Genomic DNA, 72089 nt, shown 5'->3' with positions numbered 1-72089 from the left:
TGCAGCCTGAGCTGCACTGTACTTGAATTAATAGGAGTCTGTATAAAGACTCCTATTCATTCACAAAACTGAAGCATAGTAAACACTGTTTACTATTCTCCAGTAAACAATGGACACAAGAGCGAAAAGTAGTGATGGCTTACTGTGCCCATTCAAGGAAAGATAGGGGAATGGTAAACATATCTTTACCACCCCCTTCTCCCCCACCACTCTTCATCGTGACAGCTTGTGTCCCCAAACAGCAGCTGCAGTCGGTGGTTGAGGGAGAATGCCGACTAACAAAGCAGTGGGGACAATTGCCAGAGCAAAAGTAAGAGGGGGCCATTGCAGGGGGATTGGATCGACAGGGTTGTATGTAAAGTATTTTGAAAGCCCATGTGGCTGCACTGAAGCAGGTGAGAGAAGCGGGAAGCCGATGGATGCAGGGTAGCAGGGTTGAGGTGGAAGTTAAGCAGTGTGGGGAGGGGGGATAGGTGCATATAATAGAACAGATGCAAAGGGGGAAAATGAGTGAGGAGGGGGGCATAGAGCAGCAGGGAGGTGGTGAGGCTGCAGATGTAGGGAAGCAGGCAGGAGGGTTATTTTTTAGGTGAATGACTCTGATCAGATGATTGTCATCTGCTAATCAGAGCTATTAGTTTGTTCAGCAGCATCTGCTACAAGTTTATGGTCACTGAAGTACATATGGACCTGGCCAGCTGGAAGCAGTGTAGTAGGTCCATATAGCAAAAGGTTAAAGGCAAATCCCTTTGAGCCACTAGACATTTATAAACAGTTTCTCAGCAATATGCCCACCTTGGGTTTTCCCTGACCTATCTCAGTATACTCTGCTGTAGAGGAAAAATCTTTGCACAGTCACAGAATAACCTATAAATGGGGTTATCCAGTTAAAAGTGGTTATCACTAAACATGGAAAAAAATTTTACAGTGAAATCCCATAAGAGGGCCTAGCTCTGTTGAGGAAGTTGAAACTTATAGAACCTTTGGGCCAAGCTTATGACCAGACCATGTCTGCACCAGCACCTGAGATTTGAGTGGTGGGTCTTAGGGGGCACTGATGAAATGATAACCCGATATTTCTATACCCAGGGCTCTCTTACCATGCATTAACATATGGCCCCGGAATTATCTCCCTAGTGCAGATACATGGCTGTTACCCCCAGTTGATAGAGAGTCAGTAGCATAACCACCTATTTCTTTCTCTTTTTACCAGATCCTTCTTGTCTTCTGCAATGACTTTGCATTATTGTCTTTGTTCACTGTTTTTGGTTGCCTGTTTGGCCTTTATATCTGTTCAGGGAACCAAATATACACTTGAGCGCCCGGACGTACTGTACCTAACTTGATCCCAGAGAGGACCTCTACAGTCCACTTCAGCACTGACAACCTCACATTGTCTAATCTTCAGTCCCACGGACGGCAGATAAATTGGAGAATATCTATCCACAGGATACGAATATTGTTTGAGTTGTATGCAATGCTTTCTTGGAGCATAACGTAGGCTCTGCAATCTCAATGTTAACTCACACCTACAGCATGCCTTTTAATGTTACTTCTTTAAATGTTAAAGGGCTTAACAGCTCTCAAAAAAGATACTCTTTATGGAAAGTAACTGTTCAATGCGACATTTTATGTTTCCAAGAGACTAATTTTAGATAGCTGAAAATTCTATCTTTCTCCCACAAAAGGTTCCCATCGATCTATTGCTCGCAAAGATATGTTGTACCAAACGGTATGAAAATCTCAAGAGCTTTCTTAGCAATAACAGGGTACGTTACCATTTGTTGACACCAAAACGTTGAGAGCGTTGTTGTTCTGAAAAGTTGCTGTTGAACCTGGCTCTGCTGAATTTCAATGATTTCATCCAGGTATTCATCATTGACATCTGTTGTCTCAACACTAAACTTGAACGGCTGTCTCACCCATGCTGGATATGACTCTCTTGTAGGGAAGTATCCATCGAGAGACTTTGCAAGCGAATCTAAGTGCATGGCAATTGCTTGCTTCAGTTCCACGGGTACAGAAATGTCTCTGATGCCAGATAGATCTTCGATCTTACTTACACAGTCGTCTAGCAGGGGAAAGTTTGCAAATTTATCGTACTCTATTCGTCATTTCCATAACGGTAGCTTTTTTTGAAAAGCCTTCAGGTTTTCTTCCGCTTCGATGATGTTGACTCCACTGCCCTGCATCTGTTGATTGAGATGATTGAGAGCTGCGAAGATATCAGCCATGTACGCTAAAATGAGAATGAACTCAGAATTTTTGAAGCAATCTGCATGACAATGTTGGTGCTCTTGCAAAAACAGGGCTAATTCCACACGCATGGCAAAAACACGATTCAGCACCTGTCCCCGGGATAACCACCAAACGTTAGAATGGTACAGAAGTACCTCAAATTCAGATCCCATTTCTTTACACAGCTCCCTGAAGATGCTGTGCCTCAGAGCACTATTTCGCACATAGTTCACGCATTCCACTACAATTTTTAATATCACGTCGTCTTTCACATAGCACATGAATACTGCAAGCTGGCTTAGATTGGAAACGTCTGTGGTCTCGTCGAGTTGCAGGTTGAATTTTGCCGGGCTTGAAATCAGATCTGCAACTACTTTAGCCAAGATATCTTTGCTCATGTCCTCTATTCTGTCGCTGATGGTGTCATTTGAAAGAGGAAATTGGGATAACTTAACTTCAGCCGCTTTTCCCAGTATGATATTCGCCATCTTCAACACAGCTGGTTTTATGAGTGTTTCAGCAATGGTGTGTGGTTTGCCCTGCTTTGCGATCAGGTAAGCAACTTCGTACGATGCTGTGAGGATCGGTTTGTTGATGGGTGCAAAGCCGAGAACAGGCAAAGTAGCCTTTTCATCGAATCTAGCTCTCTTCACTTTGAATTCAGCGAGCGTTGTGTTCTCGTATTTTCCATGCAGTTTAAGGAAGTGTTCTCTTAGTTTTGCCGGTGCTAGACTAGAATTGCTCACCTTGGCATTGCAAATCATGCAGTTAGGACGCTGACTCCCATTACGTTCCGTTATACATGTGAATCCATATTGTACATATTCGTCCGACCACTTTCTTTTTTTGCTCGACATAGTTAGTATGAAGGGATTAAAATATTAAGAAAGAAATCACACGACGTACCATCACGACAGTTGCAATTCGACTACTGGGCGCACCAAATTCCCTGCAGCACAGATAGGCCAAGCGATGTGGCGTTATCACCTGCAGCCAATGATGGACAAGGGGGGCGTGTTATCACGAATCATATGAGTCGGGTGTGTGTCTTGACCTCCGCCGAACCCGCGAGACTGACTCACCGAACCCCTGGTGTTCGATCGAACCCAGTTTAAGAACCACTGATCTAACACTATGTTGGGAAGCCATCAAGAAAGAGCAGAAGGATTTACCCCGGTCTTGATAATGTTCCCATTCACTCCAAAGGGATGTTAACGAGTGCATACACCAGTCTTTAAGCTGAGTCAGCATAGTGCCAGTTTGATAATCTCGAAGGTCAGTACTCTTGAAGGTGCCCACCGGCACTTCTAAATTTAGTTATTCTGCTAAATGAGCATCTGCCTTTCTTGCCTTTCCACAGGAATTTGTTTAACCCCTTTCTGCCCGCGCTATAGCCGTAAGACGGCTACAGTGCGGGCCTAAAATCCTGAGAGGGCATCCATGTACATCCTCCCATGCGGGGAGCGTGCTGCATGCTCTGTGATCAGCGAGTCAAGGAGACTTACTATGTGATCAGCTGTCAGCCAAAGACAGCTGATCACATGATGTAAACAGAGCCGGTAATCGACAGCGTGAGGAGGAGAAAAGCCCTATCACCGGCTACTGTAAGAGGTACATCATTGGCCACTGCCTCATCTGTACCCACCAGTGCCACCTTCCAGTGCTCACCAGTGCCACCTACCAGTGCACAACTGTGCTGCCAATCAGTGCCCACCAGTGCCACCTACCAGTGCCCACCAGTGTCACCTATCAATGCCCACCAGTGCCACCTATCAACGCCCACCAGTGCCAACTATTGGTGCCTATCAGTGCTGCCAATCAGGGCCTCATCATTAGTGCTGCCTATCAGTGTTACCTACCAATGCCTATCAGTGCCCATCAGTGCCACATATCAGTGCTACCTATCAGTGCCCTTCAGTGCCGCCCATCAGTGCCACCTATCAATGCCACCTATCAGTGCCCACCAGTGCCATCTCATCAGTGCCCATCAGTGCCACCTTATCAGTGTCTATCAGTGCAGCCTATCAGTGCCCATCAGTGCAGCCTATCAGTGCCCATCAGTGCAGCCTCATCAGCGCACATCAATGAAGGAGAAAAATAACCTGTTTGCTAAATTTTATAACAAACTATGAAAACTGTTTTTTTTTCAAAAGTTTTTTCTTGTTTGTTTATTTACCAAGTGATTAAATAGTGATTAAATACCACCAAAAGAAAGCTCTATTTGTGTTAAAAAAAATTATAAAAATGTCATATGGATACAGTTTTGCATGACCGCACAATTGTCATTTAAAGTGCGGCAGTGCTGAAAGCTGAAAATTGGCCTGGGCAGGAAGGGGGTTTAAGTGCCCAGTAGGCAAGTGGTTAAAGTGGAGTTCCACCCAGAAATGGAACTTCTGCTGATCCGGTTCCCCCCCCCTCTGGTGTCACATTTGGCACCTTTCAGGGGGGAGCAGATACCTGTTTAATATGGCTTAGACTTAGCACTAGGGTGTCCCGCGGACCACAACAAAATGGCCATGGACACCGTATATTGACTGACAGTTTTACCATCCAATCACATTGCCCCCAAGGAAGATATGGAAATCCCTAGTATCGACACATGTTGGGGAAGGGGACAGGATGGAACGTTGAGCAGATCAGCTGTTATCAACATATCATCCCGTTACCAGCCAGTTTTGCATACTCATTTTATGCTTGATGTAGAATGGCGCACTGAAGTGCCTGGCTATTGTGAGTACCCTGTGTGGGATTTTTTTTGGTTTCAATTAAATTGTATAAACATACTATACCATGAAATCCTCTTTTGTCCATTGATTCACTGAGGCATATTGGAGACTGATCCAGGAATCCGGATACATTGCTGAACCCTGTAGTGGTTCTAAAAGTGTGTATCGACCAAGCTTAACCGCAAGGTCACACACCTTAAGGTGAGCCTTCAATACATGGGGGGGAGCACTTGAGTGAGAGACACAGCATCTGGTTATTGGATCATTTTCACAGCATACTGAATCGCATGAAGTGTGGAGCACCTGTGGATTGAATTAATTTGAACTCTCACAATGCACAGCAGCACCTTTTTAATTCTAGAATTTGGGATTTATTGCTATTTTTGTTTCCCACGGACTTAATTTAAACTTTTCACTACTATATGAATGCACATTGTCACTTTATATTTATGGTTATTAATCACTTTACTTTATATGTATATCTTTTTTTTATCACTAAGTATGGGTTATTTTACCATTTCACAGAAATCTTACGATTAGCATTTATGCTTATACCTTTGATAGCACAGCGATTGTAATTTGATTCTAGGATTGGACATTGGTTAGCATTAACATTATCCACAAACAGACTTATGGTATGCTCTCTAGCCCCAATGCAAAAAGCAATAATCTTAGGGTGCACTCTAATATAAGCTATCAAGGGCTCCATTACTATTTTAAAAATCAGGGAAGATAACAGGCAGCCCTGGCCCGTGCCGTTCAATATTTGAAAGGATCAGGATAATATACCAGACAAGTACACATGGGCAGATGGTGATGAATAAAGCACCATTATGGCTGAAAAGAAAAGCCCAGGGATCCAAAATTTAGTGAGGACCTTTGCCAGGTATTTCCTGTGGACTCTGTGAAACGCCTTCTCTGCATCCAAGCCTAGGAGCAGAGAAGGCATTTTAGAAAGGACCGCAAGATGAGTGATATTGATAAGTTGCCTGGTGACTTTGGAGATTTGTCTCCCTCTGGTAAAGTCAGATTGGTCAGGCTGTATCAGATCTGGTAAGATATTGACCAATCTGGAAACTAAAAGCTTAGTGTAAAGTTTCACATCATTGTTGAGAAGAGATATAGGACAAATGTTTTGTGGTTTGTCAGGCTCTCTCCCTGGTTTTGGTAACGTGATTATTAAGGCTTACAATATTTCTGAAGATAAGGAGGAGGAGGCAGCAGCAGCGACATACACCTTCCGGAGATGGGATACAAGTACATGGTTAAGTTGCTTAAAATATTCTCCAGTGAGGCCATCTGGGTCGGGAGATTTGTTATTTGACAGGGAATTAACAGTTTTATGTATTTCTTCCAAAGAGAATGGGGCACTTAGAGCCTGGTATTGGGATGCAGACAATTTTGGAAGATCTAGTAATTATAAGAAACTATCTATTGTATATCAGTTTCAGATGGGTGGAGGATTGTACCGTCCTCCTTCAAAATATATAAGGAGCCGTAATACAGACTGAGAGCATCCGCTATGTTAGTCTGATTGAATGGGTGGTGAATGTAGAATAAGAAGAATAAGATACCGGCCTGCTGGGTCTGAGATTTGCTCATGTAAAGTAAAGGAGACCGAGACTTTTATAGCGGTCAGAACACCTCTTTTCTTCGCCATCGTGTTGGCAGTGAAAAAATGTGGAAACGCTTTATGAGAGCATCTGGGAGGGGATGCCTGATGGAAGAGGGTTTCTTAGACTATAACATGTCGCAAATGTAAATTTGAGCCTCTCTCCAAAAGGATTCCCTTTTAGCAAGAAGATTGAACTCTTTGGCATTTATGGATAGGAAATTGATACTCATGAGGCAGGGTCAAAATGACAGCTGATGTGTGGTCATAGTAGTTAATTCCTGAATGGAAGTTGAAAAAAACATAATAGTGGGCCAACAGGACAACAAACATGTAAAAGAGTGGATCATTATGACTCACGTGAAGCACTGGCATTGGTGTGGCCAGGGGAATGATGTGGAAACTGATGGTAAGTTACAGAAGTGGCATCATGGTCTGGGAGCAGATTTATGGGATATTTGGTGCCATCCAGGATTCAGTTTATATGGGTGTTCCAATCTTTCAACAGATGGAATCCTTTGGACAAAAAAATCAATTACATGAGTGGTATCATCTTTATATATGAGAATTTTAGCACGGTATCCCCACTTGATACCGTGGTTCCATAGCGCCTTGGTGATGGTTTGCACACTGTATTGTAACTGAAGGTCTGTGTAAGGTACCGGTAATATCGATGGCCCCCGGGTTTTGAGCAGAAGCTGTTTCTTTATGTGTTGGAAATAAATATGTAGGATAACATCCTTAGGAACATGTTCTGGTAAGTGAGATGGTTTCGGTAGATGGTGGATTCTGTCTATTATGAATTCAGCTGGAGCTACTTCAGGTAGTAAGGCAGTTAGCAACTCAGTAACATGTCTACGTAAACCATATTGCTGCACTGTTTCAGATATTCTCCTGATTATAATGTCACTGCGCCTGGATCTGTCCTCAAGATCAGCCAGTTTTGCTTACATCCACTCCTGTTCATTCTCACGCTCATCTTTAGCATCAATCAAATCCTTAATGGTTGATCTAAATACATGCATATATGTCATCATGTCTGTGTATAAGGAGCTCCTGAAGGAAACCAGCACGTGCTTTCACGTTGTGTCTAGGACTGGTTGGTTCATGGTGCGGAAAGAATTAATGGAGTCTGGCTAATCCCTGATATCTTTGTAAGAGCCATGCATGGAGATTGCCTCATATGGTGAGCTGTTCTGATCATCCAACATGAAATGTTCCTTCTTTGTGCTCCCCGAGTAAAGAGTATGAGGACCTTGGGAGGAGGAGTGTGAAGCAGCATTATGCTGCGATTGTCCCTGTGCCTGAGTCATAGAGGAGGACATGCGGGAGCCGAGAGGGGAGAGTGTGGTGCCTGTGCTATCTTGTCTGTGCTACTGTGACTGCAGTGTGGTGCAGTGCAGTGCAGTGCATGCTGACCCATATCCACAGCCAAAAGCACCTACAATGGACACGTAAACATCAGAACTGAAACACAGAGCAATGGAAGAAGGTGGCCTGGTCTGATGCACCACAATTTTTTTACATTTTGTGGATAGGTGGGTGTGTGTGCATTGGTTACCTGGGGAAGAGATGGTACCAGGATTCAGTATGGGAAAAGGCAAGCTGGTGGAGGCTTGTGATGCTATGGGCAATGTTCTTCTGGTGGATGTTACTTGGCACATATCACCTACCTAAACATTGTTGCTGACTAGGTAAATCCCTTCAGGTGAACGTTGTTCTCTGATGTCAGTGGCCTCTTTTAGCAGGATAATGCACCATGCCACACTGCAAGAATGGCTTGAGGAACACAACAATAAGTTTCATGTTTTGACTTGCCCCAAATTCGCCACATCTCAATCCAATTGAGCATCTGTGGGATGTGCTTAAAAAACAAGTCTGATCCATGGAGGCCCAAAATCCCAACTTACAGGACTTAAAAGATCTGCTATTTATGGTTAGGTTCAAGTTACCTCCACAGCATACCTTCAGAGATCTAGTGGGGTCCATGCCTTGGGTCAGGGCTGTTTTGGTGGCTATTGGCTAAAGGGTCTGTTTTGATGGAAAATGGGGGACCTACTCAATATTTGATAGGTAGCTATAACATTATGGTTGATTGGGGTATATAAAACACATCTGCTTATAAAACATAGAAACCTATAAATAAAATAAGATGAATCCAAAATTAATATACTTTCCTTTTAATTAAAATAAAACCTTATGGTCATGACTGTATTTAGTCAATTAGATCATCTAGAACCCCCGGCTGTCTAGACAAATGGCAACCTATAACTGATCCTTGCAGCAAGGTGCACATGGAAGGGCGACCCATGTAAAAAAAAAAATCCCAGCTCACTTACAAGCCAACTGCAACAAACCAAATTGTCCCTTTCTAACAGTTTGCGTTAAAAACAAGGGGTTTAGTTTGCACACAATTGCAAATATATGCGTAAGCTACAGAAGCCACATCATAGCACCCCAATGTACTGCAGTCTTAATTCTATATATTTTGAGAGTATCCAAAGCTAGAGCACATATGTAATAATGTATATATTAGGGCAGGTATGCCTGGAGGGAGCCCATGCCTCCTTAAAGGTATATGGACACACTGGACACCCAGCAATAGCACAGTGGCAGCGAAGGTATCCAATGCATCCCCTCACTAATTCACCAACAGTACAAACAGACAGCAACCACCCGATCAAAGCAAAGTCATAGACTGGAGCTCAAGGATGAAAAATGTGGGACTTTGAGGGGAAAAAAAAACAAAAGAAAATGATACTGTTGCTGTACATTTTAGGAACTGATTCATGCAGACTTGTAGGGATATGAGAGGTCAACTTTAAATATAATGTGCAAAAAATAACTTTTGATGTTGTCAGAAAAAATTAGAAGAGGGGAGAGATTCAGTATTTTGTAATATTATTAGAAGTAGCTAGTTACAGCTAGGCAGAGTTGACACCTTTCCTTGTTATTTCAGTTCAAAAACTCCTGTGTGTGTGTCAGCTCACAAGAGAAATGATAAACTGAGTGCATTTCTGACAGGATCAACCGGTATACTTCAGTACTTGCAGGGTATGTACTTCATATGTCTTAGTTATACACTTTAACCACAGTGGTAACATCTGCCCAGTCCAACAATAATTTACTAACAAATACAAACTCTACCAGAAATGTTGGAGATCTCTCCTTCTGAACATGGGACACACTCATAGCAGCATTTATGTGTTGAAGATCCAAACTTTTGTCTACTGCCGGGTAAACAGGGATTTGAGCATCGAGATACCGGAGGCTGAAATCACATATTATTATTATTATAAATATTATTATTACTATTATTATTATTCTTTTTCCATCATATCTCATGAGGATATACAAACTAGGCGCTACAAATACTAATGAGGTTCATGTTTACCTCTACCATGAGTTCACAGTGAGTTCTTCAGGTTTGAGATCCATTCAGGGGGAGGGCAGTATTTTGGGGTTTTCATTTATTTGGGGTGTTTATTGATTTCTATTGCATGTTGATAGGTCACTATTTCAGGCCAATTTTCAGCTTTCAGTGCTGTCACACTTTGAATGACAATTGTTCAGTGATGCAACACTCTACCCAAATTATTATTATTATTTTTTTTTCATACTAATAAAGATTTTTTTGGTGCTATTTATTCACCACTGGGTTTTTTTATCTTTTGCTGAGTAAAAGGAAAATAAACTAAAAAAAATAAAATAAAAAGCATTTATTTTAGACCAAATAAAACATTTGTGGGGCCTCTAATGCCTAGAAAATCCAAGGAAAGATGGAAACACAATCAGAACCAAAGATGATGTCTCTAAACATGTATTAGCCAAAAAAAAAAACAGCAGATTTAAAAAAAAATAAGAAAAGTCTGTTAATGTTAGAAATGGATTCATCTTTGTCTATCAACAAGACCCTCTGTTCCCTTGCAATGGGATTTTTCTCTTTTCTAGACACTTAATGTGAGAAAATATTTTTCCAGAATTTTAGCGATGATTAAATGGGAAGAGATGTGGGCAATGAATTTCCCCCATAGCAGTGGAAAGATGCATTATGTTTGTGTTTAATATTTTACTAGTTATGATTAGGGATGAGTGGAATGTACCCGGGTTCTGTTTGACTTACGTCCTGCGAATGTTGTCAAAGTTCAGATCCAGAATCTCAAACCCATTGAAACAAATTAAAGCCAAATTTTAAAAATAATAATGGCAATTGACTAAGTAATAAATGGGGATTGTAAAGCAAGGGACATATGAAGCGGGGCAGTGGTCTTAAAAGCAAGGCACCAACTCAAAAAAAAAAAAAAAATAGGATTGTTTAGCTAGAAGAGGTTTTTTTTTTTTAAGGTGGATTGAAGGGTGACATTGAAAATAGAAGTTAAAATATGTTCTTTTTTTATTTTTTTATTTTGATTTTCATCATTACAAAACAAAGCAAATATATTGTAATAATTATAGCTCTTAGATTTTACAGACATTAAAGCATCCAAATATACCTCTAAGATGAAGAAAGAAGCTGATTCGTACACAACATAACAACATTCATCCTCTCACACACACAAAACGAGGCCTTCTGCCTCGACAGCTAAGAAGAGGGTTAAAAGAGAACATATATTGGAGTATCCTCATATTATGTTCCAAATATCTAAAATCGAGTAGATTATCATGAACCCTTCTATATATATATATATATATATAGTGGCATGGGGGATTGTTCAGCTCAGTGGTAGATGCGTTTTCATGTAGTGAGTCCACATCAGACAGGCGTTTATAGTTAAGGGCCTCGTAGTCCATGTTTATTAAATGATAAAAACTAAACAAAAGTCCACTCAGGAATTCCATGCAGGGTTTTAGACACAACTGAAAATACAAGCCCACCTGGATACTCTTCAACAGCACTGCTGCTACAGGTACGTCTTCACACAGAGACACTCACTAGGAGCCACTGCTCCAACTCCACCTTCCTTCCACCTTCTGCTCTCAACAGCCCCTCGTTATATGGGCTGTGTGCAGCTGGGCACACACCCTGCTTGCTATCCTCAAGACCCGGACACAAGGTTGGAGATCCCGTTCCACCCATGACTCTCGGGGATCTTCAAACTGCAGAATCCCATCCGGAACTAGCAAAACCTGGAGAAAACTGACAGAGCAGTTTTCTCCATTTAAACTCTACACTCTGTAGTCTTGCAGTCCACAGATATGCAAACTCTGTGTCTCTTTTACCTCCAATTTCATAGGGACAGATCCTCGCTCTGCCACAATATATACCGTATATATATATATATATATATATATATATATATATATATATATATATTGTAAGATTGGGGTGATCAGATTTAAGCAGTAGGTAAGTTTTCAATGAGTGTGCCAGTCCTTAAGGGCATGGTAGACCACTTTTATTTAAAATAATGGAAGCGTTTACAAAATACATCAGTAGCCCACACAGGGAGTTCCACCATTCCTGTAACCTGCACAAGCAGAATACTTCAGCCTCCTGACTTACTTTCTTGCAACGTGGCTGCTTCAGGCCTCAAGCTGAGGCCTTAGGTCTGCTCCTCAGACCAAAAGACTTCCTTAGAGTCAAGCTCTCTCATAGCTTACTCATGATTAGCTCCTTGCTACTTTGTCACAGCGTAAATCTGCCTCCTGCAGACATGAAGCCTCTATAACTCCTGGAGCGTTTGGGAGTCCACCTGACTCCCATGCACAGACCTTTTGTCTGTTGAGTGGAGCCCTGTGTCATAGTCAGGTCACAACTAAAAGCCCAGCACAATCAGTGTGCCTACCTCTCCAAAAATATGGCATAAACCAGCAATCTTCTGAGTAGCACAGGGTCCCACAGCTACAATATATATATATATATATATATATATATATATATATATATATATATACACACAGTATCTCACAGAAGTGAGTACACCCCTCACATATTTGTAAATATTTTATTATATCTTTTCACGTGACGACACCGAAGAAATGACACTTTTCTACAATGTAAAGTAGTGGGTGTACAGCTTGTATAACAGTGTAAATTTGCTGTCCCCTCAAAATAACTCAACACACAGCCATTCATGTCTAAACCTCTGGCAACAAAAGTGAGTACACCCCTAAGTGAAAATGTCCAAATTGGGCCAAAAGTGTTAATATTTTGTGCGGCCACCATTATTTTCCAGCACTGCCTCAACCCTTTTGGGCTTGGAGTTGCCACTGTTGTTGCCACTGGAGTCCTCTTCCACTCCTCCATGATGACATCATAGCGCTGGTGAATGTTAGAGACCTTGCGCTCCTCCACCTTCCGTTTGAGATTGCCCTACAGATGCTCAATAGGGTTTAGGTCTGGAGACATGCTTGGCCAGTCCATCACCTTTACCCTTAGCTTCTTTAGCAAGGCAGTGGTTGTCTTGGAGGTGTGTTTGGGTCGCTATCATATTGGAATACTGCCCTGCGGCTTAGTCTCCGAAGGGAGGGTGGGAGCAGAGGACACCCTTGACATGAACCACGCTGCAGGGGAATTGCCGAGGGCTAAGTACACCTTGGCAAATGATAAGGAGTACATAGATTGAATAAAAAAATACAGTGTCCCCAAAATGAGGTAGAACCTGAAATAACCACTTCCACTGAATCCTATTAATGGCTCCCAACTTTGGAGAAAAATCCTCCATCTATAGTTCTCAAGTATAGTAATAATCTTCTTTGCATTAATCATTGACAATCTCCCAACCACAAAACCTGTCTATTCAGGACCTATCAATTTAGGAAGAAATGTTGACAGCTGGTCAGCTGTTATTTTAGATAAATATTTAACATCTTGGTTTTCTAAAGAGATTGGCTTGTATGAAGCAAAAAATAGGGGATCTGTAGCTTTCTTAAGACACAATTTTATAGTGGACTAATTTCCCAGCGGTGGATACCTACCCATTAAAAAAAAAGCAAAGGGTGCTTCACTTCTTGTAGTATACATTTAAAAAATCCATTAGTAAATCCATCAGGGGCTGGCAACTTTAAATATTATGATGTAGAAATGAACCATTTGAGTTCTAATGAAGAAATATCCACATTGAGCATACAAAAGAAGCGACAGCTACAGCACGTGATGTCTTTTTAGAATTTCCCTAATCATTGATCAAACACGTATTATGTTGAAGAGAAATTCACCTTTTAACAAGGATAGCTAAAAGCCTTCCAGCCTTATTGCAAAAAATGTTGCAAGAAGTTGTTTAAAGAATCTAATGAGCTTATTGGGTTCATCTAACCATGTTTCACTATCATAGTTATCCTTCAGCCATTTAGAATGATTATGGTCAGTCATAGGCTGCTTTAATTCAATATAAGCTTGTCTAGCCTTCTTACTAACTGCCAAATATGTATATTAATAAATGCAGAATTTATTCTACCTCTCGCTACATCTTTTTCTGCCTACCAATAGAGAATCAGATCGGTTCTGTGTTGGAATTTATGATGATCATATTCTAACCACCAGGACTGTAAATGTGTTTTATAACCATCATCGTCATATAGGCGGGAAATCTCCAGATTGGTTTACTCATTGCAACTAGTCGTATGATAATATATAGTAATACGTTTTCACCACTCAAAATCATATTAAGCAAGGACAATGATTTATGAACTTTGGAATGGTGGGTATAATACCTTTCCAATGGGTTCATATGTCTCTGAGTATTGATAAGTATTGCGGAGGACATAAAACACCAAAACTAATGGTGCCTAGGGGTACATTTCAAGAGAGCTACTGTGAGTAATTTACATTCCTCTGTGGGTTCACTCGCTGCATTGAAATATTCTCCTACCACAATTTTTGACTCTAGAGGATGAGAATACATTTTTATTTATTAAAGATCCAAAAAAATCACTATCACCCACTTTTGGGTCATACATACTATAAATAGTAATGGAGTAATGGAGAATAGTAGGTGTTTGGATAATAACATTTGCCCACCTCCGCTCCATAGAATCACATTTCTTCAAAACCACCTGGCAACCAATATGTTTATGAAGCTTTAGAATTGTATGGGCTTTACAACCCTTAGCAGGGACCTCCCCCCCCAGACGGGACCCATCAACTCCTCTGGCCATAGATGGATCTCTTGTAATAAAGCAATATCTGCAAGCAATTTCTTAAAATAGCGAAGAATCTTGGAATGTTTATTTGGTAAAGACAGGCCCTTAACACTTCAAGAAATAATATTCACGGAGGTATAAATAGGTTAAAAGTAAACAGCTCTCCCCCATTTCCCTAATTTCCACCTTTATGATCACTTAAGAATACAAGAGGCAGAATGTAGCGAATGAGAGACAATTTTAGCATGGCAAAAACTGAAAAACAAAGAACATATAATATAAACCAAATTCCATTTGCATACTTCTCTTTTCCCCAATATGAGTACTAGAGGGTACCAGCTGAGAAAGAACCCAACCAAACTTGGGTGGCTCTCATAACCTCAAATAAATAACATTTTAAATGAAACAACTTCTTAAATATAACTACACAATGCCTCAATAGAAGAATTTAAAATAAATAATACATTGAAGCCTAATAGCAGATAGAAAAATAAACTTAACCCCCCACCCTACCCCACTCACTTATATTATTTTACCCTAAGGTGCCAAAAAAATAGAGGTTTGAAAAAAGCAGAGAGTAGGGAAACAATCAGCTATCACTAAAGATTAGTTGCAAGCCATAACCAGATGAGACTTTTGTATAATCTGCTCAGGGGGCCAATCCTATGCGTTTATTCTACCCTAATCAGTCCTGGTATGCCTAGCACCTCTGGAATATCATAGGTACATAGATAATGAAGATTTTTGGGCCACAGCCTCTCTGGGATACCCACTAGGCATAGGTTTTTCCTACATGACCTGTTCTCAAGATGCTCAATTGTATCCATCATAATAGTTTGTCTCATGTAAATGGATTTAATCTGAGTTTAAATAGAGTCAGTAATGTGGCAGTAGTACCAACCCTTTGTTCCAAAGTATCCATTCTAGTTTCAAGAATGCTGATTTGCAGCCAGATTCCCAGCTGCCCTTTTTTCTCCCATGAGTCCCATAAGGCCATCTGTACTCTATAGCATTATGTAGAAGATAATGTCTCCATGTTACTGGACCATATAGTCAGACGTATTATCCGGCAATCATGGGGTGGGACCTTGTATATCCTTTAGGGCCTACTTGGTAGCCCATGAAGGATGTGGGACAGGGCATACCACTGGAGCTGATAGCGCTGCCATGCTTCCTGAAACTTGATGATGGTGACAGAGCAGACAACTTCACTCCCCAGTGGCCAATGGTAGTCGAACCTTTAAAGTCAGTTCTGGCTAATAGGCAAGGGATTGTCAAACACATTTATTGGAGGACAGGCACTGCTCTGGGGGATGTGTAATATTAAAATATTTTAAAATACCAGTGGTGGCTCTTTTATTAATTCTTAAAGCAAAACATTAACAAAGCACAATTTGTTTCAGGGATGCTCTAAACCTGTCTGTGATATTGCAGACTTGTACAATGTATTCCAGGAAAGTCACATCTACCCGTAAAAAATACCATTAAAATCAAATATAAATTGCATTTCTCTGACATCTTGTTTTTTTTTTTGTAAGAAAGAATCTCATGGGCACCCCCAAAATACACATCAAACCCTTACATGAGCACCCCCCCCAAACAAAAAAAAATCTATCAGACCCTTCAGGTACTGTGTCACCCATCCCATTTTTTTACAAAAAAAAAATCTGACAGTAAAATGTCATTTACTGGCAAAAGCTAGAAATATATTCTTTCCTTGTAAATGTCACTTTTGCTTTATCCTACATACAAAAAAACAAACAAATAACAAAATGGTGAGGGTTTCCCCAATATCCATACCATACCATACCCTTATCAGAGAATGCAGCTTGGTTGGCTAGAAAAAGAGAACAATGAGTGTGTGCCCCACCAGAACCCCCCCAGGCCACATACCCTCAACATGGTAAGAAAACCTTCCCAGGGGCCCCTCTCGTAAAGCACCTTGTTCCCATGTTGATGGGGACAAGGGTCTCTTCCCTACATCCCTAGATTATCAAAAAGGACTAAAAACTGTGCTATAAATTTGGACAATTTTTCTGCCTTCAGTCTCAAAAAAGATACTCAATTTTTATTTTCATGTGAAATCTGTTTGATCTCTGCCCCTGAAATTTCATGCTAGAAAAAAAAAAGAGTACATACTGTCCATCAAATCTTTACACTGTTTTGTGAACAGTGTCAGAAAAAAGACATAAATCTTTATTTCCAGAAAAAACTGCTCTCTTTCTCTGGAATTGCATCCTAGTAAAAGTAATTACATACTGTGCAGCAAATTTGCAAAACGTTTCTGTCTTTTTTAATTTCCTGATGAAAATCACCCATTATTCCTGGTCAGTTAGTTTGCATACACCAGCTGGCTGGAATCTGACATTTTGCCCCTGTACAAATCATTAGAAAGACCTAATCTGGTATACGCAGTTCAGTTTTGGGCACTGGTTCTCAAAAAGGATATTGGGGAAAGGGAGAAAATTGCAGAGAAGGGCAACCAAACTGATAAGAGGCATGGAGGAGCTCAGATATGAGGAAAGATTAGAGGAAATGAATTTATTCTCTCTTCTCCCTCTTTATTCTCTCTCTCTCTTCTATCCAAAAATAAATAGAGAGAACTATATGAGGCTTCTATGAGCCATACATCCTTCATAATCAGTGAGTAAATATGCCCTCTTCCCTTTACTATATCTGTTCAAACTATCCCTTCTCTTCTGTACCCCCCTTCCTCCCTAAGTGCTCTATCCCTTCCCATTTCCCCACCTCTTATCCCTTCCCCGTATTCAACCCCAGGTGAGAGATGAAAAAAACTAATAAGGGAGAAGAGGAGAAAAAAAAAATATCCCCCCGGGACACCCACGATCGAACCCAGAGACCACACTGCTCTTTACAGCGTTGTTCTATCTAATCTCTTTCAAGCAGTGCACCCATCCTGCCCATGTTTCAATGTTTTTATCTTTCTTGTCTTTTGCTGCATGCACCCTTCTTTCGGCCTCCATTATTAAGTTAACCTCTATCTTCCAGTCCGCCAAGGTAGAACTTCGAGTTTGCTTCCATAGCCTAGGTACTAATGATTTGGCAGCATTTAGTAACTGTGGAATAACACTATTCTTATAAGCTCTAATAGACATTGAAGTTCCATGAAACAAAAATTTGCAGGGCGTCACCTCTATTGGTCCGAGGGATCAACCCAAGAAGAGATTGCTTCCCAGAACACCTTAATCTTAGGGCAAGACCACCATAAGTGGAGAAAGGTGCCTTCCTGTCCGCACCCTCTCCAACATCTGGCGTCTGCCGTTGGAAACCTCCTTGCTATCTTAACTGGGGTCCAATACCACCTAGTCAAAAATTTATATGATATTTCTTGAATCTGAGAGCTTATAGACGTAGAGTGCATCAAATTAAATAGTTTCTTAATTTATGCTGTGGTAAGATTATAACCTTGTTCTCCTTCCCATTCTCTAATAAAGTATGGAACTGTTCGATTTTGTGTCGCGGGAATCAGTCTATACATCTGTGACATCAAGTTTCTTTCAGTGGATATATTTACACACATGGATTCAAAAGCAGTAAGAGAACTCACTGGTCTCATCTCGGGTTTCAGACCCTTGAAAAAGCACCCCTATTGATGGTATCTCCACTCCTCCATAGGTATCCTCCCCATTTTTGATGTCAAATCTCGCAGGGGGGTTAATGTTCCATGAGGGGCAAATTTGTCACGTGTTTTATCCCCATCCCTCCCCCAGGCTCCAAAAAATCCCACCTCCTCCCCTGGAGGAAACCATGGGTACCCCTCCAATGGGGTCAGAGGGGATGTCCGAGGAGCATAGTCTCCTGATTGATTTAATTTATCCCAAATTAAGAGTGTGCTCTTTGTTAATGGTGACATCCATTTTAAGAGACCCCTGTCTGTACTCAGAATCCATGGGATTCCGGACAGCTTCCTGCCTGCCGTTATCTGCTCTATGGAGACCCATATTTTCTTTGCGGAGTCGTGGCACCAGTTCAGGATCCGCACTAAAGACATTGTTCTATAATATAAAGCTACATCTATTAGTCCCATTCCTCCTTCCAATTTGCCTCTACGCAAAACATCATACGCCAATCTGGGATGTTTATCACTCCATACAAATGCTATGAAGGCCTTACGTAAGGTTTTAAAAAAACTTTGTGGGAGTGTAATTGGCACTGTGTGGAAAAGATAAATTATTTTGGGTAGTACACTCATCTTTATGGCGCTGACCCTTACAAACCATGTTAATAACCAGCCCCTCCATTTCTGCAGGTCCCCCATTACCCCCTTCATTAAGGAACCATAGTTTAAATCATACAGTAGTTTAGGATCTGCTATGATATGTATTCCCAAATATGCCAAAAAGTTTTTGTTTCAAATAAAGGGATAAGAATTTTGCTAAATCTTTTTCATCCCTAAGGGGACATGACTAGGTAACAGTACAGACTTTTCAAAATTTATTTTGAAGTTAGATACGTCTCCGAACTTAGAGACCTCTGCCATAAAAGCCGGTAGTGATGTCTGTGGTGATGAAAGATAGAATAATAAGTCGTCGGCATATGCCGAGACTTTATATTCAACTGATCCGACCCGTACCCCCTGAATTTCAATGTTTCCCCTCACTTTGCAAAGAAATGGTTCTAATATCATAGCGAACAACAGCGGGGATAATGGACACCTTTGTCTTGTGCCATTACGTATTTGGAAATAATCAGACAGTGTGCCATTTACTTTGACTCTCGCCCTCGGTGTCACATATAATGCTGCAACCCAGCCCATCATGCGTTCCCCCAGACCCATCCCCCTTAGCACCTCCGTCATGAATCCCCAGTTCACCCTGTCAAATGACTTTTCAGCATCCATTGACAATATCACTCTTGGGGCCTTGTCAGGGCCGTGTTGCATCCAATGAAGGGTGTGTAATGCATGAATGGTATTATCTCTGGCCTCACGGCCCTTCATAAATCCTGTCTGATCAGAGTGAACTAGTTTCACTATATGATCCTGTAACCGAAGAGCCAAAATTTTTGCTAAAACCTTAGTGTCTGAGTTTAACAAGGAGATGGGTCTGTAGTTCGCGCACTCCTGGGTATCTTTCCCTGGTTTAGGAAGTATCGTTATGTATGCCAACAAGGCCTCTGGAGGTAATGGATTGGAGGCATTAATTGAATTAAAATAGCTACATAACGGGGCTCCTAATCTGGTAAAAAATTTCTTATAATATGAATTGGTGAGACCATCTGGCCCTGGCTTTTACCTTTTGGCAGACTCGATATTACTTCGTTTAATTCATTAATAGAAATTGGTCTATCTAATTCCTCAATTACCGTGGGCAGCAGCGAGGGCAGTGCTGAATTTTCTATATACTCTCGAATTTCTAATTTACGCTGCTCTCCCGTTGCATTCGGTGAAACAGTATGAATATTATATAAAGCCTTATAAAATTTGTCAAATTCTGCCGCAATGGCTTGAGATTCCACTATCTTTTTATTTTGGACTATTAGGCTATGCACATGCCTGGATTCTTGCTGTTTTTTAAGCTGCCTAGCAAGTAGCCAACCACATTTATTGCCCTGCTCATAAAACCGATGCGCATAGTATCTATGCTTGTTTTTAGCTTTGCGGTCTAGGCATTGTGCTAAGTTATGTCTCAAGTCCTCCAATTGTTGGGAATCTGCTGGGTCCAAGTGTCTTTTATGTTTGATTTCTAATTCATTAATCTCTTTCAATAAATCTACTATTTCTTTTTGTTTCTCTTTTTTAATATGTGACCCGTGTGCCATCAGTTCCCCCCCCAATCACTAATCTGTGGGCTTCCCAAACAGCCTGCTCTCAAACGTCTCCAGGCATATTTGTTTCAAAATATGTTTTTATCTTACAAGATAAAGCCTCCACCACTTTATTATCGTCCAGTAAGGATTCATTCAACCGCCAAGTTCGTTCTAGGTGGCCTGCAGAAATTGGAAGGAAAGTCACGGTATTTGGAGCATGGTCTGAAATTGTTATTGGTTCTATAGTGAAATAACAGGTCCTTTCAAGATAAAACTGGTCCACCAAAAAAATATCTAGGTGAGAATAAGTATCGTGTATTTTGGAATAATAACTATAATCCCTTTTCCCATAATGTGTTACACGCCATCCATCCACCAAATGAAAGGAACGTAAGAGCTATTTTAGATGCTTTAACGCTTTAAAAGATATGTGAGTTTTGCCCGTTGGCGTATCTATCTTTGAATCTAGGGTATAGTTAAAATCTCCCCCCAGCATCAAAAGGCCCTCCCTGAATTCCTCCAACAGCTTCAGAGTCTTTACAAGGAAGTTGACCGTTCCGGTATTTGGCGCATATATTGAGGCAAATGTATAGCAGAAGCCGTGTAGTCTTCCCTTTACAAACAGGAAGCGACCCTCTGGGTCTATTTGTGAGGCTATTACAACCATTGGACATGTCTTTTCAAAGGTTATGGTTACCCCCCTTGCTCTCGCAATTGGGGATGGTGCATGAAACCACTGGTTAAACACATGCACTGGCATGTTTGGAATGGAATCCTTCACGAAGTGCGTATTCTGCAAGAAAACCACGTCACCCCTAAGGTGGTGTAGTTCCTGCCAAAGACGACCCCTTTTTTGTGGTGAACATAAACCTCTCACGTTATATGATATCACCTTTATTGGGGCTGCCATATCCGATAATACTATTGCCCAATATAATCATCCAGTAGCTAGAGTGTCTCTTTGCTCCCAGCAGGTGTCCCCGGGGGTGAAAAAAAAAAAAAAAAGGGAAGAATTCCAAAAAGAGAAGTAACCCCCCCACACCATCCCTCCCTCCCCATCCCCCCACCCATTTCCACCCCCCTCCCACTCACTCTCCTCCACCCCAATATTCTACTTTAGGGAATATGTACTAAACGATAAAGAACTCTAATGCCCCTTACACATGGTCGGATTTTCCGATGGAAAATGTGTGATAGGACCTTGTTGTCGGAAATTCCGACCGTGTGTAGGCTCCATCACACATTTTCCATCGGATTTTCCGACACACAAAGTTTGAGAGCAGGATATAAAATTTTCCGACAACAAAATCCGTTGTCGGAAATTCCGATCGTGTGTACACAAATCCGACGGACAAAGTGCCACGCATGCTCAGAATAAATAAAGAGATGAAAGCTTTTGGCCACTGCCCCAATTATAGTCCCGACGTACGTGTTTTATGTCACCGCATTCAGAACGATCGGATTTTCGGACAACTTTGTGTGACCATGTGTATGCAAGACAAATTTGAGCCAACATCCGTCGGAAAAAATCCTAGGATTTTGTTGTCGGAATGTCCCAACAAAGTCCGACCGTGTGTATGGGGCATGAGAGGGGGTGTCCCCCCCCCAGACCACTCCACCTTCCTGCTACACCGCAGGATATCAAGTCCCTTATATCGGACCTGGCAAACTGGGCGACCCAAACCCATACTCCCATGCATTAGTATATATCCCTCCCCCCGGGCATCATAATATATTCCCCTTTATTTATAACTGCATCCGGCTATTTGTCCCCTCTAAAGAGACCTTCTCTATTATCCGTCTTACTCCTATACACTATGCAGGGTGACCCCCCCTTTTTCCCCTATAAATGCGGGGAAAAAGGGGGAGAAGGAGCAGGGAAGAGAGAAGGAGAGGAAGAGAAGAAGGAAAAAAAAAAACATATTCCCACCCCGCCCCCCCCTCCATTGCTTATCCTCTTAAACACCAAATTTCATGTTTTTTTAAACACTGGGGGGACGCAGCGTATTTTATCCTCCATATTTACAACTCTCTCCTAGTGTTAGATTAGGTTATTAAAAAAAATATATGTATACTTCTATATGGGGCCCACCAGATCTCTGTTGTTGTATATGCAATAGGTGTATCGTGAGGTCACACATGTTCCAAAGCATGTATCCATAAGTCCACGTACCCACCCATATAAACACACTCCCTGTTTGCACAACTGACTGTAAAAAATATACATGTATATGTATATATATATATATATATATATATATATATATATATATATATATAACTATGTAACTATGTAATTCTGCAGTGGTACTGCAATGAGTCAAGAACATGAGGCTATGGATTATTATTTTAGTGGGTCATGGTGGTGGCAGGTAGTTTACTTTGTACATTTTTTTGTAAAGAGGAATACTATATACTCTGCAGTATTTCACCCATGGAGGCTTGGGTATCTGGGGGCATCCTTATTCCAAAGGGAGCTTCCAGATTCCAATTAATCCTACTGGAAAACCATATCTTTTTTGGGGCAGTGGATGTGGGGGGTGAGGTCATTGTCCCTCCAATGAGAACATTGTCTGCCTTTGGTGCCTTATAAGAGGGACATATGTAGTCTGGTATGGTTCTGGAGAGGGGCTACATCTTTGTTGCTTTCCCTTTCCTGGCTACCCAGACTGCATATCTAGATAGAATTCTGGTATGAATTTTAGGGATGCCAATAGTGTTTTTTTTTTTTTATGGCAAAGTATACATTTTTGGGTAAGCAAAGTGTACTGTTCTTTAAAAAAAAAAACAAGAAAAAAATGGTATGGCGTCCCCCTAAATAATTTATATTAGACTCTTATCTCGCCATTCAGCCTGTGTGATGAGGAAAGGAGCGCAGTAAATGTGCAGTTCTCTCTGGCCTTGCACAGCTAGAGCTTCCGTGCAGTTTTTCTGTCACTGTTATTCCTATATCTCCATATTCTGCACACAACTGTCTTGAGGTCTACCACTGCTGGTGGCATTAGGTTCATGACAGGCCTACTCTCACCAGTGTCTGTATCCCTGTATCTAAATATATCCCATAATGACATCAGTCACTGATCAGAATCTCCCACATAATGACTGATGTCACTGGATACAATGTGTTATCAACTGTAACAAACGAGGGGGTTCTGATTAGTATTGAGCCTTACCCAGAAAAAATTGAGCTAGGAAGCTGTAAATTTCAGGGTGTACTGGCCAATTTGTCTATATTCAATAGTGCAAAAAGCAACTACATATGATTTTAACGTTTCTTTTTTTTCAGGTCCAAAGTGAACATGGAAGCACCTCCAGAAAAATGTAATGTGGAAGAGCATAGGAGCATAATCAAGTTCCTGTTTCTCCAAGGGAAAGGTGCAAAGCAGATCCATGATGAAATGTCCAAACTTTGGGTGACAGTGGCCCTTCATATACAGTTAAATGTTGGGTTGTCAATTTTGAAACTGGCCATTTCGATGTTGAAGGTGAGAAACCCAGTGGAAGAACTGTTTCTGTCTCTGTGCCTGCAAAAGTCAAGTAAGTTGGGTGACAGTCAGGAGGGGTAGAGGGGGAAGTGCCAGGGAGGCCGATCCAGGACTGGAGCATCCCAATAAGTATGCTCCATTGAGTGACATTGGTGAAACCAGTCAGGGACCAGCACTGCTGGACCTGAGGGACTCTCCTAGCTGCAGGGGGAAGAACTCCTCCAGTGAGAGTGGGGGGGCAGCAAAGGGAAAGGAAAGACAGATTCTGGTGGTAGGGGACTCAATTCTTAGAAGGACAGAGAGGGCAATCTGTAACCAAGACCTGAAGCGCCGAACAGTATGTTGTCTACCGGGCGCTCGGGTTCGGCACGGATCTTGTGGACAGATTACTGGGAGGGACTGGGGAAGACCCGGCTGTCATGGTGCACGTTGGCACCAATGACAAAGTCAGAGGCAGATGGAGTGTCCTAAAGAACGATTTTAAGGACTTAGGAGCTAAATTGAGGAAAAGGACCTCCAAGGTAGTATTCTCAGGAATACTACCGGTACATCGAGCCACACCAGAAAGGCAGAGAGAGATTAGGGAAGTAAACAAGTGGCTGAAGAGCTGGTGTAGTAAGGAGGGGTTTGGGTTCCTGGAGGACTGGGCCCACTTCTCAGTCGGTAACCGGTACTATAGAAGGGACGGACTGCACCTAAATGAGGAGGGCGCAGATCTGCTGGGAATGAAGATGGCCAAAAAGTTAGAGGGGTTTTTAAACTAGGCGATGGGGGGGAGGGTCCAGAGACAGAGATAGCCAGCGCGGAAGATATTCCAGAGGGTAGTATTGGGGGCATTAGTGGTAGGTTAACCAAAGCACAAAAACACAAGGTGAGTATAGTAACAAGTCTCAAAACACCCAATACGAGGACAATATGCGACCGGTCTAAACTATGTGGCATGTTCACCAATGCCAGGAGTAGGGATGAGCTTCGAGTTTGAGTCGAACTCATGTTCGACTCGAACATTGGCTTTTCGCAAGTTCGCCGAACAGCGAACAATTTGAATGCCGCGGAACACCCTTTAAAAGTCTATGGGAGAAATCAAAAGTGCTAATTTTAAAGGCTTATATGAAAGTTATTGTCATAAAAAGTGTTTGGGGACCTGGGTCCTGCCCCATGGGACATGGATCAATGCAAAAAAAGTTTTAAAAACGGACGTTTTTTCAGGAGCAGTGATTTTAATAATGCTTAAAGTCAAACAATAAAAGTGTAATATCCCTAAATTTCGTAGCTGTGGGGTGTCTATAGTATGCCTGTAAAGGGGCGCATGTTTCCTGTGTTTAGAACAGTCTGACAGCAAAATGACATTTCGAAGGAAAAAACCCATTTAAAACTACTCGCGGCTATTGCATTGCCGCCCGACAATACACATAGAAGTTCATTGATAAAAACGGCATGGGAATTCCCCACAGGGGACCCCCGAACCAAAATTAAAAAAAAAATGATGTGGGGGTCCCCCTAAATTCCACACTAGGCCCTTCAGGTCTGGTATGGATATTAAGGGGAACCCCGGCCAAAATTTAAAAAAAAATGACGTGGGGGTCCCCCTAAATTCCATACCAGACCCTTCAGGCCCAATGTTGAGGGCATGTGGCCTGGTACGGTTCAGGAGGGGGGGCGCTCTCTCGTCCCCCCTCTTTTCCTGTGGCCTGCCAGGTTGCGTGCACGGATAAGGGTCTGGTATGGATTTTTGGGGGACCCCACGCTGTTTTTTTTTTTTTTTTGGTGCGGGGTTCCCCTTAAAATCCGTACAAGACCTGAAGGGTCTGGTATGGAATTTAGGGGGACCCCCACGTAATTTTTAAAAAAAAATTTTGGCCGGGTTCCCCTTAATATCCATACCAGACCTGAAGGGCCTGGTATGGAATTTAGGGGGACCCCACATCATTTTTTTTTTAATTTTGGTTCGGGGTTCCCCTGTGGGGAATTCCCATGCCGTTTTTATCAATGAACTTCTATGTGTATTGTTGAACCGGCAATGCAATAGCCGCGAGTAGTTTTAAATGGGTTTTTTCCTTCGAAATGTCATTTTTACACTTTTATTGTTTGACTTTAAGCATTATTAAAATCACTGCTCCTGAAAAAACGGCCGTTTTTTAAACTTTTTTTTGCATTGATTCATGTCCCCTGGGGCAGGACCCAGGTCCCCAAACACTTTTTATGACAATAACTTGCATATAAGCCTTTAAAATTAGCACTTTTGATTATTCATGTTCGTGTCCCATAGACTTTAACGGTGTTCGCGTGTTCGAACGAACTTTTTTCCTGTTGGCATGTTCTGGTGTGAACCGAACAGGGGGGTGTTCGGCTCATCCCTAGCCAGGAGCATGGCGGACAAGATGGGTGAACTAGAGATACTGTTGTACAAGGAGGATTTGGATTTTGTGGGAATTTCAGAGACCTGGTTCAACATTATGGAGATTTTAAACTAGGCGATGGGGGGGAGGGTCCAGAGGCAGAGACAGCCAGCGCGGAAGATATTCCAGAGGGTAGTATTGGGGGCATTAGTGGTAGGTTAACCAAAGCACAAAAACACAAGGTGAGTATAGTAGCAAGTCCTAGTTGCAATCTCGAAACACCCAATACGAGGACAATATGCGACCGGTCTAAACTATGTGGCATGTTCACCAGTGCCAGGAGCATGGTGGACAAGATGGGTGAACTAGAGATACTGTTGTACGAGGAGGATTTGCATTTTGTGGGAAGTTTAGAGACCTGGTTCAACAGCTCTCATGATTGGCTGGCAAACATTCAAGGGTATACCCTATACCGCAAGGATAGAGAGGGTAAAAAAGGGGGAGGGGTATGCCTATATATCAAGAATAATGTACAAGTGAATGTGAGAGATGACATCACTGAGGGAGCTAGAGAGGAGGTGGAATCCTTATGGGTAGAGCTCCAAAGGGATGAAGCTAAGGGGAAAATACTGGGAGTATGCTATAGGCCCCCTAACCTGAGGGAGAAAGTGGAGACGGATCTCCTATCACAAAATGGATTAGCAGCAATCATGGGAAGTGTTATCATAATGGGGGATTTTAATTATCCAGACATAGACTGGGCGGAGGGAACCGCGCATTCATTTAAGGCTCGCCAGTTCCTTAATGTCTTGCAGGACAATTTTATGGGTCAGATGGTAAACGCACCAACTAGAAATAAAACATTACTGGATCTACTGATTACCAACAATACAGACCTGATCACGGATGTGGAAATACGGGGCAATTTAGGTAACAGCGATCACAGGTCAATTATTTTCAGTATAAATCACACAAATAGGAAACATAAAGGGAATACAAAGACACTGAATTTCAAAAGAGCCAACTTCCCTAAACTACAAACCTTGCTAAAAGGCATAAATTGGGATAAAATATTAGAAACAAAGAATACGGAGGAGAGATGGGTTTGCTTTAAGAGCATATTAAATAGGGACATTAGCCAATGTATCCCATTGGGTAATAAATTTAAAAGAGTGAACAAAAATCCTGGATGGCTTAACTCCAATGTAAAAATGCATATAAAAGCAAAGGAGAAAGCCTTCAAAAAATACAAGGTTGAGGGATCATCCTCAGCATTCAGACTTTATAAAGAATCCAACAAGAAATGTAAGGGTGCAATTAGGATGGCTAAGATAGAACATAAAAGACACATAGCGGAGGAGAGCAAAAAAAATCCAAAGAAATTCTTTCAGTATGTAAACAGTAAGAAAGGGAGGACAGACCATATTGGCCCCATAAAGAATGAGGAAGGACATCTGGTTACAAAGGATGGGGAGATGGCGAAGGTATTAAATTTATTCTTCTCCTCAGTCTTCACGAGTGAATCGGGGGGCTTCAGTAACCAAAACTGCAGTGTTTATCCTCATGACACAACACAGGAAGCACCTCCATGGTTAACAGAGGACAGAATTAAAATTAGACTTGAGAAACTTAACATTAATAAATCACCGGGACCAGATGGCTTGCATCCGAGGGTACTTAGGGAACTCAGTCAAGTGATTGCCAGACCGTTGTTCCTAATTTTTACAGATAGTCTACTGACTGGAATGGTACCAGCTGATTGGAGAAAAGCCAATGTAGCACCAATATTTAAAAAGGGCCAAAAATACATCCCTGGGAATTACAGACCAGTTAGCCTAACATCAATAGTATGTAAACTCTTGGAGGGGATGATAAGGGACTATATACAAGATTTTAGTAATAAGAACGGCATCATTAGCAGTAATCAGCATGGATTCATGAAGAATCGTTCTTGCCAAACCAATCTTTTAACCTTCTATGAGGAGGTGAGTTGCCATCTAGATAAAGGAAGGCCTGTAGACGTGGTGTATCTGGATTTTGCAAAAGCATTTGACACAGTTCCCCATAAACGTTTACTGTACAAAATAAGGTCCGTTGGCATGGACCATAGGGTGAGTACAGGGATTGAAAACTGGCTACAAGGGCGAGTTCAGAGGCTGGTGATAAATGGGGAGTACTCAGAATGGTCAGGGGTGGGTAGTGGGGTTCCCCAGGGTTCTGTGCTGGGACCAATCCTATTTAATTTGTTCATAAACGACCTGGAGGATGGGATAAACAGTTCAATCTCTGTATTTGCAGACGATACTAAGCTAAGAAGGGCAATAACTTCTCCGCAGGATGTGGAAACCTTGCAAAAAGACCTGAACAAATTAATGGGGTGGGCGACTACATGGCAAATGAGGTTCAATGTAGAAAAATGTAAAATAATGCATTTGGGTGGCAAAAATATGAATGCAGTCTATACACTGGGGGGAGAACCTCTAGGGGAATCTAGGATGGAAAAGAACCTGGGGGTCCTAGTAGATGATAGGCTCAGCAATGGCATGCAATGCCAAGCTGCTGCTAACAAAGCAAACAGAATATTGACATGCATTAAAAAGGGATCAATTCCAGAGATAAAACAATAATTCTCCCACTCTATAAGGCTCTGGTCCGGCCGCACCTGGAGTATGCTGTCCATTTCTGGGCACCAGTCCTCAGGAAGGATGTACTGGAAATGGAGCGAGTACAAAGAAGGGCAACAAAGCTAATAAAGGGACTGGAGGATCTTAGTTATGAAGAAAGGTTGCAAGCACTGAACTTATTCTCTCTGGAGAAGAGACACTTGAGAGGGGATATGATTTCAATTTACAAATACTGTACTGGTAACCCCACAATAGGGATAAAACTTTTTCGCAGAAGAGAGTTTAATAAGACACATGGCCACTCATTACAATTAGAAGAAAAGAGGTTTAACCTTAAACTACGTAGAGGGTTCTTTACTGTAAGAGCGGCAAGGATGTGGAATTCCCTTCCACAGGCAGTGGTCTCAGCGGGAGCATTGATAGCTTCAAGAAACTATTAGATAATCACCTGAATGACCGCAACATACAGGGATATACAATGTAATACTGACACATAATCACACACATAGGTTGGACTTGATGGACTTGTGTCTTTTTTCAACCTCACCTACTATGTAACTATGTAACTATAAGTTTCTATACTATAAGTTTCTATACTTTCTTATAGTTTCTAAACTATAAGTTTCAAGTCATTGTTGATAATGGCACCAACTCTCTCATGTGATATTCCCAGATATGTAGCAATACTTTTGGCTGATATTCGGCGGTCCTCCATGTACATTTAATGGATGGCTTTCACATTTGCAGGCACAGAGACAGAAACAGGCCTTCTGCTGGGTTTCTCACTTTCAACACCAAAATGGACAGTTTTAAAATTGACAACCCAACGTTTAACTGTTGCATATGAAGGGCCACTGTCACCCAAAGTTTGTGACATTTCATCAAGGATCTGATTTACACCTTTCCCTAGGAAAAACAGGAACTTGATTATGCTCCTATGCTCTTCCACATTGAATTTTTCTGGAGGTGCTGCCATGTTCAATTTGGACCTGAAAAAGAAAGATCATTTAAAATCACAGGTAGTTGATTTTTGCACCATTGAATATAGACAAATTGGCCAGTACACCCTGCAACTTACATCTTCCTAGCACATTTTTTTCTGAGTAAGGCTACTTATACTTATCAGCACCCCCTTGTACTCCATGACTGTCACACCTAATAATATCCCACAACTGTCATACCTAATAAGATTCTCACAACTGTCACGCCTACTAATATTTCACAACCGTTACACCTAATAATATCTCACAACTGGCACACCTAATACTATTCCACAACTGTCACACCTAATAATAGCCCACAACTGTCACACCTAATAATATCCCACAACTGTCACACCTACTAATATCCCACAACCGTTACACCTAATAATATCTCATAACTGTCACACCTAGTAATATCTAAAAACTGTCACACCAAATAATATCCCACAACTGCCACAACTAATGATATCTCACAGCTATCACACCTACAGTAATAAAATTTCACAACTGTCACACCTAATGATATCTCACAACGGTCACAACTAAGATAATCTCACAACTATCACACCTAATAATATCTCTCAACTACCATACCTTATCTAGTAATATTCCACAACTGTCTCACCTGATAATATTTCACAACTGGAATCCTACTAATATTTTCAAACTTTTCCAACTAATAATATCTCACAACTGTCACGCCTAAAAATATACCCCCAACTGTCACACTCATGTCACAGATTCATCTTGTTTCTTTCTATGTATCTTTTATACTTTTCAGGGAGTACTAAGGACACATTATGAGGACATTCTGAACTTCTTGGGGCCACCATTGGATGTTTTATTAATATTTTCATGATTTCACTGCTGCTGTTTTCTGTAATAATGTTTTTCTGCGTAATTTGTATCAGAGATTTACAGCCCCCCGTTACCTCCTCTGACAACTTTATTCCATAAGACATAAATACACACATAGAACATAAATATCTTATAAGAAACATTCTTTATGTACAACAATCAAAAACCTTCAATGACTCTAAAAATAACCCCATTCATGGAGGGGCAGATTGGCTAGCACAGTGTTTCTCAACTCCAGTCCTCAAGGCGCTTCAACAGGTCATGTTTTCAGGCTTACCATTATTTTGCACGGGTGATTTGATCAGTTTCACTGCCTTAGTAATTACCACAGCTGTTACATCTGAGGGAAATCCTGAAAACATGACCTGTTGGTGCCCCTTGAGGACTGGGGTTGAGAAACACTGGGCTAGCATATCTTAATTTAAGACTAGAAAATCCCTATATATCTAAACTATAAATCTCCTCAGCAAATGATGTAAACAGAAAATAAAGTTTTTTCTTACTGTGCCTGTTCTCCAGAAGACGGGATCACTCATATTGATGAATGGTTCAGGCACATAATCTGGGCTTTGGCTGGTGGAAATTGTTATAAATGAAGCATATGTAAAGTTAAAAAAATACCAGCATTGTAAAATAAGATCTGCTGGAACTTCTCTTTTCTTATTAAAGTAGATCTCACCTCCGGTTGGGTCGGTATAATGAAGATTTCTCACATATTTGTGCAGCTTTTCATGGAAGACAAAAACACACATTACTATATACAGTTCTAAGAGTTCTGGAATTATAGTTTCTTAAAAAAATACAAAATGTGACCGAGTTATATTTAAGTTACTAGGCGATCTTTCTATAAATGTGAATAGGAATGATTGAATCAGAAGAATCCCTTCAATCCACAAGAAACAGAAATATCTGGTAACTACACATCAAATACATCATTACCTAAATGAGATTACATGGTCATTTATTTCACATAAGGAGCCTGTGGCTCTGCAATTAATCCTTACATATTCTCACATCTGTGCATCTGTGGGCCATCCTTAAAGAGGATCTTCAGTCATTTGTTGAAAAATGAATGAATGAAAACTGTAGTGGCTGACTTTTAATAAACAGACACTCACCTGTCCCAGGATCCAGCGCTGTCCTCACTGGAGTTGGTTTCTTCACCGGTCTTCAATCTCCACTGCCAGCATTTTAACTGTGCATTGAATGTTTGTGGCTTCAGAGTTGGCTGCTGACTGCGCATGCATGAGCTGTGCTGCTTTTTGTGAATGGTCCCGCAGCCTTCTGGGATCTGTGACATGTCCTAGAAGACTGCGGGGAGGGAGGAGGGGAGGAGAACTTCCACTCAGATTGCCTAGTCAAAACCAGATACTCCCCCCCCCCCCCCCCAAAAAAGCAAATATATCGGCGAAAGGGGGGAGTAGGAGGAAGAGCAAAGCTTTCCCCTTTGGGTGAAGTTTTGCATTAAATACAGGGACACTTTCAGAATACTCTCCCCCACCAGGTCGGCACCTTAGTTTTCCTGGGAAGCCTCTGAGTCACCAAGCCCCTCAAAGGTGTCCAGGGACATCTTCTGCTCTAGACATGCAAGTAGGGTTGCCACCTCATCCCTTCAAACCCAAACACATATGAATTACACAGGTTCAGAGACTAATTTAGTGCAGATAAGACACCAAGTGAGTTTAATTACCACCTCAATCAATATGTGTTCGGGTTTAAAGGGATGAGGTGGCAACTCTACATGCAAGGGCAGATACAGTAACAGAGTTTCCTCTGTGGTCACCCCTTCCACACTTACCTCAGCAATAAACTTCATATTCACATTTTCATCATCAGTGCTAAACATCTTAGAGAGTCTCCAAACTGTGGTCACTCCCAATTCACTGTATATCTCACAACCAGTCCCTTTAGTCACTGAATTGGCCGTCCCAGTACTCATTTTTATCATAGATAGTCTTACCCATCACCCATTAACTGTTTCTTCATTTGAGTGTGCTGAGTCTGGAATTACTCCTGATCACTGTCGCCGGGATCGGTAATAGCAGAAATTTTTCCACAACGATCTGGGCATGTAATTATAGACCTCTGCCTGGTCAAGTTACCTTTTGCAGCATCTAGAGGCAGAGGATACTTGGTGGGCATGCCCCTACACATTGCACTGCAAAACAGAGAACCAAACCTCCAAACCTTGTCAGACTTCCCATGTGGTACCTGCCCCACCTTCTAACTACACAGCCCTCAGCATAGAATGTAGACTCTCAATACAGAACACAACAGTGTTCACATGCTATTAAAAGTGTGAAGCACTACCCCCGTAGGAGCTGTTGATGAATGTATAATCCTGTACCCTGCCTATCAACCCCAAGAACAGTCTCAACCCCTCTGTCACACCTGTAGAGTAATATTAGTGTGAGACCCAGTGGTAAAGAGAAACACAGTGGTACACAGTGTAATGGTACATTACACAATATATTTACCGTAACCTTGGAACCAGTCACTTCACCAGCTGTAATAATAGATGGAGTCTCACACAAGTTGTCAATTAACCACTTAGGAAGTTTACTAAAAGGATGTTTAGTGCAATAAACACTGTGGTAACTCAGATATAAAGAATAACAGTAGAAAACAGACAATGCGTACATGAACTGAGAATTCAATGATCACCATGGAGGGCATACAGAGACAGATGCACAGTGGGACCAATGCTCAATATCATACAACACTTATGTTGAGCACTTTTCCACCGCAGCCTCAATGTACACCCCAAACCCAAACATATTACATTCACATAAACAGGGTAATGCAGTCTAATATTGAATCCTATACTCTAGGGCTCCCCCTAGGATGCAATTCAATGTTCACTGAGTATGGTGACACCGTGATTCCTTGCTGAGGGTGGCAGAGTGCTTTGTTTTGATTTGTTCTTCAGCTAGCCCTTTGATTTGAACTGCAGTTATTTGTAATCCAACATGAGAGAAACATAAAGAAACAGACTGTAAAATGATGAATAATGTAATGAGAACTATTCCTTTGATGGTGATAAACAAACCACATTCCTGTAACGCTTCCTTGTGGACTGCAATGGCAGTATAGTACCACCTCCACAGCATGGGTTGTAATAATCCCCAGAGTTCCGCTGTGCACGGCCTATGAATAAGCAGAACCACCTCCGTGGAACTACAAGTCTCACCAGCAAACAGTGTATTCTATTGGTCTGGGCAAGTGCCCGCTCACCACAACAGGCCCAGGTACTGTGGTATTCCTTCCGAACTCCTTTCCTGAAATCTCCGTCTCATCCAAAGCCGGTGCCGTCACACCGCACTGCTCTTTCAGATGGCTGATGACCGGAACACAGGAAAACTCCAGCTGTCTTGGGTCCTCAGGTTCATCCGCGCTAGGATCCAGCTGGCCGTGCTATGGAACTCCTCAGAGGCCGATCAATTCCGCTCCGCTCCTTACAGGCCGCAGTCTCCCAGTCACACTCACAGACCTCACTGCATGCAGGTATTGAATGGCGTCCCAAGAGACCGCAAAAATGTCAGAACTCCCTTTTTATTTGCTGACCCAAAATGCAGTGCAATAACTTTGCCTTGTGGGTCTGTGGCTTGGCATTGTGGGTTTAGTAGTTCTAAGAATTAAGTTAACACATGAGTCCTTTTCTCGTCAGACCACATCCCCCACAATGCTTTGTAACTCTGATTATAGAACTGGTTCAAAAGTCTCAATAGCATTAAAAGGACGTTAGAGGGAGCCAACCCCTTGCTTAAGAAACAACACACTGTTTAGCATGTTAACTTGGTCACAACCCCTGCGTTACAAGTATATAGGGGTAATTTGCGCATATGGATTTGTGCAATGTGACATTAAATATAAAGCTGCTCCCCATTAGTGTAGGTGTCCTATAATATGAATATTGGAAAGGGTGTATGAGGGGGTGCAGTAAATAAATCCTATAGCCTGTGAACTAACCCCTAAATTAAAATTACCATGTGATATCACATCAATATGGAACATGAACAGATAATACTAGGTTGTACCATTTCCGTGACAAAAAATAAAGTGCTAAATTAATTGTGCAATACATACGAAGTGTGAAGAAAATTGTCCTTTAGAACAGTCTTTAAAAATATATTTTATGGTAGTATGGTAGGAAATGAGGAACCATCACTGACTGAAATAGTATCCAAAGCAACACCCCGAAGTGCTCAATAGGATGATCTACTCATCAGAGAGCTATGACCCCTTTAACTAAAAAGAAGGTCAAATAGCGCTTTGTGGTTGAGTTGTGGATCTTGTGTAGTTCCTCTCTGAAGTGGATCAAAAATTCCACCTCTCTTCCTCTCCACCATAATAATTCATTGAAATAAGAGAAAGGGAAACCAATAGCCTGATACCGTTTAATGTAAAAATATTTTAAAACATAAAAATACCTGCTTACGTGTATAAGTGCCAATTACCGGCATTAGGGATAGCTCGCATTCAGACTGTATGGAACCACCACCGCCCGACTCATGATCTAGACATTAAATGGTATTGAGCTATTGGTTCCCCTTTCTCTTATTTCAATGAATTATTATAGTTGAGAGGAGGAGAGAAGGAGTTAATTTTTTAATTTAAAATTTTTTAATTTAATTTTAAATTTTAATTTTTTTTTAATCCATTTCAGAGCGGTGAGTAGGTCATCCTATTGAGCACTTTGAGGTGTTGCTTTGGACACTATTACAGACGGTGATGGTTCCTCTTTTTCCTACCATACTGAAGATATGTTTTTAAAGACTGTATGAACTGTTCCATCTGCCCCATGGAACAATTGACAGGAGCCTGTTTTTTCCACTCCTCTCTATCTCCAATGGGGCACCCGGACATCGTTACCATCTGTGAGAGCTATGGGCTCTCCTCTCTGCTGCCAGTGTACCTCCATCCTTTTTTGATAGCCAGAAAGCTGGGATACATGATGTGCCTGTATAACCCCCTCATCCTGTGAGTGCTTTTACTTGGTTTTACACGCTAATAATAAATAAGATACACTTAGATGCCCGCGCCTTCTCCTTCTTATCTCATTTTCAGTATACAAAAGAAATCCAATATTTTCTTTAGAAGAGCTGCAGCCTTTCCAAGTGTACAGATATTCATCAAACTTTCTCCTGACAGACTTTAGGGATATTAGAGTATTCAGCAAATCTCTGGTTGAGCTAAGGGTTTTTATTGTTTTTTTACCAAATGCCTGCTGCCTGACCACACATCTGCCTGCCACCTGAACTGACCCTGGCATGTTTAGTAACCATGTTTCTGTCTGCCTGTAAATCAACTACAATTCTGCCTGCCGCCTGGACTGATTCTTTGTCTGCGTATTGGTCACATCTCTGCCTGCCACCTGAACTGACACTAGCCTATTAATTTATAACATTTTTGACTGCCACCTAGACTAATTATCATGTACCTGGTGCTGGAGGCCAATGGAGAGAGAGGGCTTCTCTTGTGGCTACATTCCAGACCCCCCTGAGGGTGAAAACAGGAGAGGTCAGGCCCAAAGAAGCACAGGTCCCCTGCTGGGCTATGTGCAGGAGGTTCCAAAGTACAGCTGGTGTGCTGGCATAGAATCAGAAGACAGGTGGCCCCTATTAGGTGTTGCAGGACTCGGATAATGCTGAGACTGGAGCGTGGTATCCCCAATAGTTGGAGCAGTAGCAAAGTGTGTTTTGGAATGAAATTATAAGGATGCTTATGCTGTGTGTGGAAAATATCTTATTAAACTTTGACAACTTTAATTGTGATAGGTTGTTAGGAAATTAGATGTGTAATTTGAAAGCCTGAAGGTGATCCTTGGATTCTGGGCCCCTCTATGAAGTTAGGCTGCAAAGGAAATATCATACATGTGGTATCCCCAAACTCGGGAGGAGTAGCAGAATGTGTTTTAAAGGTTGTGATTCTAAGTATGAATAAGTGTGTAACTCCTGTGCTGTCAGGACAAAACTAAGCGTGCACTATGGCAGACACCTGGTTAACTGATCCTTAACCACTTCAGCCCTGGAAAAATTGGCTGCTCAATGACCAGGCCATTTTTTGCGATACGGCACTGACAATTGCGCGGTCGTGCGACGCTGTACCCAAACAAAATTGACGTCCTTTTTTTCCCACAAACAGAGCTTTCTTTTGATGCTCTTTGATCATCTCTGCGGTTTTTATTTTTTGCGCCATAAACAAAAAAAGAGTGACAATTTTGGAAAAAACACAATAGTTTGTACTTTTTCCTGTAATAAATAGCCCTATTTTTTTTTAAAAAAAGCAATTTTTTTCCTCAGTTTAGGCCGATATGTATTCTTCTACATATTTTTAGTAAAATATGTAGAAAAAAACAAAAAGCATATATTGATTGGTTTGCGCAAAAGTTATAGCATTTACAAAATAGGGGATAAATTTATGGCATTTTTATTAGTATTTTTTTTACTAGTAATGGCAGTGATCTGCAATTTTTATTGTGACTGTGACATTATGGCGGACATATCGGACACTTTTGACACATTTTTCGGAGCATTGGCATTTATACAGCGATCAGTGCTATAAAAATGCACTGATTACTGTGTAAATGTCACTGATGGGGCAGGAGTTAACACTAGGGGGCGATCAAGGGGTTAACTGTGTTCCCTATGTGTGTGTTCTAACTGTGGGGGTGGGGACTGACTATAGGAGATGAGAGATCTTGGTTCCCAGCTCGTAGGAACTCACGATCTCTCTCTCCTCACAGAACTGGGATGTGTGTGTTTACACACACACGTACCTGTTCTGCCTCTCATGCCTGCGATCGCCCGTGGCCGGCGGTCATCGCGAAAGATGGTTCCTGAATGGTAGCTAAATAGGGGCAACAATAAGAGTTGACCAAAAAACTGAAACTATACAAAATACTTCCTAAATTGACATGGATCTTCTCCTGTATATTAGATATTGGCCAAGCATCCCCCTGTTTCGTTCGCACCAGAACTCCCAAACATGTAAAAACATGGAAAGTTATAGTGGCTCTGCCCCCCCCCCGCCCCAAGGCACTTTGTCCCCATGTTGAAGGGGATAAGGGCCTCTTCCCAACAACCCTGGCCGGTGCTTGTCGGGGTCTGTGGGCAGGGGGCTTATCAGAATCTGGAAGCTTCCTTTAACAATGAATGAGTATGGAGTACATAGTAGCGCTACCTATTCACCAAAAAAGTGTCAAAAAGGAATAAAAACACACACGCGGTTTTTGATATCTCCTTTATTAAAAATAAAAAAACAATGTCCCCCGATGTAGATTTATCATCAATTATGGCGCCCACCGCACCTTTGGACCCCTATCGGTGCATGCTGGGTCAGTGACATCACATGGGGGTGGTGCCACCAGGTAACATTGCCAGGTGGCCCCGTCCTTACCTATTTAAGAACTGTCAGATGGTGGAGCATGCAGTCGGCAGATAGCCTTCATCGCGGGTATAGCTTTTTAAAAAAATTTTGGGTTGTGGCAGGCAGAGTGATTGACGATAGATCTACATTGAGGGACATTGTTTTTTTATTTTTAATAATGGAATTGTCAAAAACTGTGTGTGTGTATGTTTTTATTTCTTTTTGACACTTTTTTTGGTGAATGAGTAGAAGTACAATGTATCCCAATATTCATTCACATGGGAGGGCGGGATCCAGATTCCGACCAGGCCCCTGCCCGCAGACCCCCACAACCACAGCCTAGGGTTGTGGGGAAGAGGCTGTTGTCCCCATCAACATGGAGACAAGGTATTTTGGGGTGGTGGGGACAGAACCTCTCTGCCGCAAAGCACCCCCCCATGTTGCATGTTGAGGGCATGTGGCCTGGTATGGTTCGGGGGGGGGGTGCTCGCTCGTCCCCCCTCTTTCCTGGTCTGCCAGGCTGCATGCTCGGATAAGGGTTTGGTATGGATTTTGGCATTGGGGTTTCCTTCAAAATACATACCAGACCTAAGGGTCTGGTATATGTTTTGGGGGGACCGCACACCATTTAAAAATGGCTTAAGGGTCTGGTATGGATTGGGAGGACTCCCATGCCTTTTTTTTTCCTATTGCCGGCAATGTTTTTTTTTTTTTCATTCTGCTGTCTGCGGGGAAGCCTGTTGACAGCTGATGACTCATCTGTTCTTAAGTCTGGCTTCCTGGCACGCTCCTTAACAACCATTCTATTCACTGTGCCCTGATTGGGCAAAGCCTTGCACCTGACTTGAGGCATGGGAGTTTCCTTCAAAATTCATACCAGACCTAAGGGTCTGGTATATGTTTTGGGGGGACCGCACACCATTTAAAAATGGCTTAAGGGTCTGGTATGGATTGGGAGGACTCCCATGCCTTTTTTTTTCCTATTGCCGGCATTGTTTTTTTTTTTCATTCTGCTGTCTGCGGGGAAGCCTGTTGACAGCTGATGACTCATCTGTTCTTAAGTCTGGCTTCCTGGCACGCTCCTTAACAACCATTCTATTCACTGTGCCCTGATTGGGCAAAGACTTGCACCTGACCTGAGGTCAGGTGCATTGCTTCAGCTAATCAGGGCTTAGAATGCACTGTGCAGCACGCAGTGCATTGTGGGGCACTCGGCGGGTGAACATCCTACCGATCGCCCCTGCAAATTCAGGTGTTTGCCTAACGGGCGATGTTCGGGCTGAACTTCTGCTCGTTCCAAAACGCTCACCCAACACTACTGTATATAAATAACAGCATAAAATAAAAAGAAAAAAACTGCGCTTGGAATAGATACAAAGGAGCTGCGGTTACAAGTGAGACACACCAATACAAAACTTAAAAAAAAAAAAAAAACGCGCTAATGAGTGTCACAAAGTGAATGGCGTGAATTTCATCCAAATTTGACAGGTGATGAGATGACATATAACTGGAACACATCTATATGGTATTATGCCTACCAGAAGTAAGCCAAATTAGGGCGAGTGGCTTAAACCCAGCCTGGGCCTTTGGAAGAAAACGATCCAGGTAGATTAGGATAAAATACACTCGTCCCGTATATCCAATCCACAGAGATTTATCTGAAAATATATAACAAAAACATAGCGTAATACTGATATCGTAAACCACTCAAAGAACAAATAAAAAGTGCAACATTCAACATAGACCCAAAATCATGTGTATTCATAAAACATCCAGTGTCAGTACAACAACTAGGGATGTTATGTGAGTGTCATGCAATCATGCAAAAAAAAAATAAAAAATTTATTAAGTGGGTATGTCAAAAATATAGAACATGAACAGTACCCAGAATCTGCTTAGCAGATATAGGAGGAAAGTGAGCATGTAACAATCACCCAGATAAAAGTATGAAAAAGATCCCTCTAGGTGCAACAAGCCACAAATACAATCTGCTTACCAGATGGCAAACTGTTGTGAGCATACTCCATACAGCTAAAAACTGTCACAATGTGTGGAAACACCGGATATGTAACTGCAGCGAACCTTAGGGAAATCCTGCTTACCAGATATCAAAACAAGGTGGGCAGATGTATTAAAGCGACAAGACGAACTCCTGACAGGAACGATGTGGATACGTCCTGATCAACTGGACCTGAGCTCAGTGGTGCATATATGGTAAAGAAGCAGCCAATAGTGTGATACGTATTATTAGGTCGCCTCGTGCCGGCTGTCAGTCCTCAGGTGCACTCGCCCTAATTTGGCTTACTTCTGGTAGGCATAATACCATATAGATGTGTTCCAGTTATATGTCATCTCACCACCTGTCAAATTTGGATGAAATTCACGCCATTCACTTATGACAGATCCACTTTCTTTTTGCTTTGGACTTTTCTATATGGGACTACACAACTTTGTATGGGACTAACATTATCATTTACTGTTTGTGACACTCATTAGTGCGTTTTTTTTGTTTTTAAGTTTTGTATAAATAACAGCATGCCAGAGTACTCAATGTGCAGGCTAAAGGATCTTCTTCAGTATGAATATAGAGCAAAGAAGGAGGGAGGGAGACACACAGTGCAACAATCATATACATACCTGCAAGTCGTTCAAGCTTAGCCACTCTCCTTGTCCACAATCATCAAAATATATGCTGTAATTTGTCCACCAATGGTTAGCTGCAAAATATTTATGTGCTAAATATAATTTACAAGCACAGTCTTCCACATGTGATTTAATTGGAAGCTCATATTCTCTGTCCACCAGTGGGAAAATGTCCCCAAAAGAAACCAGTTCCTGGAGTAATGATCCTCAATAGTTGGTAAGTCAAACTTACACAAAAATCTTCCCTTAGCCCCTCAAGCTACTGACATTACAATAATGTTCTCTTGTCCATTCTTATATCATGACACGAGTTCTTTCATTAACCACTTGACCTCTGGAAAGGATTTACCTCTTTCATGACCAGGGCATTTTTTCTATTCAGCACTGCAATTTAACTGGGAACTGTGCAGTCATGCAACACTGTACCCAAAATATTTTTTTTTAACACAAAGAGAGATTTCTTTTGGTGGTATTTAATTACCACTGGGTTTTTTTCTCTTATTTTGTTGATATATAAATAGAAAACTGAAAAAAAACTAAATTTTCTTAGTTTCTGTTATAAAATTTTGCAAACAAATAACATTTCCCCTTAAATTAGGCTCACAATGTATTTTGCTATGTGTATCTGGTTAAAATAACCCAAAACAGTGTATATTATTTAGTGTGTGTGTGAAAGTTACTGTATAGCGTTTACAAACTATGGTATATATATATATATATATATATATATATATATATATATATATATATATATATATATATATTTTTTTTTTTTTAAATTGATCAATCCTGATGCTCTGACTGCCTATCTCAATTCTTGAGGCCCTAAAATGCCAGGACAGCACAAATAATCCCCAAATGACCCCATTTTGCAAAGTTGATAGTCTGAGGTATTTAGTAAAAGGCATGGTGAGTTTTTTGAAGTTGTAATTTTTTTGCCACAATTTTTTGGAAAATGAAGACATTATGGTAAATAAAATGTTGGGGTTTTTTCCACGTTTTCCAATTAATTTTTTTACATTTAATAGTGTGGCCTCTATAGTAAAATAATGAGGTAAGCAAAGTTACATGTACCATCATCCAGGAATGAATAATTAGACAAAATTGGGAGCCTGATCCCCAGTCAGGCGACCAAGAAAGTGGGGGGCGTATTGGACTATTACGGTACAGTACACAGAACAATATAGAGAATATATCAATAATATAAAAATGTAATCGATTTTATTGATGCAAAGGACAAATCATAGGTAATACGTTGAAGCACAATAAAAAGTAAATGAAATAACAAAGACAATAGGGTCATGAGTTTGCAGTAAGACAATTAATCTCAGAAATATTCCTCGACTAGTTTCGCGGATGAAACCGCTTCGTCAGGAGGGAATCTGAAGATAGCAAGTTCTGACTAAACAGTCTAAACCTAACAATACAGAAAAAATACAGTGAGTTTACACAGAAAAAATATAAAGTTGAAAATTAATAATAATATTACAGCATCAGAATTAAACAATGTAATAAATTGGGGGGGGGGGAAGGGACAAGTCTGCTTACCCATGTCCCAACAGACCCCGAGCGCAGGGCTCCTCCACCCAAGGTAATCTCCCACAGCGACCCGGGGGAGCTGAAATGACGGGGATAGTAAAAATAAAAATAATAATAAGGTAATTGGGTATGTAAGCTTGCCAGGGGGAGCTGGTGATGTAAATGGTAGGAAGAATTGATACTTAGGTGAAGGTGTATAGAGTGATAGGGTGAATTACGTAATGCACACATTGGGTGAAAGTAGTGCAGGGGAATGTGAGACAACAACAAAAGAAACTGGTAGGCAGGTGGGATAGTGTTGGATAAGGTGAAGGGGGGTGAATAAGGCAAAAGAGAGATGAAATTAAAACCAAGAGTGGAAGTGAGGCGTGGGAAAAAAGACCTGGGGAAAGGGTAAACAAGGGGGAGGAAGGGGAAAGGGGAAAGGGGGGGGGGAGGAGGGGGGGGGGAAGAGAGGGAACGGGGAGGGGGGGGGGAGGGAAAGGGGGGGAAGAAAGGGAGGAAAAGAGGGGGGGGAAAGAAGGAAAAAGGGGAGGAAGGAAGGAAAGGGAAAGGAGGGAAACCAGGGATAGTAGCGGTAAAGGGAAGGGGAGGCAGATGGTGGGGTGTGAAAATATTAGGGGCAAAATTACCTGATGTTGATGTAAACATATGAGGGTGCCAGAGAATGTACTCTAGACGGAGTCGGTATCGTGCCGGGCCAGAAAAGAGATAGTTTGCAAAACGGGTAACAGGCGGAGGCATAATGGAACGTATTCGCCCATGCCTGGAGTATCTAGAGGGGAAGGCAAGGTTAGGATATAACCACTGCTGATGCCCAGGGGTACAGGACTAGAGTAGAAGATAGAATAAAATTCCCCTCTAACTTACAAGGTTGTGGCCATAATGCACGATCCCCCGAACCAAGAGCCGACCGTCAACAGACAGGCAGAGCCTGGTATATATAGCTCCCAACCCAGTGACGCTGACCACACGCCGGACAGCACCGGCGCATGGCGTCACAAGGTCAGAGGTCCCACACAGCGCACGCGCGAGGGAATCGCGCCCACGCACATGCGCACTTACCCTGAGGCAGGAAGGGACAAAGTCCCAGCCAGGACAAGTGCAAGGGGGGGGGCGGCCCTGTGTCAGAGACCGACCCCTCTGCCAGGGATCTCACCGAGTCGCCGCAGAGAAGCATAGGGGGAGGGCCAAGCACCGGCTTATGGCTATGGAACATAAAGGGGAAGCAGAAGATCCCAGTAAAAAAGCATTTGAGAGCAATTGATAATACAACAGTAGTAAGGCGTATTGAATTAATAAAAATAATTAAAAAGGACATAATATAACATAAGGAAGGTAAATTAGGGATTGATAATACCCTAAAACACTGATGCTGGTCACCGACATGGCATAGACCCATTTTAACCCAACAACATAATAAGATATGTGTATAAGTAACGGAGGGCCAGGGACAACAACCACAAGATTGGGTAAATCATGTGGAAACTAGGGCGGGTAGCCAATAATTAGTGTCTAGCCGACCTAATGGGCGTCTGTCATGGAGGGTAGCATCAGGGATAATTATAAAGGCGATAGTGATATAACGCAGATAATAGTATATGTTGAAAGAGGCCGATAGGGGTAAATTAAAAATGAAGGGTGGGGTGATTGGGGCCCGGGAAGTGGAGGGCAAACCATTAGCCATGTCCACTCCAATGGCTCACCAATCGCTCCCACTCAACATAGGTGCCGGGTGTGTTATCCACCCAATGTATACAATTAATAGTGTGGCCTCTATAGTAAAATAATGAGGTAAGCAAAGTTACATGTACCATCATCCAGGAATGAATAATTAGACAAAATTGGGAGCCTGATCCCCAGTCAGGCGACCAAGAAAGTGGGGGGCGTATTGGACTATTACGGTACAGTACACAGAACAATATAGAGAATATATCAATAATATAAAAATGTAATCGATTTTATTGATGCAAAGGACAAATCATAGGTAATACGTTGAAGCACAATAAAAAGTAAATGAAATAACAAAGACAATAGGGTCATGAGTTTGCAGTAAGACAATTAATCTCAGAAATATTCCTCGACTAGTTTCGCGGATGAAACCGCTTCGTCAGGAGGGAATCTGAAGATAGCAAGTTCTGACTAAACAGTCTAAACCTAACAATACAGAAAAAATACAGTGAGTTTACACAGAAAAAATATAAAGTTGAAAATTAATAATAATATTACAGCATCAGAATTAAACAATGTAATAAATTGGGGGGGGGGGAGGGACAAGTCTGCTTACCCATGTCCCAACAGACCCCGAGCGCAGGGCTCCTCCACCCAAGGTAATCTCCCACGGCGACCCGGGGGAGCTGAAATGACGGGGATAGTAAAAATAAAAATAATAATAAGGTAATTGGGTATGTAAGCTTGCCAGGGGGAGCTGGTGATGTAAATGGTAGGAAGAATTGATACTTAGGTGAAGGTGTATAGAGTGATAGGGTGAATTACGTAATGCACACATTGGGTGAAAGTAGTGCAGGGGAATGTGAGACAACAACAAAAGAAACTGGTAGGCAGGTGGGATAGTGTTGGATAAGGTGAAGGGGGGTGAATAAGGCAAAAGAGAGATGAAATTAAAACCAAGAGTGGAAGTGAGGCGTGGGAAAAAAGACCTGGGGAAAGGGTAAACAAGGGGGAGGAAGGGGAAAAGGGAAAAGGGGGGGGGGGGGGGGAAAGAGAGGGAACGGGGAGGGGGGGGGAGAGGGGGGGGAAGGGAAAGGGGGGGAAGAAAGGGAGGAAAAGAGGGGGGGGGAGGGAAAAAGAAGGAAAAAGGGGAGGAAGGAAGGAAAGGGAAAGGAGGGAAACCAGGGATAGTAGCGGTAAAGGGAAGGGGAGGCAGATGTTGGGGTGTGAAAATATTAGGGGCAAAATTACCTGATGTTGATGTAAACATATGAGGGTGCCAGAGAATGTACTCTAGACGGAGTCGGTATCGTGCCGGGCCAGAAAAGAGATAGTTTGCAAAATGGGTAACAGGCGGAGGCATATTGGAACGTATTCGCCCATGCCTGGAGTATCTAGAGGGGAAGGCAAGGTTAGGATATAACCACTGCTGATGCCCAGGGGTACAGGACTAGAGTAGAAGATAGAATAAAATTCCCCTCTAACTTACAAGGTTGTGGCCATAATGCACGATCCCCCGAACCAAGAGCCGACCGTCAACAGACAGGCAGAGCCTGGTATATATAGCTCCCAACCCAGTGACGCTGACCACACGCCGGACGGCGCCGGCGCATGGCGTCACAAGGTCAGAGGTCCCACACAGCGCACGCGCGAGGGAATCGCGCCCACGCACATGCGCACTTACCCTGAGGCAGGAAGGGACAAAGTCCCAGCCAGGACAAGTGCAAGAGGGGGGGGCGGCCCTGTGTCAGAGACCGACCCCTCCGCCAGGGATCTCACCTTCCTCCCCCTTGTTTACCCTTTCCCCAGGTCTTTTTTCCCACGCCTCACTTCCACTCTTGGTTTTAATTTCATCTCTCTTTTGCCTTATTCACCCCCCTTCACCTTATCCAACACTATCCCACCTGCCTACCAGTTTCTTTTGTTGTTGTCTCACATTCCCCTGCACTACTTTCACCCAATGTGTGCATTACGTAATTCACCCTATCACTCTATACACCTTCACCTAAGTATCAATTCTTCCTACCATTTACATCACCAGCTCCCCCTGGCAAGCTTACATACCCAATTACCTTATTATTATTTTTATTTTTACTATCCCCGTCATTTCAGCTCCCCCGGGTCGCCGTGGGAGATTACCTTGGGTGGAGGAGCCCTGCGCTCGGGGTCTGTTGGGACATGGGTAAGTAGACTTGTCCCTCCCCCCCCCCCCCAATTTATTACATTGTTTAATTCTGATGCTGTAATATTATTATTAATTTTCAACTTTATATTTTTTCTGTGTAAACTCACTGTATTTTTTCTGTATTGTTAGGTTTAGACTGTTTAGTCAGAACTTGCTATCTTCAGATTCCCTCCTGACGAAGCGGTTTCATCCGCGAAACTAGTCGAGGAATATTTCTGAGATTAATTGTCTTACTGCAAACTCATGACCCTATTGTCTTTGTTATTTCATTTACTTTTTATTGTGCTTCAATGTATTACCTATGATTTGTCCTTTGCATCAATAAAATCGATTACATTTTTATATTATTGATATATTCTCTATATTGTTCTGTGTACTGTACCGTAATAGTCCAATACGCCCCCCACTTTCTTGGTCGCCTGACTGGGGATCAGGCTCCCAATTTTGTCTAATTTTTTTACATACTGCCACCAGTGCAGTACAGTGTTATATGACTGGCGTGGTGGTGATCAGGGATGCTGACTGGTGACAGTATGTAAAAACAAAATAATGTAAATCATTTTTGTTGTTTTTAATTTTTTAAACAATATTTTTTTCTTTTTTTACTATTTTTTTGCATCCTGTTATCAGAGTAGTTCTGTGTCACCATAGTGACATTGTACTACTCTGGGAGGGTGAACAGAGATTTTTTTGTTTTTATGCTGTTATTGCTTACAACAGAGATGATCACTGTTATAAGTAATAGTTTTAACTGTCATGAATGGCTTTCCATTCATGACAGCTTGCCTACTGCTGTGATCTGTGATCGCTTTGGTCATAGTGATCACATGGTACCCCGGCCACTGTACCGAGCACCGTGATCCACTGTTTCCACCAGACACAGCGGTCATGGGATTGAGCAGCTGTGCACCCCAGGGGGTGTGCTAAAGCACATGTGTTAGGCAACATATCAATATGTCGCCTGGGCTGGCTATGCCATCCACTCTCAGTAAAAGTTCAGTGGGATGGTGGAATGTGGTTAAGAAAGTATCACGTTCAGAAATTATATTCTCTGGATTCTCTATATTCTTTGTAGTGATCCACTACACTTTGACTTAAAGGAGATGTAAAGGCAGAAGGTTTTAAATCTTAATGCAATTTAGTGCAAAAATTAACTAAACGTACATAGGGATAATAACTAGCTGCTATAAAACACATAGAGAATCCCAGATTGTAAAGTTTGAAAGCCAGGGGTGACATAAATGAAGACACCAGCAGACAAGAGTAAACGCCTCAATAGTGATCAGGGTGCTCAAGACGATCGTAATTAGTGTACATACTTATCTGTGCTTCCACCACCGTAGATACAGGTCGCTCACCCTAATCTGTGAACCTCGGAATTAACAGAAAGGTCAATCAAGCAGTCCCCGCTTAGGCAATCATAAGATGTAAATCGAAATCCAGTCTCAATAGTGCAGCAGCAGTATAAAAATTCTAAACATAGCACTGAATCCCCAGTGCTAGGATGTGGGGCATACAGCATAACACATGTAAAACCAGGAAGGTGGCTGTAATGACGTCACGGTACCCTCCCGCATGCGTATCGTCCTTGTGGGGGCTCATGAGTCAGCTTCTATTTATATATTCCACTTTACTAAACTGGTATATAAAAACCCGCCCCAACAGCGTGCACCACCGAAGCGTCACAGATGCTCATGGGGCATGGACAACATCCAGAGACCCGCCCTCCATGACGTACGCTGCCAAAGCAACACTCAAGAGGTATGGTAGGTATCCAGAGCCTGCCCCTACATAGTGCACTGCCGGGCCATCATGGACCATCAGGCTGACTGAATCCATTTGTCCCCTAATTACCTACCTGAACCCCTTCTCTCTCCAGCGATGTTCACAATCCCCTCAGCCATCCAGGACACTCCTCCTGATTGGCTAAGACAGAGCAGCGGCACAATTGGCTTCCGCAGCTGTCAGTCGGAGTCAGTCAGCCAATCAGAGGAGAGAGGGGCCAGGTGGGGCTCTGTGTCTGAATGGATACACGTAACTGTGACTCGACTTGGATGCCCCCTGTAGCAGGATGCTGACTTAGGGACACTCAAAGGAGGGATGGGCTAGGAGCAGCAAAGAGGATGTTTGTTATTTAAAAGAAAAAAAAAAAACGAGCCTTTACAATCACTTCAAACTGTCACTTTTTCATTCAAAGCAGGTCAGTCCAGTCCATATAGGAGGAAATTACCTCATAACCAGGGAAGGCACCCGCTCTCATGGATGGCACTAACCCAGTCTCACTTGTTGTATATCCAAACTGTGCATCAGCTGTCCATATCAGGGATTTCTTCAGAATAACAAAAGGTAGAAATCTGCAATAAAGTTTGTTAAAATCCTTTCAATGTTAATTGATGACCCAGTGAGTGACGCCGGGCGCCTAAATTACAGCGGCAGTGTTTTTTTGAAGCACCTGATTAGAGCCAGAGGCTCTAATATGCTTCAAAATAGGGTGGGCTCGGAGCGCAGAGCATTGCGTTATGAGCCCACCCAGGTGTTACAACAGCGAATGCCTATGGAGAGCAGAGGAAGGGAAAGCTGTCGCCACAGCCGCAGAGCAAGGGAGGCCGCCGGTGAAGCACTTCATAGATAGGGCAAGTGCACCAGAACCCGCCTGCCAACCGACCGACGGGGGGATTGTTACTGTTTGCCGCCCCCTCAAAAAAAACGACCATTGGCCACCACTGGAATTGAACATAGAGGATGAGGAGGATGAGGAAGGTTTAGTAAGCCAGTCCACCACCTCCTCTGCATGCTGTGGCTGAACAGAGGATATGATGTCCTGCCTGAGGACTTTGCCTGTGGATAATTATGTTGCTGGACCCCTCACAGTGCCATGGGAATGTCTGTCTCTCCTTGTTGGCCTCCCAGACATGATAGGGAGCTTATTACTGAAATGTAATAGAGATGAGGAAATGTGTAATTGTATGCACCTTAATCAATGGAAAGTGGTGTTTAGTGCACTTTAACTTGAGGACTGCCACTGACAGAAATGTGACTTCAATTAACTGCTGTAAAACTGTACTGATGTACTGCAATATACTGCAGTAAAAGTGCACTGACGCACTGCAATATAGTAAAGTAAAAGTGCACTGACGCACTTCGTTATACTGTATAACTTGCTCAGCTAGCAATTGAGCTGCTGGGCTGCCCTGCATTCAGCGTGCTTTCCGAACAGGCATTCAGTGCTGCCGGAAGTTTTATAACAGATAAAAGAGTGTGTCTGTCCACAGGCTCTGTTGACTGGCTGACATTTACGAAAATGAATCATTCCTGGATTATCAGCAGCTATCAAACCCCTGATGCCGATGTCACCAATTAAGTGTTTTTGGGATTTGGAATATCAGCAAGACTGTCTAGGCTGCCTAGCTTTGTGGGTGTTGATTTTGTTTGGAAGCAATGTTTTGGTATAGGTTTCATGGGCACAATAAACACCCAAGGACCAATTTTTCCACACCTGTTTGACAGGTGCATATGATTTTAGTTTTTTACAGCAAGGCCAATTCTTGCTTTAATCAAGACTACCCCTATAGGGTTATGGTGTGAAGGTACCTTCAGCACCCAAAGCCCAGTTGTGCCTCCACTGTTTGAGCAGGGCATACAATGTAACGTTTTTACAGCAGACAACAGAGTTTATCCCAAAAATCTCTAATCTTGTTCCGGGTTTGTGACCTCATCATACAGACTGGCTCCTCAAGCTATTTACTAAATAAAGAAAGCTTGCAGGAAATTTTTATTTTTTTTTAAAAATGTAATTTTTGTTGCAGCAGGATCTATACACGGTACAGCTGTGTCACATTACAGGCAGAATAAAGGGACCCCCCCCCCCGGCACTTTTTTTAAAGGAATTTTTCATTTTTATTGTTTCACTTTAAGCATCAATAAATCACTGCTCATTTAATAATGATCTTTTTTTAAAACTTTTTTTGCATTTATACATGCCCCCCAGGGCAGTACCAGAACCCTCATACCCTTTGTATGCTCAATAACTTGCATATATACCTTTAAAATGGGTACTTTTGATTTTTCAAGTATGGGTCCCATAGACTTTAATAGGGTTCGTTGTTCAGCTCTGAACTTTTGCCATGTTTGAAAGTTCTGGCTTAAACCAAACCGGGGGGTGTTCGGCCCATCTCTTTAGGAGAAGTGAGACTTTGATCCTATGTTCCTGTTTCTGTGACTTTGTTCTTGATCTCCTGTTACAGTTTCTATCTATGTTGGTTACTTGGCCTATCTTTGCTACTTTTCTGCTTTTGATGTTCCTTGTTTTCAACTAATGCACCAAAAAACTGAACCGCACCAGGGGGATGTTCGGTCCATCTCTTTAGGTGAAGTGAGACTTTGATCCTATGCTCCTGTTTCTGTTACTTTGTTCTTGATCCCCTGATACAGTTTCTATCTATGTTGGTTACTTGGCCTATCTTTGCTACTTTCCCCAATCTCTGCTTTTGATGTTCCTTGTTTTCAACCAGTGCACCAACCTTTAAACTTTTCCTTATATGCCTATGATCTGCAACTGACCTACCTTGGGTTTCTGTATCTCACTTTGTTCCTGCCAGCTGTGAGCTGTTGACAATCTGGGTGTGTCTCAAGGTCACAACCTTGTAGTCATATGCAGCTAAATCCATCACTCCCTGAGGGGTGCTAAGGTGAACACTGGAGCGCCCCTTAAGTTCTGTACTTCAACCCTTTCTCCGGCCTGTACTTGTAATGCAGAGGATCCACTCACCATGAGGGGTGGCTGAGGGGTCTTAACCTCATCTGCCTATTGTGGTCTTTCAATAGGTGTTCCCACCTTCCTGGAGTTAAATCCCTCAGAACCCTCTTTATACCAAGCTCCTCGGTCAATATCCCTTGTCATAAGCCAGCAATACGATATGTTTACCCTTCTGGACACACATAAGAACTGATACTGCATTTGACCTAAGACATTCTTTTTGTGGCCATTGAATGAGCTTGAAATAAGAGCAGAAAAAATGTATTATATTTATTAATTTTGTTTTTACTATATTTAACTACTTGCCTACTGGGCACTTTTACTCTTTTCCTGCCCACACCAATTTTCAGCTTTCAGAGTTGTCACACTTTGAAAGACAATTGCACAGTGACATTTTAATAATTTTTTTGAGACAAATAGAGCTTTTTTTTGTTGGTATTAAATCACCACTGTTTTTTTTTTTTTTTGCTAAAATTTTTAAAAAGACCGACATTTAAAAAAAAAAAAATCTTAGTTTCTGTGATAGAATTTTGTAAATAAGTGATTTTTCTCCTTCACTGATGTGTGCTGATGAGGCTGCACTGGTGGACACTGATGAGGCTGCACTGATGGGCACTGATGAGACAGCACTGAAGGGCACTGATGAAGTGGCACTGATGAGGAGGCACTGATATGCAGCACTGATAGGTGGCACTGATGAGCACTGATAGGTGGCACTGATGAGCACTGATAGGCGGCACTTATGGGCACTGATGGGTGGCACTGATAGACTGATTGGTGGCACTGATGAACAGGCACTAAAAGGCAGCACTGACTGGCCTCACTGTTGGGGCTGCATTGTGCAGATCTCCCCTGTGAGGAAATGTTACTGATCGGCTCTCCTCTCCTCACACGCTGTCAGTGTGAGTAGAGCAATACCGATGCCTGGCATTTCCTTGTTTACATATGATTAGTGATGGGACATGTCCCAGGGACAGAGCGCACCACCGACCACTGCACTGTGCACCCCTGTGGACCTGCAAGCGCGTCAAGAATGGAACAATGTCATATGACGTTGTCAAAGAACAGGAGAACTGCAGCCCACTTGTCATTTTCAATACAGAGGGTGGGAGGTGGTTAAATCATTCCTTATATGTTCCTTGGCCAACTGTACATCCAGAACAACTAGTGTATATGACCAATACAGACTAATGCTATAGAGCTATTTACGCTAAACTACACACAGCAGTTGTTGGCCATCATCAGCACTGTGCATGGAAACAATAACTTCCATTGAGAAAGGTTTGGTAACCAGAGTAAATGTATACCCAATAGGGATGAGCTTCGTGTTCGAGTCAAACCCATGTTCAACTCGAACATCATCTGTTCGGTCGTTCGCCGAATTGCGAACGATATGGGTCGTTCACGCCAAATTCCAAATTCAGGCTCTGTGTCTAGAGGCAACAGTGCATTCTCATCAGCACGTGGCCATGGGACACGCTTGGCCTTTTTTTGGCAGCTGGCCGTGTTGAGCCGCAACATGCGGAAGACTTGGTCGAGTGGATGACCAAGCCATCCTCATCCTCCTCATCCTCTCTCACCCATGCTTAGGGTACTTTGTCTGGCAAAGCAGCTGCCAACCCGGCCTCTTCACTCGGCTCAATGGAATCAGTCACTCCTTCCCTAGCCCCACCATGTCCTCCTGAGGAGTCCCCCGAACTGTTTGACCACAGTGTTGGGTACATGCTCCAGGAGGATGCCCAGTGTTTTGAAGGCTCCGATGATGGTACTCAGCTAGAGGAAGGCCGTAACGTGAGCCCAGACAGAGGGGGTGCCCAAGAAGGACAGTAATCTGGCAGTCATGTTGCCCCTGCTGCAGCATACTGCCAGGTTTCCTCCAGTGATGAGGAGGGAGGGGATGATGAGGTCACTGACTCCACGTGGGTGCCTAATAGGAGAGAGGAGGAGGAGGAGGAGGCACATCACCAACGAGGCAGGATGCCCCCCAGGGGCCAGCTTAAGGGTAGCACACTGACTGCATCACACCGCAAAGCTCCGCATGTGCAGGGCGCTGCTGTCTCTGCACGTTATTCCAAAAGTTCTTTGGTGTGGGCCTTTTTTGAGACAAGTGCATCAGATCGCATCGCTGCTATTTGCAACATATGTCTCAAGCGTATCTCGCGTGGCCAAAACATCTCCCACTTGGGCACCCCATGCTTGACCAGACAAATGTTGACCTGCCATGCAATTCGTTGGCAAGCGTACCTAAAAGACCCACACCAAAGAACAAAGAGGACCTCTCCTTGCTCCTCATCAGCTGAGATAGACAACCCCACTATACCTTCAGTCCTCTCTGAGACCTGCATTGAGAGGAATGAAGGTGTAGAATTAGGTGTGTCACAGCCAAATACTTGTGGGCAATCTGCTATTGGTACACCGACGTCAGATTGTACCAGGCAAATTTCACTGCCCCAGCTGCTTTACCGCCGAAAGAAGTTCGCTCCCAGCCATCCACATGCCCAGCGGTTCAATGCTAGCTTGGCAAATTGCTAGCACTTCAATTGCTACCTTTTCAGTTGGTAGACTCTGCCCCCTTCCGTGAGTTTGTGGAATGTGCGGTTCCTCAGTGGCAGGTACCCAAATGCCACTTTTTCTCACGGAAGGCAATTCCGGCTCTCTACCGGCATGTGGAAGGCAATGTCCATGCCTCACCGACTCATGGTCCAGCAGGCATGGACAGGGACGTTACCTAAGTTTCACCGCGCATTGGGTGACTCTGCTGGCAGCTGCGAAGGATGCAGGACAAGGTGCAGTAGTGTTGGAGGTTGTTCCGCCACCACGCCTCCAAAATGCTACTACTGGTGATTCTGACACACCTCTCTCCTCTACCCCCTCCTCTTCTTCTTCCTCCATGGCCTCTTCCTGTACTTTGTCCTCGGGAACCAGCGGTGCTCCGTAGGCGTTCAAGGGGCTATGCAACTACGCAGGCCAAAAGATGCCATGCGGTGCTTGAGCTGGTGTGCTTGGGGGACAGGAGCCACACTGGGGCAGAGTTTCTGTCAGCTCTGCAGGGGCAGGTTCAGAGGTAGTTGATGCCACGCCAACTTAAGGCAGGAATGGTGGTTTGCGACAATGGCACCAACCTCCTCTCCGCCCTCCGACAGGGACAAATGACCCATGTGCCCTGTTTGGCTCACGTCCTTAACTTGGTAGTGCAGCGGGTCTTGGGCAGGTACCCGGGCTTACAGGATGTCCTGAGGCAGGCCAGGAAAGTCTGTGTGCATTTCCGCCGGTCATATAATGCCAGTGCTCAGCTGGCTGACCTCCAAAAGGAATTTAACCTGCCCAAGAACCGCCTAATCTGTGACATGCCCACCAGGTGGAACTCAACCTTGGCCATGCTGCAGCGGCTGTACACGCAGCAGAGGGCCATCAATGAGTACCTGTGTGACTATGGCACCAGGACAGGGTCAGGGGAGCTTGTTTTTTTTTTCCCCACGCCAGTGGGCCATGATCATGGATGCATGCACTGTCCTGTCACCATTTGAGGAGGCCACGAGGATGGTGAGCAGTGACAGTGCATGCATCAGTGACACTGTCCTCCTTGTCCACCTGTTGGAGCACACGCTGCATGGAATAATGGACAGGGCACTTGAGGCAGAACAGAGGCAGGAAGAGGAGGACTTCCTTAGCTCTCAAGGCCCCCTTTATCCAGACAGTGTTCCTGCATGCCCGCCGATCACACATAAAGAGGACAAGGAGGAGGAGGAGGAGGAAGAGGAGGATTGTGTCAGCATGGAGGTGGAGCCTGGCACTCAGCATCAGCAGCAGTCTTTAAGGGACCATTTACAGTCCCAGGAAACCCATGGACTTGTACGTGGCTGGGAGGAGGTGACTGCGGATCATGTCATCCTTAGTGACCCAGAGGACTCCGGACCGAATGCCTCAGCAAACCTATGCTGCATGGCCTCCCTGATCCTGCAAAGCCTGCGGAAGGATCCTCGTATTCGTGGTATCAAGGAGAGGGATCAATACTGGCTGGCAACCCTCCTTGATCCACGTTACAAGGGTAAGATTGCGGACCTTATCTTGCTGTCAAAGAGAGAGCAGAGGATGAAACATCTTCGGGAGGCCTTGCAGAAAGGTCTGTGCAACGTGTTCCCAGAGACTGGGAGGTTACAAACTCCTGTTCCTGGACAACGTGTTGCTGAGGCTTCGGTCAGTCAAAGAAGGAGCGGTGGAGAAGGTGGCCGTCTGACCGATGCGTTCAGACAATTTTTTAGCCCGCAGCCCCAAGGTATGATCGGTTCCAGTAACCATCTCCAGCGTCTGTTTTACATGGTGCAGGAATACCTATGGGCAAGATCTGACTTGGACACCTTTCCCACCGAAAATCCTCTGGGTTACTGGGTCTTGAGGATGGATCACTGGCCAGAGCTTGCACAGTATGCAATTGAGCTACTGGCCTGTCCTGCATCCAGCGTTCTTTCGGAATGCACATTCAGGGGCGTGTAATTACAATTTTTGATGCAATACTTTGCAGCAGGGCTTGTTCCTGTGCTCCAACTAGAGTATCTGTGAGGGGTTGCAGTGTTGTGGCACCGCCACCAGTGCCTAAGGCCCAATTTTTCAGCCCCTGTTTAACAGGGGCGTGTAATTACAATTTTTGATGCAATACTTTGCAGCAGGGCTCGTTCCTGCGCTCCAACTAAAGTATCTGTGAGGGGTTGCAGTGTTGTGGCACCAGCACCAGTGCCTAAGGCCCAATTTTTCAGCCCCTGTTTAGCAGGGGCATGTAATTACAATTTTTGATGCAATATTTTACAGTAGGGGTCATTCCTGCGCTCCAACTAGAGTATCTGTGAGGGGTTGCAGTGTTGTGGCACTAGTGCCTAAGGCCCAATTTTTCTGCCCCTGTTCAACAGGGACATATAATTACAATTCTTGATCTAATATCTCACAGCAGGGCCCGTTTCTGCGCCCACCAAGAGTAACTGTGAGGACTTACAGCGTTGTGGCACCAGCACCTCCACCACCAAAGGCCACATTTTTCTGCCCCTGTTCAACAGGGGCATGTAATTACAATTCTTGAGCTAATATCTCACAGCGGGGCCCGTTTCTGCGCCCACCAAGAATAATTGTGAGGACTTACAGTGTTGTGGCACCAGCACCTCCACCACCAAAGGCCACATTTTTCTGCCCCTGTTCAACAGGTGCATGTAATTACAATTCTTGATCTAATATTTCACAGCAGAGCCCGTTCCTGCACCCACCAAGAGTAACTGTGAGGGCTTACAGTGTTGTTGCAACACCAACACCTAAGGCCCCAATTTCTGCAGAGTATATAGGGCAGGCCCGTACTTTTGAACATCCAACTTACAATTGACTCCTACTTGCAAACGGAAGGAGACAACAGGAAGTGAGATGAAATCTACCCCTAGGAAGGGAAATTCTCTTCTGTAAGAGTTAATATGGGAAAAACGTGTCTCCTTTCCACTGATGCTTTATCACCAATCCTTGTTTCACTAAAAACCCCAAATTGTCAAAAAACATTTTTCATTGGGACAGAAAGTGAGGTGAAATCTTCTGAAGAGGTGCACAGACAGCAAAACAAATGTCACAGGGGTGATAACCCTTCCCTATGTTTTCCAAAAAGCTTAAAAATAGATTTTTTTGGCTGGAGCTACACTTTAAAAATGTACCAGTTCAAAATTACAAACAGATTCTACTTAACAACAAACCTACAGTCCCTGTCTTGTTTGCACCGCCTGTATACTGCTGTTCAGAGGGCCTGGAGCCCCACGCCTTTCGTTTTTTTTAATATGGGTGCGGGGTTCCCCTTAATATCCATACAAGATCCAAAGAGCTTGGTAATGGACTGGGGGGGGTACCCATGCCATTTGTCTCACTGATTTTCATCCATATTACCGGGACCGGACATTACATTAAAGCCGTAAGCAGTTTTAAATGACTTTTATTCCTTTAAAAATGACATTTTGTGCAGGGACTGTTCTAAGCATGGGGAAACACGCGCCACTTTACAGGCATACTATAGACACCCCCCAGGTACGATATTTAAACGAATATTTCCCTTTTTTTTCACTTTAAGCATCATTAAAATCACTGCTCCCAAAAAAACGGCCGTTTTTAAAACTTTTTTTGCATTGATACATGTTCCCTGGGGCAGGACCCGGGTCCCCAAACCCTTTTTAGGACAATACCATGCAAATTAGCCTTTAAAATGAGCACTTTTGATTTTGAACATTCGAGTCCCATAGACTTCAATGGGGTTCTAACGTTCGTGCAAATTTTCGGTCCGTTCGCGGGTTCTGGTGCGAACCGAACCAGGGGGTGTTTGGCTCATCCCTAATACCCAACAGTTTATGGTGAGGTGGGCCAAACAGAACCAAAAAGCACCCAATTAAATTAGCGGGAAGCACAGAAGAGCCTTCTCATTACAGAGCTTATAAAATCCTCATTTTAGTATTACAGATGGTGCCATGACTCCTTTACCCATTTTTACAACTGTAGTCCAAGAACATTATAGGGACATTTATTCCAATCTGTGTTCAGCTGTTTCAGCCTTTTTGATGGTCATGAAACAATCTGGGGTGGAGCGTTTGAGGACCAGCATGAGTATTATGCCTGCGAACAATGACTTCTGGGTTGGAGGGCTTGGGGCACAACAAGAAAGTATAAACCTGACAGGATTTGGTGAGCTGGATCAATAAAAAATGCCCCTTCAATGAACAAGTGGAAAGCACAGCAGAGCATTTTTGTAACAGAAGGTATTTCCATGTCTCATTCTATAAAAAAAACCTCACAAATAAGGAGATAATTCATGTTTTTTAAAAATTGGCAGAGACATGCAAATAGGCACGGACCAAGGCTATGGCGGACATTTTCCAAAGTACAGACCTTAGTGAAGGACACCAGGGTCCATTTCAAATTAAAACCATCAAAACACACTCTGTCTACTCTCTGGCCTAGTTCTACAAGTGCAAATAAGTTTAAAATAACATTTATATAAAGACTGCTTGTGGTATGAGATTGCATATGGGACAGCCTGAGATTTCATACATGGCATATGGGACAGCCTGAGATTGCATACATGGCACATGGGACAGCCTGAGAATGCATGCATGGCACAGCCTAAGATTGCATACATGGCACATGGGACAGTCTGAGATTGCATACATGGCACAGCCTAAGATTGCATACATGGCACATGGGACAGTCTGAGATTGCATACATGGGACATGGGGCGGTCTGAGATTGCATACATGGCACAGCCTAAGATTGCATACATGGCACATGGGACAGCCTGCGATTGCCTACATGGTACACGGGACAGCCTGAGATTGCATCCATGGCACAGTTTGAGATTGCATACATAGCACATGGGACAGCCTGAGATTGCATGCATGGCACAGCCTAAGATTGCATACATGGCACATGGGACAGTCTGAGATTGCATACATGGCACAGCCTAAGATTGCATACATGGCACATGGGACAGTCTGAGATTGCATACATGGCACATGGGACGGTCTGAGATTGCATACATGGCACAGCCTAAGATTGCATACATGGCACATGGGACAGCCTGCGATTGCCTACATGGCACATGGGACAGCCTGAGATTGCATACATGGGACAGCCTGAAATTGCATACATGGCACATGGGACAGTCTGCAACCTCATGTTGAATGATTGTATACAATGAGGACACATCTGCTGTCACCAAAAAAATCTCAGCACTAGGATTCAAACATACCTCCCCCAATTTATGAAGCAGGTCGGTGGTGTCTCTCAAATAAGCCCTAGTGGTTTTCACACTTGGCTGGAGAAACCTATCAAGGTACTCTCCCAACCTGGCCGTAACAGAACCTATCCCGTTAACAATCGGGCGTGCTGGAGGTAGTTTAGCATCCTTGTGGATTTTAGGGAGTGTGTATATCACTGGAATCCTAACAGCACTAGGGACCAGATACCTTTTTTCTTTGAGTTTCAGGGCATTAATAGCATAACCCCACTCAACAAGTGAGTTTAATTGCTCCCTATATTTCTCTGTTGGGTCACAGGTTAACCTCTCATATGTAGAGCGGTCATTTAACATATTTGAGAGTTGCCCATGATAAAAGGACTTATCCAAAATAACCACCCCTCCTCCCTTGTCAGCCGGGCGCACAATGATATTATTCCGCTTTTCCAATGACCTAATTTTCTCTTTAATGTACTTTGGATTCACCTCCTCTTTGACATCAATGGCATCTAGATCTTTCAAAACCAGATTCTTAAATACCTCCACATAATGATTATTAGAGTTTTGGGGATTAAATGTCAATTTGTTCCTCAAGCCACTGTCAACCTTATTTAAAGATGACGTGGCATTATTGGCAGAAACTACTGGGTGACTTAAAAAATATTTTTTGATGTTAGGGGTCCTGATGAATTTATGGGTGTCAATGAATACTTCAAATTTATTTAACACTTTCCTGGGAGCACATTTAAGACCCAAGTTTAAAATATTCATCTCTTTAGCATTCAATGTCACTTCACTCAGATTGTAAATGCCAGTATTTACATGTCCCTCATTCTCTTTTTTGGGTTGTTGCCGTTGTCCTGCCTGGCAGCCCCTTCGCCTCTTGGGAATGATCCCATTCCCCTGTTCCCATGTGTGGGAAAAGCCTGTGAGGCGAACACGAGAGTGTAAGGCAAAAAGAGCTGGTGAGTGTGCTCGCCAGATGAAGATATTGGAAGATATGGAAGATATTATCACTGAAGATTTATCATATGATGTTATGTACCATCACTTACATCACTACGTCTCACTGATTATTGGACTTTATATGTTTACTATTAGTTTTTGATATAAGTTTATTATACAGATGGTTTACACAATGTTTGTCTATTATAAACACAAGATCACATTGTGCTGTTAAAAACAGCTGTTAATTAGGTTGTCACATTTAAGTGTCCATACACACTTTTTTTAGGTAATTTTAGTTTTTGTAGCGCCGCTATTTGATTTCACTATTGGCGAGGGTGAGTTTAGAGTGAATCATTTATTATTAATTTAAACAGGTAGAGTTACCAACACAGGCAAATATAGGTTTTCCTTTCATGAGACACTCTTTCTTGGGAGGTTATTCATACAGCCCTTTGGTTTATTTCCCATATTGATTGGATCCTATTGCCTATATTTGGGATGTATGCATGAGTGGATGGTGTCTAGATGCATGATTTGATACCAATACAACGTTGTCTTTTAATGGTGGTGGAAGTTGTTTTTTATTTAACCACTTGGCGCCCGCCCACCCATCCACCGTCAAATGACAACTGGGCGGTGCGGCTCTCGTTCTGGGTGGACATCATATGACGGCCTCCCAGAACGACCACTCTCACGCCCCCGGTAGTACCCCGATCTGTGTTAAGAGGCGCGGCCGCGTCTCTTTAAACATATGATTGAATGAATGAATGAATGAATTGTAAAGCGCTGCAAATGCGAACTGAATCGCCTCAAGGCGCTGATGCGTTGTGTTTGGCTGTGTTCAATCACAGCTGGTCACATGTAAACACGGAGATGCCCGTAATCGGCGCTCCTCGCCTCACACTGATAGAGTGTGAGAAGAGGAGAGCCGATCAGCAGCATTTCCTCACAGAGGACATCTAGGGATGTAATCAGGGCACTGATCATCAGTGCCCTGATTACAATTAAGTGACAAACAGTGCCAGCAATGCCACTGCCAGCAATCAGTGCCAACCGGTGGCCACAATTGGCACCAATCTGTGGCCATATGTGATGCCAGTCAGTGCTGGCTATCAGTGCTGCCCATCAATGCCCATCAATGCCGCCCATCAATGCTCATCACTGCTGCCCATCAATGCCACCCATCAATGCCCTTCAGTGCCGCCTATCTTTGCCCACCAGTGCCACCTATCTGTGCCCACCAGTGCCGCCTATCTGTTCCCAGTGCCCACCAGTGCTACCCATCAGTGCCACCTATCAGTGCATCAGTTACACATATCAGTGCCACCTATCAGTGCCCGAAAGTGCGGCATATACATGCCTCCTCATCAGTGCCCATAATTGCCGCCTCATCAGTGCCCATAAATGCCACCTCATCAGTGCCCATCAGTGCTGCCTCATCAGCACCCATTAGTGAAGGAGAAAAATGACTTATTTACAAAATTTACTGACAGAAACTAAGGAAAACTTTTTATTTTTTTCAAAACCCAGGGGTGATTAAATACCTCCAAAAGAAAGCTCTATTTGTGTGAAGAAAATGATACCAATTTCACATGGTTACAGTGTAGCATGACCGCACATTTGTCATTCAAACTGTGACAGAGATGAAAGCTGAAAAATGGCCTTGGCAGGAAGGGGGTGTAATTGCCTTGTATTGAGGTGGTTAAAGTTATTTTGTATAATTTGTCACATATTAATAAAGATTTTTCATATTTGCATTTATTTTTTATATCATTGTTTTGGTTCATTTTAAGCCCTGGAGGCTCAGTAGCATGGTGCTGTGTTATCAGACCCTACCTATTTGCCATATTTTTGTGTGGTTTCTTATCTGACCGAGCCCCACCATTTATTTAATAGGTGAGTGGGTATTTGACTATGGAGGTGGCCATTTTTGGGTACCTTGATTATTGTTTTGAGTCCTTCTGTTTTTTTGACGTTTAATAGGTAGTACATGCTATAGAGTACTGTTGACTCTTTCTCTACAAGGGATAATTGGATTTAAACCACCTTACCCTTGCATTCTTCTGTTACTTTGGGTCTCCCGGCAGATTGTTGGGCTTTTTAGAGTCTTATTTGGTGCTATTACTCTTTCCTTTCTTTTGGTTGTTGTAATAGGTATAGTTTATGTTTTAGGTGAGGAGGTGCAGGTACAAATTAAAGCAGCCCTTAAGGGGCACATCTCAGATTCTGAGAGTAAAGAGGAAGACATTAAAGGTGGTTTAAAATACATAAAAAAATGATTAATTAGGCATTTCAACTGTAAATGGAATGTCTTCTTTTTAGAATCCTATATAGAACATAAGATAATCCTCAGAGGTTAAAGGGATAGAGCGGATCCTGCAGAATATTTGCACAACCACCGATTTATACCTAAATGGAAAGACTTGTGCATTGCTCATGGTATTGAACTTATGAAATTGATAGTGAAGGAGGAAAATTTTCAATTGGATGACTTAAAGGAGGAGATTGGCGACTGGTGTTTCAAAATTCTAGGGGGCAGCAAACCAACGACACACCACGCCACCCTTAAGACTCCTGGCCAATCTCAGGACTCAGGAGATCTCAGGAGCTGATTTCTGATTGGTCGGGAGGAGAATCAGGAAGAAAATAGGGAGTATTAATTTGCTACAGTCACACAAGTGGGTAGGGTAGGGGTGCAGACCACCCTTTTTTAAGCCAATTAGTGCCTCAGGCTCTAATCATGTGCTTCAAAAAAAAAAAAAAGCACATTAAAATCAATGCGTCTGGCGCCCCTCATGTAGTTTAGGGGGGCGGATGCATGGTTTCAGGATGGTGGTGCCCTTGCGCCCCTATGGACAGGCCACTAATGGAACAAAGTATTAAAGGCTTAGATCAATTTAAAGAGAGATGAATTTGTGAGACAAAATGAAATCGTGAAAAAGTAAATACTGTAGAAAGGTACCAAAGAATCTCAGTAACACCAAGCAGCCTAGATTTAAACAGGATCTTGTGGATTGGGAAAGGGGAGACATCTTTGACCTCTCTTCCAAAAGATGGAGGAGCAGGTCAAGGCGTAGATGATTCAGATCCATTTCCCAATCCGAAGGTAAAATTGTGTCCAGCAATATAAACAGTGAAAATGCCATTAGATAAGTTTGTTTTTTATATCAAAGTGGGGACAGCTCCTCCCCACAGGAAGGACCCATGAAAAGAGTAGGGATTTTTTGAAGATAGGAAAGAAATTAAAATAAAAAGGAGTAGAAAAAGAAAATACAGACTGAAAAAAAGGGACCAGAAATCAGAAGAAAAAGACTTAGTGATTGTACAGTTGCCATTACAGGGAGATAATAAAATAGTTAACCTGTCCTCTTTTCCCTTAAAAAGATAGACACCTAAAATTACTAAATAAAGGCCTTTTGTTCTCCCCAAAGAACAACATGGAGGAATTTACAGTTTACAAAGATGTCCATTTATTTTTACGTAAGGTTCTGTTGCACCTTCTATATGAGCAGAAGAATGGCAATTTGCCAATGAGTGGGGCTCTATTTGATGAAGAACAAAAACCATTAAATGACCTGTTGGAACTTATGGGTGAAGACTCTCTGGATATTGAATTAGCCCAAGATGAAGAAGTAATGACCCTTAGACAAGCATACCTAAATATAAAATTTTAAAAAATGCTACCTTACTAAAAATAAATGGATAAGTCAGTTTCTTGAACTGGTGAGTGAAGATCTAAAAGGGATTGACTGGGAAAAGTAGGAGGCATATACTGTGATCAAAGAAGAGAGAAAGGTCTTTTGGAAACTAAAGAATGTAAAAAACATTGTTATTCCAAAGAGTGATAAAAGAGGAAATATACTGTAGTAATTGGAGAATATCAATATGTCAGGGAGGTGAAAAGACAATTAGATAATAAGGAGATTTATAAAAGGTATGACAAAAAGAGGGGAGACACCTGGGAAAGGGGGGGCTGCCCACCCCAAAATCATAAAATTGGAATTTACCCCCAAAAGGTAAAGGGGCTTTGGAGGCAGCAGACAACAATGAAAATGTTGCATGGTTTAAAAAGTAGCTTTATTTATACATGGAACATCGGAGTAAAAACATGAACTGTGTACATCGAGTTATAAAAGGGTCACAGAAGTATATAATAGGCTATACATAAATGATGTGTTAAAAAAGCGCTTGGGTAGTGCTGACGGGTTTCGACCCCATCGGGTCTTCTTCAGAGGAAATGCATGCGCTGTTAAATCAGCATGAAGCGGGTAGATCACTGCTCTATCTGCAGGTCAGTAGTTTCTACAAGAATGAGCACCAGAAAAGGTGAATCTGAGAAATGTGTCTCAAGCAGTGTTGCACATGTTGGGAACCAAGGGGTAAAAGGACCTGAGGCAGATACGCGGTGTCCCCACTGTCCAGCCTGTTTAGACGAGGCGCACGCTGGCTGGAGGAGTCAGGCGAATAGTGAGCTGAATAATCAGGGTGAGGAGGATGTGTGTGTACACAGAGGGGGCATAAAAGGGGCGTTCACAGGCCGAGGCGGGCCTCGGCATCAGAACTACCCAAGCGCTTTTTTAACACATCATTTATGTATAGCCTATTATATACTTCTGTGCCCCTTTCATAACTCAATGTACACAGTTCATGTTTTTACTCCGATGTTCCATGTATAAATAAAGCTACTTTTTAAACCACACAACATTTTTATTGTTGTCTCTGCCTCCAAAGCCCCTTTACCTTTTGGGGGTAAATTCCAATTTTATAAAAAGCTCCTTGATACCCCTTCCCATATATGATAAAAAATAACTAAATTATTTGAAAGTCTCTGAATATAATATCCCAGTCTTGTACATTATCCCCAAATTACATAAAACGGAAAATTTATATCAAATACTTACCGTAATTTTCCTTTACAGATAGGCTCCATGGCAGCATACGTGTGGGTAGGCCCCGCCTCCATAACTACCCAATAGGACCCCTCTCCCATAAATCTTTGCTCTAGGCTGCTATCCATGTTTCGTAACTAGCCTACTCCAGACATTTGGGAGGGACTCCGGCTGCCATGGAGCCTATCAGGAAAGGAAAATTATGGTAAGTATTTGATATAAATTTTCCGTTTTCCTGACAGGCTCCATGGCAGCATATGTGTGGGAAATAACTCGCCAAACACACCCGGGTGGGCAAAAATGTTTGAGCAATGAAACCAAATTTTATTTAACATTGTCAACCGACAATACTTGTACACCAAAATTAATGGATGACAGAGCAGCAGCTTCAACACAGTAGTTAGAGACAAAAGTGTTAATAGAAGACCAAGAAGCCGCTCTACAAATGATTTCAGGTGCAACATGGCGAGAAGCTGCCCAAGAGGTTGAGATACTCCGGGTCGAATGAGCCGTCACTGCCTCTGGAGGAGCCAAGCCCTTTGCCTTGTATGCCCTCTGAATGGTCTGCACAATCCAAGAAGAAATTGATCTGACCGAAGCTCGCATTCCCTTGTTTTTACCATGGAGAAGGACGAAAACAAATTCTGTTTGTCTGAACGGAGCCGTGACCTCCAGGTATTGTTTTAGAGTGTGGCCTACATCAAGTGGATGAACATCCTGATTATCTGTTGTTTTAAAAGTAGGAAGTACAATCTCTTGGTTTTCATGAAAGACTGAGGTCACTTTAGGGTTTGACCTTAACATGGGATTCAACACTGCTTTGTCTGGGAAAAAGGTCAGAAAAGGCTCTTCTGAATCTAAATTTCTAATTTCTGACACTCTTTTGGCCGAAGTCACAGCTACTAAGAAAGTGTTCTTGAGCGTGAGGTCTCTCGTGGAAAGAGGTTTGTCAGGATCTGATCCGAGATTGGAGAGAAAATCCAAGACAAGAGGGAGGTCCCATTTGGGGAACCTAGGTCTTCTTTGAGGTCTAAGCCTGATAGCTCCTTTAAAGAACTGACGAACCAATGCATGATTTGCCCATGAGACTCATGTGAATGCCAAGATGGCTGAAACTTGAACTCTTAGTGAGCTGACTGCTAAGGACAGGTCAAGTCCTGACTGAAGAAAACTCAGTATGTCTTGTACTGCTGGAGAGTTACAAGGATTCAACCTGGAAGACATATGATCAGTGAATCTAGACCATATATGCTCATATACCCTATTAGTACTATTATTATTAGTATTATTACTTCTCCTTCTGGCACTGAGAAGAGTTGGAATAGCTTCTTCAGGACAACCTAGAGCTTCGAGCCTTCCCCTCTCAAGAACCACACCCTGAGGTGTAGGCAGGATGGACATAACGTCGTGCCTTGAGACAGTAGATCCGGCCTGAGAGGTAGGGTAACTGGGTCTTGATAGCTGAGGAGTGATAACAGAGGGAACCACAGCCTGTTGGGCCAGAAAGGAATCACTGCAATGATCTCCACCTTCTCTGTTCTGAGCCTCCAGAGAAATTGAAGAATCACCGGTACCGGAGGGAAGGCATAAGCCTTCTGAAACCTCCATTGATCTGAGAGAGCATCTATTCCATATGCCTGAGGGTCTCTGAACCTCGACTAATATCTGGGCATTTTGTGATTGCATGGGGAAGCAAACAGATCGACCTCTGGAAGTACTCACAGGGTCAGAAGCCACTCGAACACCTCTCTGTGGAGAGACCACTCATTGTTATCCATTTGAACCCGCGAGAGGAAGTCCGCCTGTACATTCTGAATCCCCGGAATGAAAAACCGCAGAGATGTTGGACAAATTCTTCTGAGCCCAGCTCATTATTGGCTCTACTTCCTGTATCAGAGACCAGCTACGAGTTCCACCTTGCTTCTTTATGTAAGCCACCGCGGTTGTATTGTCCAACCTTAACATTACTGATGAATTCACTATTAGTTGACGAAATGATAGGAGTGCCTGAAAGGCAGCCCTCAGCTCCAGTATGTTGGAGACAATCCCTCGAGCAGGGGAATTCCATCTGCCCTGAGCCACTTCTGAAAGGCAGTGAGCACCCCATCCCGATTGCTGGCATCCGATGTTATTGTGACCCATGAGATGGGAATGATTGAATGGTGATTGTGCAGATTTTTCCCTTAAAGCCACCAAAAGAGAAACGTTCTCATGGTTGGAGTAAGGTGTATGTGCTGGATTTGGCTGGAAGAATCCCATTGTTGAAGGAGCCCTTTTTGGAAGGGCCGTGTATGCCATTGTGCCCACTTCACCATAGAAATGGTGGCTGTCATTGTGCCAATTACTTTCAGGCATTGGAGAGCGGAGAGGTGAGATGACGCAAGGGCCGCGTGTATTCTGTCTCAAATCACTCCAATCTTCTCCTCTGGAAGGGAGATGGTGCCTTCCATTGTGTTGAAGTGAGCCCCTAGAAACACAAGGGATTGTGTTGGCTCTAGATGGCTCTTCTCTAAATTCAGAAGCCACCCAAATTCTTGCAGGGTGGAAATGACTAAGCTCTTGTGCTCTAAAAGTTGATCTTTGTTTTGAGCTAGGAGAAGTAGGTCGTCTAGATAGTGGTGGAGACGAACCCCCTTGATGCGAAGCAGAGCTACAACAGATAATAGGACCTTGGAGAAGACCCGAGGTGATGTTATTAGACCGAAAGGTAGACAAGTGAAGTGCAGATGCTGATTGCCTACCGCAAAGCGGAGGAATTGCTGGAAATCCATTGCCACCGGCACGTGAAAGTAAGCATCCTTTAGATCGATTGAAATTATCCAGTCTCCCAGATGTACTGACTGTTGAATTGTGAGTAAGGATTCCATTTTGAACTTTTCCTTCCGGATAAAGGAATTGTGATGGGTTAAGTCTATTACTGGCCTCCGTGTACCGTTTTTCTTCTGTATCATAAACAGAGGCGAATACATGCCTTTGCCTCTTTTGTCTTCTGGAACAGAGATGGCTGCACCTTGAACCAATAAACAGTTCACATAGGTTAACAGGACCTGCTTTTTATCTTATGAACCTGGAAGAGTTGTAGGGACAAATCTGAGTCTTGGGGCGTTGTTGAAGACCCACTTGCTCCCCGTCTTGATGGTCCAGTAATTCCGGATTGAGGCCGCCCAGACATACCTGAAGTGGCAAAGATGAGCCCCCACCTGGCATGCCTGAGCGGGCCCAATCTCAAAAGGACTTAGTGGAGTCCTGGTTGCCAGAGGAACCACCTTTTGTGGGTTTTTTGAAAGAGGACTGCCTAGATTTCCAGGACCTTGAAAACTCCCGACCAGGCCTATAGCTGCGCGCTTCCCTAGCGCAATCAGAATTTTGTCTTCTAGAAAAAAAGCGTTTCTGATTTTGTAGGCACCAATCTTGAGAGAGGAAACCAGACTTACCGCCGTGGCCCGGGTTATGGCACTATCCAGCTTGTTGCCAAATAGTGAAGTTCCTTCAAAAGGAAATAGGCACCAAGCTGCTTGGAAGCCGGATCAGCCAACCACGGATGGAGCCATAAGGCACGACGTGCTGAAACAGCCGCCAACATAACCCGGGACATCAGGCAGATGACATCAATAGAGGCCTCCCCAAGAAAGGCTGATGCCAGCCTGATCTCCTGGATAGGAGAATCTTTAGCTGTTTCAATAGAGATACCTGTTAGGAACTCATCCACCTTATCAGACCAAGATTCTAAAGCTTTGGATACTGCAGCTATCGCAAGTACTGGCTTGCATGCCATTCCTGACGTCAGGTACATCCTTTTCAGATCTGAATCAATTTGTCTTTCCGGAGGATCTTTACTTGATTTGATTGTAGCCGCATTAGTGCAATTGTGACAGAGAAAATTGAGTACTGTCCGTGATACTTTTTTTATTTGCACTAACATACAATTTTTCAGGACAAGCTTTCAGTGTATGTCCCCTTCTTCAAGGTCCAAGCAGTACTGATTCACAAATTTTTAAGCAGAATGTTAAAGAAGAATCTTTAAAAGATATAGTGTCTTCTAAGGGAAGAGTTACATATCTCACTAGTCTCATCAGTGCTGCATCCACCAAAGGAGCTGACTCAAGGTGTTTTACTTCCTCTTCCTTAAAAGGATAGTTTCAAGACTTCTGATTGCATGGAACTCTTTTTGTCCATCTTGCTCCATTCATCAGATATGATGTCGCCCAGTTCAGAGAGAAAAGGAAAATATTGTCACTCCTTATTGAGCTGCTTAAAAAATTTCCTCTGTTTTGGGGGGGAAGTAACAGGGTCTTCCCACTTCAAAGCCTCTCTTACAGCTTTCACCAAAGAAGGGACTAAAGCGTATTCAAACCCCACACCAGGAGATTGTCTGAAATAGGAGCAGAATGGTGACTTGGTGTGGAAGACTCCCATGTCTCATGTACTGAACCTTCTCCCACTGGAGGGCATAATGGCCCTGATGGGGAATCACGGGGCTGTTGAGCCTCTCTTTCCTGTAGAGATTCTTTCACAACCCGTCTCACCATAGATTCTCACCATAGATTTTTTTTCTCTGGTTCCTTCAGGCTATCAATTAAGGGGGGTGGTTAATTACTCACAGGTGCCTATATAACTGTGTGTAGGACTCATTCTGAGCCTGCTCAGTCTGAGGCTGTGGAACTCTGTGTAAGTGGAACTGGTATAAGTGGTGAGTTAAAAACCAGAGTTTAAAACAGGAGGTTATAACAGGGGTCATAGTACTTGTGTAGTGTGAGTACCTGAGTGTTTTCTGAGTAGTGTGTATGGATCGTTAGTACTTGTGTATTGTGTACTGTATACTTGAGTATTGCGAGTGCAAGTAGGTCTGCGACTGTTCTGCGATTGCACGTAGGTCTGTGAGTACCTGGGTATTGTCTTGTTGTGTACCTGTGTATTGTCTTGAGTATTAGTGCCAGGAAGCTAGCTGTTAGGTAATTTGGACAGGGTAAAATCCCCAAATCCTCACTAAATTTAATAGGTACGATGCCCGGCGGGTGTGGAGAGGCGACTCTTTGTACATCTTGCTGCATGTATGCATTCCTTGATCATCCGATCGAGGGTGAATACTGCTGTGCAAAATGTAAGCACATTGTTTCCCTAGAAGCCCAGGTTCTGAATCTGAGGAAGCAACTGTCAGCACTGAGAAGTCCCTCCATACTAAAGGAGAGCCAGGAACGTACACGGCAGGTGCCGGCAGGGGCCAGCACAGAGGCGGGTGGAGACAAAGAGGTGCAGGCACTCACAAAGAGTAGATGGGTGACAGTCAGGAGGGGTAGAGGGGGAAGTGCCAGGGAGGCCGATCCAGGACTGGAGCATCCCAATAAGTACGCTCCATTGAGTGACATTGGTGAAACCAGTCAGGGACCAGCACTGCTGGAGCTGAGGGACTCTCCTAGCTGCCAGGGGAAGAACTCCTCCAGTGAGAGTGGGGGGGGGCAGAAAAGGGAAAGAAAAGACAGATTCTGGTGGTAGGGGACTCAATTCTTAGAAGGACAGAGAGGGCAGTCTGTAACCAAGACCTGAAGCACCGAACAGCATGTTGTCTACCGGGCGCTCGGGTTCGGCACATCGCGGATCTTGTGGAAAGATTACTGGGAGGGGCTGGGGAAGACCCAGCTGTCATGGTGCACGTTGGCACCAATGACAAAGTCAGAGGCAGATGGAGTGTCCTAAAGAACGATTTTAGGGACTTAGGAGCTAAATTGAGGAAAAGGACCTCCAAGGTAGTACTCTCAGGAATACTACCGGTACATCGAGCCACACCAGAAAGGCAGAGGGAGATTAGGGAGGTAAACAAGTGGCTGAAGAGCTGGTGTAGTAAGGAGGGGTTTGGGTTCCTGGAGGACTGGGCCGACTTCTCAGTCGGTAACCGGTACTATAGAAGGGACGGACTGCACCTAAATGAGGAGGGTGCAGATCTGCTGGGAATGAAGATGGCCAAAAAGTTAGAGGGGTTTTTAAACTAGGCGATGGGGGGAAGGGTCCAGAGACAGAGATAGCCAGTGCAGAAGATATTCCAGAGGGTAGTATTGGGGGCATTAGTGGTAGGTTAACCAAAGCACAAAAACACAAGGTGAGTATAGTAGGAAGTCCTAGTTGCAATCTCGAAACACCCAATATGAGAACAATATGCGACCGGTCTAAACTATGTGGCATGTTCACCAATGCCAGGAGCATGGCGGACAAGATGGGTGAACTAGAGATACTGTTGTACGAGGAGGATTTGGATTTTGTGGAAATTTCAGAGACCTGGTTCAACAGCTCTCATGATTGGCTGGCAAACATTCAAGGGTATACCCTATACCGCAAGGATAGAGAGGGTAAAAAAGGGGGAGGGGTATGCCTATATATCAAGAATAATGTACAAGCGAATGCGAGAGATGACATCACTGAGGGAGCTAGAGAGGAGATGGAATCCTTATTGATAGAGCTCCAAAGGGATGAAGCTAAAGGGAAAATAATACTGGGAGTATGCTATAGGCCCCCTAACCTGAGGGAGGAAGTGAAGACGGATCTCCTATCACAAATTGGATTAGCAGCAAGGATGGGAAGTGTTATCATAATGGGGGATTTTAATTATCCAGACATAGACTGGGCGGAGTGAACCGCGCATTCATTTAAGGCTCGCCAGTTCCTTAATGTCTTGCAGGACAATTTTATGGGTCAGATGGTAGACACACCAACTAGAAATAAAAGATTACTGGATCTACTGATTACCAATAATACAGACCTGATCACAGATGTGGAAATACGGGGCAATTTAGGTAACAGCAATCACAGGTCAATTAGTTTCAGTATAAATCGCACAAAACGTTTACTGTACAAAATAAGGTCCGTTGGCATGGACCATAGGGTGAGTACATGGATTGAAAACTGGCTACAAGAGCGAGTTCAGCGGGTGGTGATAAATGGGGAGTACTCAGAATGGTCAGGGGTGGGTAGTGGGGTTCCCCAGGGTTCTGTGCTGGGACCAATCCTATTTAATTTGTTTATAAACGACCTGGAGGATGAGATAAACAGTTCAATCTCTGTATTTGCAGACGATACTAAGCTAAGCAGGGCAATAACTTCTCCGCAGGATGTGGAAACCTTGCAAAAAGACCTGAACAAATTAATGGGGTGGGCGACTACATGGCAAATGAGGTTCAATGTAGAAAAATGTAAAATAATGCATTTGGGTGGCAAAAATATGAATGCAATCTATACACTGGGGGAGAACCTCTGGGGGAATCTAGGATGGAAAAGGACCTGGGGGTCCTAGTAGATGATAGGCTCAGCAATGGCATGCAATGCCAAGCTGCTGCTAATAAAGCAAACAGAATATTGGCATGCATTAAAAGGGGGATCAACAAGAGATAAAATGATAATTCTCCCGCTCTACAAGGCTCTGGTCCGGCCGCACCTGGAGTATGCTGTCCAGTTCTGGGCACCAGTCCTCAGGAAGGATGTACTGGAAATGGAGCAAGTACAAAGAAGGGCAACAAAGCTAATAAAGGGTCTGGAGGATCTTAGTTATGAGGAAAGGTTGCAAGCACTGAACGTATTCTCTCTGGAGAAGAGACGCTTGAGAGGGGATATGATTTCAATTTACAAATACTGTACTGGTGAC

This window comes from Aquarana catesbeiana, linkage group LG01 (assembly GCF_042186555.1).
Source record: "Aquarana catesbeiana isolate 2022-GZ linkage group LG01, ASM4218655v1, whole genome shotgun sequence".
NCBI classification, from domain to species: Eukaryota; Metazoa; Chordata; class Amphibia; order Anura; family Ranidae; genus Aquarana; species Aquarana catesbeiana.
The sequence above is the reverse complement of the archived record's forward strand: the minus strand, read 5'-3'. Positions refer to the sequence as shown.